Here is a 71,103-nt window from a genome sequence, read left to right on the forward strand (position 1 = left end):
GTGGCAGCGCATGACCCAAGGGCGGACAAACACAAGGAAAAAGGCCTCGACGAATCATAAAATGCAATTTTAATCTACTTGGAGGAGAGATAAAATTAATCCAACAGCTAGGATTAATCCCCAGTAAAATGACGATATCTAGCCGTCCGATTGAGCTGAAATTTTGAGGGCATGTTTGTCTTTCCCCCTTTATGATCCATAACTGTTGGATTTTGAAATAGAGGTCAAGAAGAAGGCAAAATTCACATTTTTTTAAGCTCTCCCCAAGGATTTGGCCAGGAAGGACATAGGAGTTGCTTTGGAAGTCGACAAATCCTGATTCATCATTGAAAGTTGTAAGTTTCTAATTTTTATTTTGAACTTCTTCTTGAAAGATTCTAAAACGCCAAGGCATGGGCAAAATGTACATGCCCTTGAAGTTGCTTTGAAATGAAATTAACATTGCATTTTGATTTTGATTCAAGATCTGATTTTTAATCTTTAGTTTACATTGATTTGGATCCATTCTGCATTTTTAGATTCTTAGATTAGGGTCAAATTTCATTTTTTCCCCAAATTCTTCTACTTTCTCTCTCTAGGTTAGATCTCCTATTTTCTCTCCCTAGATTTCAAAATTGATTGTTTAGCTATTCAATTAAACATATAAAACACCTAAATCTAAAATTTCATAAAAAGAATCGTCTATCTTCAAGTCCTATTTGAAAACCCCTTTTCGTGCATATTAATTCCCAATTTTAAATCTATAAAATTTGTCTTATAAAAATTAATTTGATTGGGAAATTAGTAATCCAAATTAATCTGATCTTATAATTAATATTATCCTATCTTGAGTGTCTTGACCAAAAATATTAAAATCAAAATTAAGTTTCTACTTAATTTTGATTAATTATAAACATAATTAAAGTCTATTAAGTGTAAAATTAATTCATTCTTGAATTAAATTATTTAAAATCGGAAAAAAATTCTTGCTTAGTGCTTCCCTGAGGATCGACCCTTGCTTGCTCTATGCATAGTATTTAGTGATTAAGGGTTATTATAAATTTTATTGCACAAGTCTAAAAGTCCAAACAACAATGTAATTACACATCAATTTTAGGCTTATCAACCATGTTTCATCGAGTGGTGTATCATTTTACATGGTGTGAATAAGAGTGGGAAATAACCAATGTTCTAAATCTATGTGATTATTGATGTCGCATCCCTGTCCATGCTTACTGTAAAATCTGGGCCAAAGGAAGCAAACACAATGACTAGAACATCTAGTATTGAGTGAGATATGTAAAGCAATGGATTGTACCTTTTGTTTACCAACCCTCTTGTGGAGTTTCTTTATCATAGTCATCTACTATCGAGTCATCCTCCTGGATTTCTTGGAAAGTCTCTACTAAGTTGATCATTAAGTAATGTTTTTTGAACCAACACTTCAGTTCCATTAGGATTGACATGTTTTATGTAGAAATCATTGAGCATTGACAAATGACATTGCATTAATTCCACAAAAGGGAACAAAAGTTCCTTTTTGCAACACTAATATCTTGGAATAGACTACACCCTTCTCATTCTCCCCACAAAATGGGATCATTGACCACTTGAGGTATCTTCATTCAAACCCTAAACTCGTCCTTGAATGTAGTAATTTAATATCTGAAGCTTCTCGAATGGCATTCAGAATTTGCATAAAAATGTATCTCGAGTGGCCTGTCATTCGCTTCAATCAGATTTTCTCTTTAGCATGTTGCCCAAATCAAACATTACCATCTTTTAAATCACTTTTCTCATTTTAAATGTAAGCTACAGCATTTTGTATGTGGAGTTACATTGAGTCTTTACAATGGATGCCACCTTTTTCCAATTAAACATCTTTTTTTATTGCAAAAACATGGTGTAGGGTGACGGAAGACGGAGGACAGATTACTTTAATGAACAGACGATAGAGGACGGATGTCGGATGTGGAATATCATCCATTCCCCAAGACTAGCTGAGGCTTTATGCGAAAACGAGGGGGTCTTTCTTGATCAAGAGGGCTCGCGCAAACTGCGAACTCCAACTTGCAAATGACAGTTGGGGATGCATAATGGATGACGGTAAGGGGCGGATGAATAGTGATAATAAGGGATGGCTAATAATGACGCTATGAGCCAAACAACATAGCACGATAAGGCAGGGATGAATTATGGATGATGGTATGAGATGGGTGAATAATAACGATATAGGACTGATTACAAATGGCGGTAAGGAACGAATGACAGATAATGGTAAGGGACGAGATATGTGACAAATGACAGATGACGGTAAGGGATGAATGATGGATGATAATAAGGGATGGGATAAGGGAGGAATGACAGATGACGGTAAGGAACAAATGACGGATGATGGTAAGGGGTGAGATACGTGACGAATGACAGATGACAGTAAGGAATGAATGATGGATGATGGTAAGGGATGGGATAAGGGAGGAATGACAGATGACGGTAAGGAACAAATGACAGATGCTGGTAGGGGACGGGATAAGGGACGAATGAAAGCTGATGATATGGAACAAATGACATATGACGGTTAGGGACATTATTCACAGGCCACCCCCCTCCCCCCCTACCATCATTTGTCATTCCTCCCTTACCATCATGTGAGGCGAAATTACGAAATTATGAATGACTACAAATGAAATATGAAGAAAAGGGACGGATGACTTTAATGAACGGAAGACGGATGACGGATTACTGTAATGAACGGAAGACGGATGACGGATTACTTTAATGAAAGGAAGACGGATGACGGATTACTTTAATGAAAGGAAGACGGATGATGGATTACTTCAATGAACGGAAGACGGATGACGGATTACTTTAATGAACGGATGACGGATTACTTTAATGAAAGGAAGACGGATTACTTTAATGAAAGGAAGACGGATGATGGATTACTTCAATGAACGGAAGACGGATGATGGATTACTTCAATGAACGGAGGACGGATTACTTTAATGAACGGATGACGGACGACGGATGTTGGCGCCATCTGTTCCCGAAGACTAGCTGAGGCTTTAACCGAAAAGGAGGGGTCTTTTTGATCAAAAGGGCTCGCGCGAACTGCGAGAATTAGGGTTTCTGATTTCCTCGATCTGGGTATTTCGTATATCATCGAGGCATTCGTTACCAATTCTTCATTGGGTAGGCATTCGTCAATCTTGTACTTCGCATTTGGGTCTGTTCTTGGCCTTGGATTCGCGTACAGACTGATGGAGCGGAAGTTGTACAAGACGAAATTATGCATTCTCTTCCAAAGGGGGCACTGTTCGCGCCAGAGTTGTTCTTTCGCCCATGGCGAGGCGGAGCTGCGTCGGTTCGGGGGATCCATGAACGGTGAGAAAGTCCTCGTTTTTTGTTCGCCCTTTGTTATTCATCTACTAGCATAGCATTCGACTATTCATATCTTTTCGGGTCTGATTTCCCTCATCTGGAATCCCTCGCTCTCATTTAATTGAGGTGTGATCTTCTTTATTTAATCGGTTAGAGGCGAAATTGTTTCATGGGTTGACGGTTTTGCGCGCTTTTGACTATAACTTTTGTTTTTTGGGGTCCTCCGTTATCTATCAATCCTCCTTGTAGCCAACGATTTCACTGTTTCCTTCTATGGGGGTCTGTTTTCTCTCATTTTGGATAATTCGTTACAATACGATCATAATGCCAATATCTACTAGAGTCAAATTTCTCCCGCTTCGATGGTTTTGTCACTCCTTTTTTTTTACTGAAGTCCGTAACTTTTTTTGGGTCTTTGTTATCTGCGAATGCTCCCTGGACCCAACGGTTTTTTTATTTCCATCATTTGGGATCTGATTTCGGTCATCTGGGAATTTTCATTATTATATACCTGAGGTGATCTTCATACTAAAGTGGAATAGGGTCGAATTCTTTCATTGTGGTGTTCGTTTTGCTTTTTTATGGAAAGATGTCAATTTTTAAGGACATTTGAGATACAGTGATTCGGTCAGTGGCGTGACATGTGGACAACAGTCAAAGCTTCTCAATTTAGTGATGAATACTGAAAAATATGCTGTGAGTGCTCTTAATATTTCTAAGGAGGTCCTAAAAAAAGTTCGGCCCCAAGCTACGAATGTAACGATTATCGCGGCGGAAGTGGAGATGAGTGAAAGTTTGTGCCTTCCTGTTGCCTTGGCTATGATTCCTCCACTTTTCTCAGTTTGTATATTAAAGTCAGCTCAAATATCCCACATGACATGAGAATTGCAGTGCACCACCTCTTTCACACAGGTGATTTATCTCTGAAGATTTGCTTTAAATATGACTTTTGAGTCTAAAGCAGTTCTGCTACATTGCAACTATACCTTACACGGGCAATATTTCATTCTAGGCTGCCATGTGTCTTATCTAAGTTTGGTCTAGAATATGTGTGTATCACTTGCAGACTGACTATCTCGGATATTCTCCAAATTACCCAAGTCGTGGTGAATGATGGAATGTAGATGAACTTTTACTGATCATCTCTATGCTTAGTTTTCTGGTTTTTGCGGTTAGCATTTGGGGCGAAATAATTTTATGAGCATGATCGTGTTAGCCTTCCACTGATGACCGCAGATATGGCCTTCTGTCTTTCGAATGAATACAGTCGTTTTAAGACTGCATTTTTTATTTGAATGCTGCTTGGTCTCCTCTGTAGGAATGTGTTGTACCTTCTCAGTGTTGATTTTATTTTGCTGCTGCAATTTTTTGATTACTTATGATAAGAATACTTGCTTCTTTTATTACAAATATTGACGGTTGCCACGTTTTCATTGCTCTGTAAAAATGAACTGCAGATGAAAATTCTTGTTCTTGTTTTTACGTCAGCATGTATCAGACTCTTATGCAGTCCCTCAAGTTTGTCACCAACGTATATGGGATAATTCTTGGTTCTCGGTTTATTATCAATTGGCCGGGGAGTCCGTACATTTCTTCCTACAGTTTTTCGCCCTGTACAAGGAAAACGCTTATCATAATCTGACGTGGCATTTTAGTGGAATTTGTGTATTACAGTTGAAGGTGATCTATTCTGGAATTTAAAGCAGGCAGTGAATTATACTGTGACTTGTGATCGTCTTCAGTTTGGAAAGCAGCCTTATACAATTCTTTTTGGAGGGAACAAATTATTGTAGTTATCGCTATTAAGATAATAAGTTATGTGCAGCAAACGAGACTATGTCACCTTCATGGTACTTTTAAACGCGTTATTTTATTGGAGAAGCGGAAGCACATAACGGTATTTCTTCTAACAGAGACGATCAAAATTCTATTGATGGTCCCCATCAGAAAATCTTCCGTGGCCATGTATTTATCATCCCTATTTTTGTTGGTCATATCAAAGCCTGACGATAATTCTAGAGCAAAATCATGGGTACAAATCTCGTTGATTATTTTTTAATGGTACTATGATTTGGTTGATTCATTGGTATTTGGAGGGGGTATGGTTTCTTCTGCCCATTCTGAGTAAGTTTCTGATGTTAATGGTAAGCTTGGCCTGTGTTATGATTATGCAGGCTTCCACTCCACCACTTGAATATCTAAGTAGTGAATTTCACTTTTCATTTGTGAATAATCTTAATTTGGTTTAATTTACAGGGAGACGGGAGTTTCGTGGCGGTGACCTCAGAGATAGGTTAGTGAGACGATATTCTCCCCGTCGTCGGTATTCGCCCGGTCGAGATGGGAGAGGACGGCAGATGTTTCATGGCAATAGATCAGGGCAGCATGATAGAGGTGATTAATATTGAATTTCTTGATTCTCTCTTAATTCTATAGAATTAGTAATTGGCTTTGATTAAATGTCTTGATTTTGGTTATAAAAAACTGCGTTGTATTGTATTGGGTCGTGTTTCATAACATTTAATTAGGCCAACGAAATTTAAAATGCAGAATTATTTGGACAAAGATTGATTCAATTTTTCTCAGCCGATCTTTTGATTCAAAACATCATCTCCTTGTGGAGAGAACACAACTAACTTGTTTCGGGTAAAAAGTAGTCTGAATGATTCAGAATGAATTATTTGTAGTATTGGAAGGTTCCATAACTGTGGTTAGGAAGTCCTCTATTTAGAGACTTGGTAATTGTCTTTGACTAAATTTTATGTCATTGGTGTACTAAACTCTTTTTTGAAGAGAAAAAAAAATCATTTGTATTATATCAGACTTTGTTTCATAAATTATAATTTGGCCGCCAAATTTTCCTTAATATAATTGTTTGGCAAAGGCTATTCATTTATTTGCATTCCAATAGTTGATTCAGATTGCCATCTTAATGGTAAGGGTATAGAATAATAATTTATTGATTCAAAACATAGACCATTCGATTTCACTATGTTTGTGATTAATTTCTTTGTTGCAGTTGAGATATTCCTCGTTGCATTGAACTTTTTCATTCTTATGGTAATGTCATTAGTGGGTCGCAGAACATATTCAATTCTAATTTGCTGTCTCAACGTGAACGGACTGGAATATTGTTGCCAAAAAAGTTGCATTCGACCCTCGTGTAGAACTCACGGTTATTATTATTTTTCAGGAAACAGTGCATCGAGATCGCCTGAACCTAGGAGGTACATTAACTGGTGACTAGTTTTCTAATGAATGTTCGCTAGATAAGTCAAATTTCCGATTGGGCTAATATTTACAAGGATTTCAAGAACTAAAAAAAGAATTGAGATTTGCACTGGTTATATGTTCTACATTTTCTGTGCCAGGGGACTGAGGAAGAGGCAGCATCTTGATGGTCATAGTGATGTGTCGCCAAGTATGAGATCACCTGATTATGCTGATGATCCGATGAAAAGTGAAAGGGTTTCTTCTTATGGAGAAGTAGATGCGATTGAAGATCAGGTGCTTCATAAGATGCTTTTTTCAAATATTTGTCGATCTTCCTCATTTGACATTTCATACTTTGTTGAAAACGCTTGCAGTTGAAACAAACCCAACTGGACATCGATATGTTTGATGATCACAAGTGCCAATTAGAGGTAGACGTTGACATCCGCTGTGATATCATATTTTTCCCTTTAGAATTTCCCCATTTCTTTCTAAAGCTCAATGGTTGAGAAGGAAAGGCATTCTCTGTTGGTTGCCAGTTTTATCGTGAAATCATTATTTTCAGTCTCTTATTCCTTGGAATCTGTTCTTAATTATGAATATTTATATTTTTTTGCAAAAAAATATATGAAAAATTCTTCTGTTATTGTATTTCTCGAAATATCAAGCTTTTTAGAATTGCTCGATTTCTTAAAGCTTTGATGGTATGCCAGCGTCTTTCTTATTCGTTGTCCAACTTGTGAAATCGTTAGTTTTCAAGGTATCTCACTCATCGGATTCTATTTCTAATTAATATAAATATATTTAATTTTTATATAAATATGTTTTATTGAATTAAGGCATTTATCGAAGAGAAAGTTCAAGAGGCGGACAAGCTTTCAGCAAGGATCGAAGAGCTTGAGTCACAACTGGACAAGGAACAAGAAGACTGCAGGAGGTCAGTTTTTAACCACGATCTAATGGAATTCCATTTCTAATACTATTTGTTATTAGGTTTACCTCAAAAATCAAGAAGTTCATCAAAGCTCAGATGCGTTGTACGCGGGCACAGGATGAGTTAAAGAGGTATGTGCATGAATATTTATTATTAGTTGAACTGAATAATTACAGAGAAATTACTGCAACAGGTCGCAAGCTCGCCTCCAGAGGGTGTGCAGCCAGGTTGAGTTTGACGCATCTAAACAATTAAATAATGAAGAAGATTCGAGTATCCATGCTGTCAGTGATGGGGAACCAAGCGGCAACGGACGGGTGAGCCCTAGGATGGAGACGCTTAACCATTCTTCTCCGATGAAGAAGAAACTGAGGTTTGAAAATGGCGCGGGAGAAGAAATAAAGATAGGTCTGTTTCAATTTAATCTTTTATTGACCAAATTTGGGTTTAAGAATTTTTTTTCCTCTTTAAGGTTATGATTTTGGGGTTTTAGGTTTATGGTTTTGAGGTTAGGATTTAGGGTTTCGAGTTTAGGATTTAGAGTTGAGGGTTTATGCTTTTTCCGTGACCTAATTATTTTAGATCTTGTTATTTTAATTCTTCAGGAGGGCCGCGGAAGAGGGAGCGGTCTCTTAATTCAACAAAAAGCGACAGAGTTGTAAGGAGTGAATTATCTATCTCTCAAGTTGGAAGTCGAAGCAAGGAAGATGAGGGAGCAAATGCAAAGTTTTATAAAAACGATGTGCATAAGCTGAATCAGGCTGATGATTATCATTACAAAGACTCAGGTGGCTCTCCTGCCAAAGCACCTTCAACAAAGGTATTCTTGATCTCTCATTTCTCACTCATCTCTGTTTAGGATTCGAGCAACTGAAGCGCGTCTCCTGTTTTTTTGAACGTTAATTGATGAAGGCGGCTTCCTTTATTGAGAAGTCATGTGGATCTGATCTCACCTCTCTCTCTCTCTCTCTCTCTCTCTCTCTCTCTCTGTTTCTTTCCCTGTCCCTTACTCCTCCGTTTTACATGTCAACCCTTTCTTCCGTGCTCCTCTTTTCGGGTTTACAGAGTTCGATTGTTCTTTACTGAGCTCAACTAAAATGGAAGTTGACTATTTGATTCTACTGTTGTATCTCTCTCTTTTAGCTATTCTTGTGGCCCACACAAACTTTCTGGTTTTAAGTTCAAGGATGAACATTATTGGCCTTTATTTAGTTACTATTGAACTCTTCCCTTATTATCTTTCTCTCTCTCCCACTCTCTTTCTTTGCTAGCTTTTGAAAACTGGCAAATTCTCTAGCTCTTCCGATATTAACCTCTGACTATGGATTAGCTTTGGATCATCTATCTCCTGCGAGCTGGGCCTTGTCTGACCTCATCCTGCATTTCCCATGTATTCATATCATACTCTTATTTAACTTCATTTTTTTCCATTTATCCCTGTCTTTTTTTCTCCACATCGATTTCCATTCATCTCCACCTCTCTATCTATTTACTCAGATCTGGACCTACCTCCATCCCTCTCTATCTCTATCTCTCTCTATCTCTCTATCTCTACCAATACCCATCAACATTCATATCTCTCTCCTACCCTATCCATGTTTCTAATAGATGTAAGTAACAGGGGAGGGGTTTTGACTCTGGGCGGGGGGTGCCGATAACGAGCATGGCAGCCCAGGCAGTGGACGAGTTCATCGAAGCCATGGACATGGAGGAGAGGTCTGAAGAAGAGCCCAACAAGCCTGCCTTGCCCTTTATGCCCCCTCGCCCTCCCAAGCCCAACCACGCACACTTCTCCAAGGTGCTGACTCTCTCTCTCTCTAGCTCTTTCTCTTCCTTTCTCTCTCATCCTGCATTGTAATTCCTTTTCCCTAGCGGCGTTGCCATGTTTTTTTCGAGGAGCTAATTTATGGACTTTTTTCGACGATTTTCATCTTTGATTTTTGTTTTGTGACTAGATTTTTATTTTTTATGGGTTACATCTTGATTCGTTGACTTTTTAAAGTGGAGATGGTTGACTTCTTTGTGGGTTTGATGATATTTGAACTTTGATTTTGTTTGTGTCTGGATTTTTATTTATGTGTTAAATCTTGGCCGTTAACTCTACGAAGCAGAGATGGTTAATTTCTTTGTGGGTTTGAAGATTTTTGAACTTTGATTTTGTTTGTGACTGGATTTTTATTTATATGGGGTTAAATCTTGACCGTTGACTTTTTGAAGCAGAGATGGTTGATTTCTTTGTGGGTTTGAAGATTTTTGAACTTTGATTTTGTTGGTGACTGGATTTTTATTTATATGGGTTAAATGTTGACCGTTGACTTTTTGAAGCATAAATAAAATCTATGAATTAGTGATGAAGTAGTGATGGTTGATTTCTTTGCTCAATTTCTTTGTGGGTTTGAAGGTTTTTATCTTTGATTTTGTTTTGTGACTTGATTTTTATTACTATGGGTAAATTTTGACCGTTGACTCTATGAAGTAGTGATGGTTGATTTCTTTGCTGAATTTCTTTGTGGGTTTGAAGATTTTTTTTGCCATCCATTTTATTTTGTGCCTGGTTATTCTTAAAAACTTGTCAAATTTTGGCCGTTTACTTAATTAAGGATGGGCGATTTCTTTGCTTAATTCCTTTGTGTGGTTTGAAAACTTTTGGACTTTGATTTTATTTTGTGACTGGATTTTTATTTATATGGGTCAAATCTTGACACTTGATTTCTTTGCTTAATTCTTTTGTGTGGTTTGAAAACTCTTGAACTTTGATTCTTTTGTGTCTGACATTTGCCTTGACTTGCGTTGACTTTATGGCAAACAAGTATTTCACTTTAAAATTCAGTTTTGAAGTCCACTTTCTCCATATTTAGCTCCCAAAACTAATCATTTATGTTTTTATTATTCATTAGTACGAAGGAAACGACGAAGAAGTCAACGTGGAAGACGTGGACGTGGACGTCGGCGGAGATGGCGGTAATAGCGAGGTCGAGATTGAGCAGATCTAGGAACATGCTGTATGTTTACAAAAAAGCTTTTGTGCTCTTACCAGTGAGTCCAGATTCAGCACTTTGATTTTCCTCCTTTTTTAAAAGTCTATAAAAAAATAGAAAAATCTTAGTAGATCTGACCTGAAATGCAGAGCAATACAATAAACAAGAAATATAAAAAAAATGCAACCCTAGAATTATTTTATACACATACATTGTGGCCCTGGCCATAAAATTCACATGCTGAGCCTGCAAGCGAACTTTAAAAATTTCTTGCATCAGTGGGTCAAGATTTTAGTTTCATGAGTTCTTGGATGGTCTCCATGTTCTTTAGCAGTTGCTTCATCTCTGCGAGAAGCTGAGGCGATGATTCTTGGCCGGCCAGCTCGGCCACCAAGGACGAGCATTTGGCCTGTGAATCAGAGAGCAAGGTTTCCAAAGACGTAACCGATGGCCCGGCGATGGTCGACGGGTTTAGGGTTAGGGTTAGGGTTGGGGTTCTGCCGGTGCTGCCGACAGGGCTAGGAAATGGGTCGTAGCTGCCACGGCTGAGGCTGCTGCGCCGGCCCATCCTCTCAGGGGAGAAGATCCTGTCCACGCTCTCTCTCCCTGCAAGAAAGTCTCAAGTATTATTAGTTAAAGGTTGTTTGATAAAATTAAGAATCCTGTGGAAAATTATACATTTTTTTTTCTTTGACAAAATATGAGATACTGAAATGAAACATTGATGGGCAGAGATTGATATTTATGATGTAGTTGGTCAAGTGGAAAACCCCAATTTTTTATTGAATTATGAAATTAAAGATGTCACATGATGTTTTCTTTAATGGTGACGAAACAGTCGATGGATATAAGCGGAGGATTAAAGAGCAAAACATTGTATTTCTTAAAAAAAAAAATAGTTTTGAACAGCTGAAAACTGACTCAAAATCCAATCAAAACTTAAGATTGTTTCACTAGTTATTAACCAGCATTGAATCCTTATTAAGACAAAAAATCGTGATATAAATGCTGGTGTTTAAAATTGAGATGAGGGAAGTAAATGAGAGACATGGTGCAATTATGTATTTTATATAGGAAAAAAACAAAAAATCCTCGCTGTATGGACAAAAAATTGAACGAGGAGATTGAGTACCCCATATTATTAAACTCAAGAAGAGACTTAAAATAAATTAATTTTAATAAAAAATCCTCGCAGGGACTACTATTGCTGAGCTGGTCGATTGTTTCAAATTGTGAGATACCCTATGTGTGGAGTTACAAAGAAACAAAGAAAATTAGAGAATAAAAACTCCCTATCTAATACCAACACTTAAAACCTCCCTGTTCAAAAAATGAATGAGATTTGAAGTTCCCAATTATTCAGCCGAAGAGATTTAAAAATGCACGGATATTTTTCTCATGAAAAACTAAGGGCAAGTGAGCAGTTGAAATTAAAAAAAATAGTAGAAAAAACATCGTCACACGCACCAAGATTGCTGAGCTGGTCTATTGTAGCCTGGCCGATTGATTCATCGAGCTTCAGAAGTTTTAAAACCCCAGCTGTAATCCTTCCAACGGAGTCAACCTCCTCCCCACAAAGTGCAACGAGCTGTTCTACTTCATCCCTGGTGACCACCACATCAACCTGGAAGAAAATAAACAACTCAGTTCCAAAACTATAGTAATTTTTTTGTGGAGTTCAAGAGTAGATAAAGCAGATCATCAACAGTCATAAGATTACCGGTTCTTTGACCGAGAAATTCAAACTTTCGACATTCCACCGGCTCATCTCCTCGTCATCATCTTCAGACATGGCCAAGTTGACCGCCAAGTTCAAGCCTCCACTCGGCGAAGTCCCCCGTTTGATGAGAGGGATGAGGGGATCCGCTGGAGCGTCACTCCATTGGGGCTTCAATGCCTTCAAACCTTCCATTGATACCTGCAGTGATTCTCGTCAAATCAGGTCATTAAAGATGATTTAGTCGCTTTAGTTAGTAAACCTAGGTATGGATCTTTAACTGACACAGAATAGAAACAAAATAGTACTTTCCAATTCATCGTTTTACAACAATGGGCCCTACCCCTTTTATAGGGTTTGGGAATCCCGAAATTACAGGATAGTTCTAGAATTAGAACTTTCTAGATGACTAGAGAAGATTGAGTTAATGGGCTTAACTCGTACAGGCTCAAAGAGAGAGAAATATAGGAGAGAGAGAGAGAGAAAGATGGAGAGAGAGAGAGATTCTTCGGCTGACATTAACAATATTATCACTGTAATTATCACTAGATTTTGACTTCACCGTTTCCTTCATGGACACGGGATAAATGAGATAATTAGACCCTAATTTTGTGATAAAAGAAGCCTTCCGCCCTTCCGCCAATGCAATAAAGAGAAATAATCATGGGTATAGTTTCATCGAAATGATCTTTAAACCTTAGAAAGATACCAACTAACATTCTCAAAGAATCAATTCATAACAATCCCGCAGCGTCCTACATGATGCGGAGAGCTTCGGAGGGAGCGAAGAATGGAAAGGGGACCATTTTGGTCTTTGAAGAATTTCACGTTCATATATATTATTAAATTCAGGTTGGTCACTGTCATCGGGTGATCTTCCCTCTTTTCTTAAGAAGGAAAAAAAAACCCTGCTGCCCAAATTTTACCGATATGTATATGCAAAGAACGCCGCCATCACCCTCACTGAACTGAACGGTTATTCTTAGAATTTTATTCGTGGGCACAGTTAAAAAAGGAAATAAGTGAGGATGAAAAGGAAGAGGAGATCCTAAACCGAATCCCTTCAAACTAGTTAAAACAGGTTATAAGGCCCCATCACCCCCACTGAACTGAACGGTTATTCTTAGAATTTTCATTCGTGGGCACATTAAAAAAGGAAATAAGTAGGGATGAAATGGAAGAGGAGATCCTAAACCACATCCCTTCAAACTAGTTCCTTAATCATGATTCCCGCTTCCACATCTTCATGACTCCTACCTGATCTATGTCCAGTTTAAGGAGCAAAGATCCTATAAGTCTTGCATTTATTGCTATTTTATCAAAGGATCGCCTATCAGATCTTTGTTCCAAGCTATCAGATCTTTGTTTACCAATAAAATTTCCTGGATCCCATGCGGCATCACTTTGCTCCAAGCTAGGTGCACAAGACCATAATGCTCCAACTGCAGCGGAGCTGTTCGGGTGTTTTGCATGGTTAGAATGTTTGTGTGAGTATATAGATTTCCCTCTCTCCACTTTGCGTGTTCTCCTTTCCTTCATTTCATGTTGCATCTGTATTGCATTTTCTAGCTACGAAGATCCTGACAAACTTTTAGCAATATATGTTCCAAGCCCACATACATCTGTTAATTTAATAATGAAAAATATAGGAAACATTAAATCGTTAATAAATGATCATTGCAATAAAATGGTTTTTCTTCAAAGCTATTGGTAATGAGAACAGGAAAAAATACGAAATAATTAGGGCCTTGATAACAGAAAGAAGCTTACAGTGAGGGATTGCACAGGATACTTGTTTATTCTGCGCAAATTTTTAGCATCATTTGATGTGCTTTTGGCGCTGACTTTGAAACTCTGGAATGTTCCATGCCAACATCTCTCTGGCCTTTCTGCTCCCTCATATAAGTATGTTAAGGGGTCCCTTCCCCCCTCCCTGAGACCTTGCAGTGCAAATAACCAGTCGTTCATCTCCAATGCTATATCTATATCATCCGGCTTACCCAATTCCATGAATCTGACAGTGATTTCATCATTCGCATGATCAGCTAGAGAGATAAAAAGCAGAAACGTTAGTCCCAGAGAAGAGAGTGGAATGAAATATTGAGTCGGTTATTATTAAGTTTTAGTTTGAGAGTATAAAATAAAAAGAAATGGATAAACTATCTTTTTTTGAAAAGTGATTTAAGGCGGTCAACCGACAAAGCGTTAACCACCCAAGAAATGGATAAAATATGAACCTGTTCCACATGAAAAAAAGTGAAAGATTATTCTAAAATAAAAAGGCCAGAAAGTAGCATGTACCTATGACTAATGCTAAGATTTTATTTACAAAAAATGATTAATGTTAAGCCCATCCTTCATGCCTCCACTGAGGATTGAGATAAATAGAGAATTCAAGATCTAAGTATTTGGATACCGTTTAAAAGTTTCTTGTGAATACAACGGGGGACACAAATTTTGAGGGAATGTTGATTGTTGTAACTCACTTCATGGGCCCATCAGCCAACAGCTTCTATGCACCTTGCACACTGATATGTTCTTTACAAGATGAATTATCCAACCAGAACACACGTGCCAGTCCTAGCACGTGTGAACCAGTTTAAAATAAAGAGGTAACCTGTGCAGAGGGAGAATCAGGCATTTCTTGAATCTGGAGGCTGACGGTTACTACCGCCAGAAAGGCTGGAGCAGCAGGAGCAGGCCTGCTAATCCGGAGGGAGGAAGCCCCATCGCAGAGGGAGAAGCCACCCGGTGAGCTACCTTCTATATTTTCTTCTCATCTAATCTTTTCTCTATTCAACTTGGAACTTACCGTGGTGAATTCCTGATGATTTCGTGAGTTCTAAGTAGAGAAGTATTTAATGTTACCGCAAGTCGTATCACACACATATCCCTATCGCCTAAAATAAAAGTGTCATTCTTTTGTTTCTCTTCAACTTTCGTGTTCTTTCTAGCCTTAGAACAAAATAAGGAGGCAAGTCCTGAAAAGAAGTAATGCAAATACTAGCACATAATAACCAGGAAAACATAACCCATCTAAAAGAATTGAATCTGATGGACTGACAAGTCACCTTGAATCTCTTACAGCTATGTGTTAGGTCATGGAGGATACTTAGTAGGGTTTAAGCTAACTAATGGGCCCGAGGCCTTGTACTCTGTAATAGCCTAACCCTAGGAGATATTAATAAAAATAACTACTTCAGGCCCAACATGGGCCGCCTAACTTCCCACTAAGGGCCCATTAAGGGCCCATTAGTGTAGGCCCAGTAGGGCCCATATATTAGGCCCAGTAGGGCCTAATATATGTTGGGCCTGACCACAGTCAGGCCCAACTCTCCAACGGCTGAAACCCAGCCGTTGGAGAGTCCAGCTGCTTTAAAAGCAGCTGGACCTCTCTGTTTCAAACAGTCATATATTCAAAATATATGACCGTTGGAAACAGGGAATATTCCTTAGGAATATTCCCTTTCTAACAAGTGAAGTTTTTCTTCTATAAAAGGGGGCCAAGTTCAGCAATAAAAATTATTCCTTCTTGCCCCAAATTCTTCTCTCTTCTTTTTTCTCTTTCCATTAATCACACTATGTGGCAACAACCAGGAGATTTCAAATCATGGCTAAATAAAATATAACTCAAATAGAAGTAGGTTTTCAGATGGATGTTATCATCCACCAAAATTGACTGGTGAGAAAATTTTATCAAAATCCATGACAAGGGAGTTCCTGTGAATTTTCTAATTAAGTCCCAAGTAAAAACATCTATCAAAGGAATATTTCAAAAAAAAAACATCAATTGAAGGTAAATTCTGAAAATGAACACACCAATAGATCTGAAGAGGATATTTATTAAAAAAAATTTTAAAAAGGTCTGCACTAAAAGATGTCTAAGAATCATCAAAAAGAAAAAAAATCCTGAAAGGATTCACATAACCCAAATGCAATCATAAGTACACATATATATATATACATACCTCGTGGTCTGCCAGAGTCAGCGAGTGGTGATGCCCTTAGAAGCTTTGCCAACGGCCCAGACGATAACCGCTCAAACCCTTTTCTCAGCCCTTCTCCAGGCCCACCGTCCATTCCCAGAATACCAAAGCGATGAAGCAAAACCTCTGTGTAGCTCATTCCCCCTCCAAGACGGACAGCACTAACCTTGGCAGACACATTCAAGCTATGACACTCGGCATCCTTCACACAATATGGGATAACATGCACTGCATTTACCGCCAAAAATGGAATTGCCTTCATGTTTACTTTTCGACGGTCCTCATTGATCCAGAACACTGATCTCATTTGTGGGTATTCATTTTGATTCTGCCCAAAAGGAACCTCCTTCGTATCAACGCATTCCACTCTAACATTACCCCAGTTTAGGTTTGTCGAAACTGCAAATGCTCCACCTAAAGTCCGATGAGAGACTTTGATGAATAAGTCCTCCCCGGTGAACTTCACGAGGGGCTCTCCTTGGAAATCAATTGAAGAAGTATCTAGAAACTTGAGCTGAAGATCACTCACCACTAGGCTCACAGCTGTGTCACTAGGGACCTTTTCCAGTAACTTTTCCAGGGAGGATTCACTCTTGCTTCGTTGTTTTCTGCTTTTACTGATTTTCATTATCCGCTCGCTGACGTCGCCGAAGTATGTGTACAGATCAAGAATGAAGAACAGCTGGTCAACAGATGCATTGGAAAGATACTGTTGGCAAGCTACACCAATTCTGACTATTCCACCCGGAGGAGGAACGTGCACAAGAGGAGAGCCATCAGGGGTCACCATGGCCACCTCAAAGCACAACTTTTCCAGTTCAACACAAGTCCAAAGACCTGAAGAATCTCCTGAAGATATCTTTTGGCTTTTTGAACAAGATAAGGTTTCTAAAGAGATAGAGAGATGTGAAACCTGGGTTTTCCACTTCCTATGGCTGGAATCGATTGGCTGACCAGGCCACAGAGCAAAACACGATGGATCGCTTTCTATATTTAGAAGCTCACAATTTAGTAATGGAGACTGCGAGAAAACAAAGCTTTCAACATGGAGTCTTGCTCCGGAAAAGCTCTGAATGGGAAAGCTCCTACTATCGACTATGTTAAATGACTCTCTTCCATTCAGAGGAACAATAAGATCAAATTGTCTGAGCATGAAAATAATGGAATTGATGGAGGAATCTGGAAGAACAGCACCCGGGCTAATAACAATTCCATCTGCTAGGAATGATGCAATCCGTAAACATGATTCTTCCTGTAGTGTGATCTGAAAAGGGAATCAAAACCAACATCAAAGACATCAAGAAGACATGACTGATGATCTTCAAATCCCCTTTTTATGGACTAAGAGAGTGGAAGTTGTTAAGACGTACCATCAGAGGAAGACACTCTATAATTGTTTCAGATGCGAATGATGGAGGATTAAGGGGAGGACTGGTCTGAAGAGAGTGGATGCATATCAGAGGGACAGACGAACTGTCGGGGAAGTCAACTCCCACCCCAAGAGGATAAATTGGTGGACAAAAATTATCGACTGCAGAAGTGGTACACGAAAAAAAGCTTCAAAGATAAGAAGGCAGAAGGAAAGCCTTTTCGGTTGGTTAAGAGCCTTACCAAATTTGGGAACCTGAGGTCGATATTTGAGATCAGACTCCATTGACGGCTGGATCAAGGTGCAAGGAGGATGTGAAAAGGAGTCCCTGTCCATGTAACATAAAAAAAGGAAATTTTCTCATGAGCTCTCTGCGAAAATTGATTTTTTTTCTGAAAATAGGTTCCCAGTTCAGAGACAGTATATAAGATATAAGCATCTCAATGTGAATTAATGCTTTCCTACCTTGAGTCTAATCCGCACTCAATTTTTATTTTTTATTCTTTATTTTTTCACAAAAGCCACTTCACAACCTCTCATCTTGTACGAATTTTCATGGTTTTACAAAGAATTTTTTCCTCCTACAATCCAGAATACTGAAGTATTTGTTCCAAAAGTTCCCACTAAATGTATTTGATTATTTTTTTCCAAAGCATTCCTTTTTTTTATTTTAGTTATATTTGTGCCGATGTCCATTGGTCATCATTAGTGATGCACTGAAATTTTCAGTTATGGCTTCTTTTAGAAAACTTCCGCATCATTTGGATCCCGATCTCCTCTCAAATAAACACTAAAATTGCAACAAAGAATGTCGATGATGAAAGCAAAATTTGCAATGAAAGCAGTTTCAAAGGTTTTTCCAATAAAACACAATATTAAATTTGGAGTATTACAGTTCCCTTGTTAAGCCACCATGCACAAAAGTATTGCATAAATAAAAAATTAAATTAAATAGACCTTATGCTCAGAGCATTCGGTTACCTCAAAAAAAGGCCCCCAATCATTATACGAGACAGATGTTTGGTATTTTCTCCATTGGAAATACTTGCCTACGGATGAAAAAAAATCCTAGCTCAAAAATGTAGAAACTGGAGTATTATTCATTAAGAAAAGGGCACAGCAAATTCTTGGAAAATAGAGCGAAGAGTAAAATTCTATTTCCACAGTTGTCCCATCCAAGACGACCCTATCCTTCAAGGTATCTGGATAGCCCAATAGAGCCAACGAAAGGGACCACAAGCCTATAAAACCAGTAGTACCTAAGGGTAAGGCATGTTTTGGTTAAGTCAATTGAGTATTCATGTAAATACTCTCTCTGCCCTTTTACAAGTGCTTCCCTCTATCTCTCCTTTCCTAGGCTCTTCCCTCTGATCTGTCCTCTCATTCTCTCTCACTTGAAGACTCTGAAGGGAACTCTCTCTCCCTCACCTCTTGTGTATTTCCCTCATGACATCAAAAGTGTGAAGTGCAAAGTGCAAAAGGAAACATGAAGAAAAAATTTTAAGAGATCTTACCCGCGAAAAATATAGTGACTGCACTAAAAGTTCAAGCTGAAACTCTGAAAATGATAACATTATGCCAAATTAATACATTAATTCAAAATAAAAGAACGATAGAGTAGCTCGCTCATCAATTTCAAACATAATCAACAAGCAAATCACCAGAATCTTTGATGCAGACAAATATATGGTCGACAAGAAGTGCGACAATGGAACGTCCAGCTGCCTCTGCATTATTCTGGTCAAGTTCACCTTTATGTGTCAAACCCAATGAAAACCAGTTTTTTTCCTCAAGGAACTTTTTGATTAAAAATCATACCTTTGGTTTCTTGTGGTCTATATCTCCCCGGTTTAGACAAACATAAAATCCAGTCATGAACCGAAGAAGAGCACGTAACCCTAGAAGATAAACATCTCCCGATCAAATGCAAACATAATATAGCCGAGGCTGAATCAAAATATATAATTCCAACAAAATGAGGGGCTGATAAGGATATAGCACCTGGTTCACTTAGAGAAGGACAAACGGCTTCTGTGATATGCAGTCTCACGTCAAGGCCTAGGGGATTATTGTACTCGGTCCTTTGTACTGTAATCTAAATTAGAAAAAAAATTCTTTCTACCATAAATCCAAGTATAAACTAAGGATAGTTCTCTCTGAATAAATGTATCTCAAGAATGTTTTTACATACATGAGCATAACCAGATATCCCCTCTAAAAACCGCTCTCCCCCAAAAAATAATCGTTTAGCACCATCAGTGTCCCTCTCGGCCCTCCCATTTTCGGGTGACATCATATATGCGTCAGAAAACATGTCAGGGTGAGGCAAAATATCGACGAATAAAGATTCCCACTCCAGTTTCTGCAAAAAAATAAAATTCATCAGTCAGAAGTGCTTCTCCAACAGTCAAAAAAGGATTGATGGAGCAAAAAGGGAGGTCATGAGTGTGATTGAATGCTTTAAATAATGTTGCGAAAAAGACACCAACGGGGCCAATAGCTGGGAGGATTATAAAAATAAGATTAAACTTAGAAAAAGTTAATTAATATGGGATAGAGAGATCCTCCTGACACTGTAAGAGGAAGCACACAGCTTTCCTCAAAACCTATAGCCGGAATGCCATCTCTTTTCTTTTTCTGCTACCCTCTTCATTTTATCCAACTATCTGGGGATTTCACAAGACCATGACTTTTTATCGTCTTAGTGTAAGACCAGCAGTTTCCATAGGCAAACCAGGAGGCTGAGTTCATACTGTACTGATCATGTTGGGTACCCAGGGTGGGGGTAAGGGAGAGAATAAGAGAGAGAGAGAGAGTGGAGGGAGGGAGGGGAGAGAGAGAGAGAGAGAGACAGAGACAGAGACAGAGAGAGTGGAGGGAGGGAGGGGCGAGAGACAGAGAGAGTGGAGGGAGAGAGGGGAGAGAGAGAGAGTGGGAGGGAGGGGAGAGAGAGATAAAGAGTGAAGGAGAGAGAGAGAGAGAGAGAGAGAGAATAGGGCAAACTAATCTATGTAACTTAGGAGCAATCCAGTACATGACTCCACAGCTGTACTTCTTCTCGTGAATACTTTTGTCTCAACATAACCCCCAAAAGTACCACTGTACGCCTTACTAACATTGAATCCATCGGTGTCCTGCAAGATAAAAATTGCACTTCCTCGGGTAGGTTGAATTCTTTTGATTCATAGAAGCGCAGTGGAACATTATAAAAGGCTGAGGTCGAAATCTACAAAAGCGATGACATAAATTACCTTAAAAACGTATATAAATTTTTTATTTCCCGAAAAATCTCTCGCTTCCTTCAAGTTTACTGCCTGTACAAAAGAAAAAAAAAATTCAGAAGTCAGTTTTGGATCAATCTTCCTAAACTCAAAAATAGGCACCATACCTGCCAATTTTCATTAGTTGTGTATAGAAGGAAATTGCGCATAGTGATGGAAGCTATGGGAGATAACCTGGGGTTCATAGAAGGAAGAATTTGAGATAATAAGAACAAAGATTACCAATCTTAACCGCTGCATCATCAAATATAAAATTTAAACAATGTTTTCTGGAGGAAGATAATACAAATCCAATATAAAAATGTCCTTTCATAATTTATTGCATAATTATATGGGGGTATTGTTCCATAGCTTTCTGGACATTGTTCTCCTACACGCCGATAATTGGTTTTGTATCCTGAACCAGATTTTACTCTAGAAACACTAGAATACATAAACATGGATATCTCTTTGGTATAGCAATATTCATTGGAAAAGATGACGGGGAAATTATAAAGGCGATTATAAGAATCTATCTCCTTTTCAACATTAGCTCAGCTGTCCACAACAAACGTACGCACACATAATCAGTATTCAAAGAAAGAAGAAAAGCAAAGGTCGAGAGAGAGATATTAAAGCTACAGCCAGAATGGATGTACCACGTGGCATTGCCTTGCGTCCGATCTCCACCGCGTGTCTCAATCAAAAGATTCACCGTGCCCACTTCCAATGTAATTCCATCTGCAATCTAATTGAATCAAAATTTCAAGAGAAAAAAGAAACATGAGAGAAACAAAGTTGGTAATGAGAAGAAAGAAACAATCTAATGAATAAGCAAGTTTGGCAAACCCATCTAAGGCATATTTCTAGGAAGAATAATGCAAATATAGAAGATAACTGAAAAAAAATTGACGGTGGCCACTTTCAGTGAAATTCCATCATCAATCAAAGCTAATGAAAGAAATAAATCTTGAGAGAAACGGATTTGTTGGAGCATTCTACCTCGGAGTTGAAAGTGAGGGGAAAAGGGGTGTTGGTTGGATTAAAAAAATTTGGCAACCCCTTCTGAAGAATATTTCTTGGAAGAAAAATGCAAATATAGAAGATAAATAGATCCAATTGATCCAATTGTTCTCAAAAATAAAAAAAGATCCATTTGATACCTTATCAGCGAATCCATAGCCACCACCTTTGACGTTACCGCTCGACGAATGGCCACTGTGCAAGTTTCGAGTAAGACATCGTCATGCATACAGATTCAAGGGCTTATTCATAAAGATAAAAAGAGAATTTACCTACAGGAGCCCGAAGCATCGCTGCCTTCGGAATTCTCTTCAAGAACTAAATTGAGACGATCAATCCGAACAACAATCGGCTCGACTTGCACGTTTGACACAGACGGCAGCTAGAAAAGCATCGTCATTCATTCCTGATCCAAATTTCAGAACAAATAGGAAGCGAAAACAAAAAAAAAACACAAAAAAAATTCCTTACCGTGATCTCTAACTTCCCAACTTTCGCTTTTGTGACGTGCAGAGCGGGCGGCAACCCCGCGCTTGCATGCAATGCGTCGCCGTTGATATCTGAATCAAAATCAGGCAACAAAAACCATAGAAAATCATCATGATTACTCCGATCTTCACCAAATCGCGGTTCCAACCGAGCTTACCAAGATTGGAGAGCTGAGCGGTGCGACCGTGGAGCTTGAACTGTTCTCTGGTGAAGGATTTGAGCCAGTATTTGAGCGTGTACTCCAGCGCTCTGGCCAGAATCGACTCCATCTTGCTCTCCAGCAGATCGCTGACGAATCCTTCTGAAGAACTCACCTCTCGTTCCTTTATACCTGGTCAAAAGAGAGTCCACCTTGTCGCACGTGCCAAGGAACAACCACTGCACGTGCCTACCTTGTCACCTTCAAAGAGTTTTTTAGAAATTATTTTTTCCCATGATATTTCTAATGGAAAAATACCATGCTTCTTTAAACCAAATAAATATATTCTAGTAACATTTGAACTGCTCTCAGGTGATATCGCCATTATAGTGTACGGTCACTAGGGACGGGGATGCTCGATGGTTCTCGTCCCATCACACGTCCCATTTTTTTGGGGTTGTCCCAAACAGTCTTGTCCAAAAAACATCCCATCCAGGACCATCCAGTTGGGAAATGGATAGGGATGGAAAGTTTGTGTTTCGTCGTCGAATGAACACTGTTTGACGACGAACTGACGGAGGAAAATTTCAGTTCGGGTTGGTCTTCGGTTCGTTCGTGTTCATTGGCGAATGAACACGAATGACATATGACTTTAGAAACTTTACTTTTTATGAATGAAACCAACAAGGGATTTAACCTTGTATTTAAAATTTATGTAACTGAATATCACTAGTAACTTGGTGGTCTATCTGAATATTAGATTTTAAGTTAGATGACCAAAGTTAAGGAGACACCAAATTTGAAATAAAATTGTCACTCTAACTGAATACTATATTTCATTACAGGAATATTAATAATCCCAGTAATCTATTTCACAAAAATAAACAATAGGTTTGAATTTTTTTAAGCCTGGGTATGGTTTTATCATTTTCAACGGTAGGTACTTTTCATTGGCATTTATTCACTGAATGATTATTTCTAGGAAATAATTAGTAGATGTGAAATCACTAGATGCGTTGTAGTTATATTTCTTAGAAGTAATAGATAGGTGGAAATAAAATTTGAAAAGTACTAATATAATATGAAACATGAAACATGCGTTAATCTAAAGTCCACTAGCCTTAATCTAAAGTCCACAAGCCTTAATCTATACTTAATGATTCAATCAGTACAAAGATTGTTAGAGTTCAAACTATGAAACATGCGTTCATTGGCTAAATCTCAAAGCTTAGTTCAAATTGAAAAGTAAATAAACTGTTCATAATGGAGTTTCAAAAATATCAAAATAGTGGATTACTCTATGAGCCATCCGTTGCCGCCCCTATGAGTTAATATGAACAGTTCTGGAGAGGCGACGCGACTGACATTACGTTGGACAAATAAATCATTGATGGAGTGAAGTTGTGACACATCCAAAATATGTTGTCATTCCATTGAGTCTTGACTACTTTGCTACCATGTATTGCGGATTTGTGGGGCTCAACCATGAGGTCAGCTGGCGTGAGAAAAAGGATCTCTGTAAGAATGCGCTTCATACTTACCCCAATTAGCATGTCTTGGACTGCGGAGAATGGCTCTACATCTCCTCTATTAGCATCGTAAATGTCTTTGACGTTGTCATCATCGTCTGATTCAGAGTCTGAGCTGATGACGACAACATTAGAGACTCGGGTTTGCTTTGCTAGTCTCCGTTGTAGAAGTCGTACACCCCATCGTGGTATGTGCCTTTCTTGGATGCATGCTTCCTCTATCGTCTTGGTGAGGCTGTTAACATTTAGCGAGCATTGGAAACTAGGTGCATCACAATCAAAAAATGATATTTTTCCAGAACTCACACGCAATTTCTGAAAGAAATGATGGTCCAAGGCAGTCAAAAAACGTTCAGAATAAATTGTTTTTAATCGATGACATCCAACTATCGAGGGTACCAATTGTTTTAAAGCGCCTTTTGATGAAATTTTTTCCACAACTAACCCCTTGCCGTACCTTGGAATAAATTGGAAAGCAAATGATCAATGTGTTCATTCTTGTATTACGAAGAAATAAAAAAAGTGAATGATAAAAATGACATATACCTAGAAATCCTCTTCCACTAGTTTGACCTCTTCAATCTCAGGTAATGACTCTACTATGTTGCTTTATGGATGTTGTTGCCTCAACCAACATTTTAGAGTCATTAGTACTGACATGTTCTCCGCCGAAAGCCATGAACGTTAATAAGTGCAAATTTCATGTCCATAGGAGAAGAAGCGTTTGACTGGTGCATTGGACGCGTAAACAGGAAAAAATCTCGCGCTAAAACAAAGAGCTTAGGGAATCTCTTGCAACCATTGCTTTGCTACCATAAGAGAGCATAAGTCGACACATGAGACATTTGTAGGTAACTCTGTAACTCGTCGTCCACTAATGGAGTGTCACATTCTTGTCATGGGAACACTTGTGCAAGCCTCGTCTTGATGGATGGTATGTAGCTCTCATCCATCTCGGCTTCCTCATCATAATTCATGCATTGATGTCGTCTTTCTCCATCTCCTTCAATGTTGTCGTCATCCCTCAAATTTGTGACTTCCTCCTCACTGATCTCATTCAAAAGTCTTTGCATATATGTAAAGACCTCTAATTTAATATGTGGGTCTACAATTGATACAACTAAGAAGGCAGTATTTCCGCGAACACAAGCCTCGTACTTGGACAATTTTGCTATAATGGTTGTACACGTGATTTGGATGGAGGCTCGTTGTTCCATCGTGAGGACAACACCATTTGGAAAAATGCATCCTTGGTCTATGGCATCAACCTGTTCACGAAGGTGTTCATCAAGGACTTAGAGCAATGACAAAATAGTTGTCGTTGTCACAAGTTTAGAGCTGCAAATAGTATCTGATGCTTCACGAAAAGGATTTTAAATTCGAGCAAAGTGTGCCACCATTTGCTACTCATGGTCATCAATCACAAAGTTTTTTTTCCGCCGTGCTCTCCAGCCCAAAAATTAGCCATCTTGTACAACACTTTTCTCTTCTGATATGCGACTTGCAACATTTCATGCATGGAGTTCCATCTAGTCTTCACATCCAACACAAATTTTCTGCTAATAGGCATCTTTAATTGCGTACACAGTTGGACATAGCTCCTTTGTCTATCATCTGAAGAATGAATGGCTTCAACAATTTGACGCACTGGTGTAACCAAGTCTCCCAACGAGGCAGATTGCCCAACCCATCGCCTTCGTGCTTCTTCGTACTCCCCGTCCACTAGCACCGCTACCTCATCGGGTGTAAGTGGTGGCAGAATTATCAATGCCTTCAACCCATCCTGCACTGCAAGGTTTATGGCGTGCACAATACAAGGCATGTGCCAATTTCGATCAAAGTTGGGGTTTACTTTTCGTACTGCATTTAACAACGATGTGATCATCGATCTATTGTTACTTGCATTGTCCGTCGTAATAGCAGTTACTTTCTTCCCCAGTCCAAAGTCAACCAACACCTCCATGAGAAGTTGTGCAAGGTAACTCCAGCTATGTGGACCATCAATTTTATTTATTGCCAATACACGTTCTTCAAGTTTCCATTCGTCTGTGACCCAATGCAATGTGATTCTCAATACTGTTAGGCAAACACTTCTACCAGTTGATAGTGAGTGTACCATGTAATTCTTCTCTCGTTCGAAGAAGGCCTTCGCGCATTCACGAATAGTCTTCGAGAATGATATTCTAATCTTATGTTGTGCACAGTAAAGCAATACCTCTTTGAAACTTTTGTTGTCAATGATGGTCCACATTTGGTCAGTGAGACATAAATCTGGTGAGCATCTCCTTTGTTCTCTCAAATGTGATACTCAGTAAGAAGGTATTCTGCCCTATTGACAAACCCTACATTTCAACAATGGATTTTTGACCTCAAGAACTTGGTTCCTCCTCTAACCCTGGAACTTGTTTGCCTTTCAGCCAATCGTGCAACTTCTTATGGCTCTTCTGCAAGTACTTCCAAAACATAGTTGTCATCCTGTCTTTGTTTCTCTCAATAGTTGTTATTCTTGGAGGGTTGTTCTCCTTGCACATAGTACATTTATACTAGTTTGGGTCGAACTCTTCAAAATATTACATGGCCTCCGATTCTCGCCCACAAAGCTTTCTCCGCGAGTCATGCATGAGTCTTGTCCAGGGTTACAGTCTTGTGTCATTTCAACATTTGCATCCATCTGATTTGAATTGCTGCCCTTTTGAGCTTCGTCAACGTTCATAGAGGATAAGCCTTTCCAAGAAGTCTTCATTAAGAATTAAGAAGAACATTACTTTTCATGTATTTTATCACTTCTCATTATCATCATGCAATTGGTCACAGACACTTAGGTATGACACACAAAAGTAAAAGTAATTTTAGGTATGACACACAAAATTGACAGATCAAATATGTAGATGTTGCTGCATATGACCATTCGCTATAGTCCATTAATCAATAAATGAGTGTGTCATTCGGAACATGCCTTATAATCAGAACAACAAACACAAATAACAACACAAATAAATATGTATAACTCAAACAGTAAATTAGAATCAAACTATGTCCTCAATCAAGTACCTTCTTGTAGTTAGACGAAGAGGGATGCCTCGCCATAGGGTGTGAATGTAGACCAAGAGCTGCCGATAGGGGCTTGCCGGAGGCACGAATGCGAGAATGAGAGACAAAGAGAATGCATTTTTGGAGTTGGGGATGATGCTGGGGCTCGGGGCCCAGCAGGGGGAATTGCTGGAATTGCAAGCAGGGGTCTGACGCGGGAGGGAGAAGGGGAGAAGGGAGACGGAGGAGTTGAGGACGTTGGAGGGGACTGACGGGAGAGGGAGAAGGGGAGAAGGAGAGGGAGTTGGGTGAACGATGGAGGGGGAGAAGGGAGCTAGAAGGAACTGACGAGAGAGGTAGATCACCTGTAGAGAGCGAGAAGGGAGCCGCTAACAAAGAAACCTGCTGGAGAGAGAGAAGGGAGCTGTTGGAGCCGTCTGCTGTCTATCAGAGAGGGAGCCGCCAGAAAGGGGGGGGGAGGGCTGAGGGAGGGATCAGCTATTCACCTGGCAGGAAGTCGGGCTTTGTGAACATTGGAAACGCACACTTCTCCAATTTTTGCCTTGGGAAGATAACATGTTTGCGAACGGTTTGTCTGTTCCTGAACCGTTCGCGAACATGTTCATGTTTATTTTTTGATGTTCGTCTTCGTTCGTTTGCATATTCACGAATGACCAAATTTATTTCCCAACCCTAGAAATGGATGCCAAATTGACGTCCCAAATCCATGAAACATAACAAATGAAAAACAATCAATGTTTCAATTCATATAATTTTTTAATTTTCATAAAAAAATCAACGAGAGTTGGGAGGGTTTTGGATTAAAATAGACGAAAGGTTAAATGACCTAAGTCAAAATTCACTTCCTTCCCATTTTAACATCAAATTCTATGGAAATTCAATTAAAAGAAAAACTCCAACTCCATATCTAGGGGACAAATTCTAGGAAATTTAGTACATTCGTCTTGCATCCTATCCAGCGCTTGAGGACAGGACGGTTTTTCATCCTGAAACGAAAAATCCATCCCATCCTTTGACCGATAGATGAATTTCTGTCTCATCCAACATCTGAGGCATTGGACAGGATGGGTATTTGTTCCTACGATAAAAAAACCAACCCATTCGTGTATGTCCACTATAGTCACCCCATGACCATGCCGTAATGCGAAGAATTTTACAATTAAAATAAAATAAGGATGGTCCTTCATTTATAGGGTTGTTGGACAAATGACTAATGAAGTCTTCTCAAAGAATGGGATGGGACTGAATTGGTGTCAGTTGAGTTGCCATTCATGTGGTTCACTTTTCATCCCGACCATCAGCCATGCAAATTTTCCATTGTCACCATTCTATCATCAGTCATTCTCGGTTATCCATGAGGGAGGATGGACAGAAATGGTAACCCTACTCTCCCACTTACTACCAAGCTATTCTCGCTAACACTCCTTCCATTTTTTTTGTCACCAGTCATCCATCATCTCCAACGAATGACAGAATCTCTTTCTCTATCTCTATCTCTATGTCTATCTCTATCTCTATCAAGTACTCTGTCCTCCAGTCTAGACAATCCCGGGAGACAAATCCATTATCACTCCAACCACCCTACACACAAGTATATCTAGATCTAGAATGTCCACATCAGAAGCAAGATATTTGAATAGTGATTAAATGATTCAACCATTATTTAATAGTCAAACCTGAATTATCTGTGACTTTGCTCTAAGATATTTACTAATTACTCACGAAATTCAGCTCAACAACGAATCAAAGTGCAGCTAGAGAGCACATGGAATAATCACGTCAGGGGGATTCACGTCACAGATGAAAATATTCCATATCGCTTTAGACCAAGTAGACTATTGACGTCACAAGGTCCACACCCGAAAGGAAGACATTCTATGAGGCTTGAGACCATGTAGAATAATGACATCATGGGGATCCACATTAGAAAGGAGGATATTCCACTTGCTAGAGACCCATAATCTCTATTGAAAGAGTAAAATGACTACAAAAGTAATTTATTTCATAGTCGTTTTGTCATTATGTATGCAATATTAACTATAGTGTGAGGTCGTTTGATATCTGATATTCAGAAAAAAATTGATGCAGTTCAGATAATGGACATTTGACGAAATAATGGGATATTGGAACAGGTGTTGTAGGCCTTTGGACAGAGTGGATATACAATCCAATATCCGATATGGAAATCTGATATCTGAACACCGGTTTAAAAAACGAGCACCCATTGCCTCATATGGAAAAAATAGAATAAATACTTCTGAACAAATCATAATTGAAAAAAATTGTGCACTCCACCCTCCTTGACTTAAAAAATGTTTGGCAGACACATTAGGTGTCACTGTCTGTGCTATTGGTCCATTTTGGACTAGGCCAGACAAAGTATGAATAATTAATTAAAAGTCTTCAAGAAATACAATAAATGCTCAAACATAGTACATGCATAGATCACTATATATTAGCTACATATTTGTAAATTAAGTTAATTAAGAAATGTCAGATATCAAAAAAACTGATATACGACGCCAGTGTCCGATAACGTCATCTAACCTTTGAGACGAATACTGGTACCCTATCAGAACAAATAATGGTGCCGGCTTGTGTTACTGTAGTCAAGGATATCCAAGATTGTCATTTGGTATTCAGATGAGGGTAAAGACAGATAGTGGGTAGCCCACTTCCAAGTTCCAATGTCTGGTTCAGTATCCATCTCGATATCATCGTTCTTTTATCATGCTTGATATGGGGTAGAACAGACTTTACAAGTGAGCCGCCTCGTAGAATAATGACGTCAAGGGGCTCCACGTCTTAAAGGAAGAGATTCCACGCGGCTTGAGACCACGTGGAATAATGTCCTCATGGGGGTTCACATCCGAACGGAGGATATTCCACATGCAGAAGACCTTATGGTAGTGTTCGCCAGTCCCGATATCCGTCCGATATCCGGTATCAGACAACCGATATCCGATATCCGGGATAAAGTAGGACGGTTTAGGATATCGGATATCGGATATCGGGCAATATCCATCCCTCAGAGGTTGGACGGATATCCGTATCGGATATCGGAGGGGGAGGGACGAGGCGGATCTCGTATGCTGGATATCGGTTTTCGATATCCGGATATCGAAATCGATATCCAGCGATTTTTGTTCAGTTATCTGCAATCCCATACCGAAAAATTCAAACTTCCGTGAGACAATATAGACCTTCGACCGTTTTTTCAGTTAAATCACATCTCAGCCACTACGTGGCCCATTATTCTCTATGTTAAAAAATTTAAAACCCCATGATGAAGAGAATATAGCTAATAAAAATATCAATAACTGTAATGTTATTTGAGGAAAATGTATGGCGTTTAATAGTTAGTTAGTGGAATTAAGAAATAAATGGAATTTTCATTTTAAGAGAACAAAATTACGTTTTGTAGTTAGAGTATTAAGTACTAATGTTAATATGACCTAACAACTAATGCTAGTAGGTAATTAATATGTAGTCAATTAGGATTAAATACAGTTACTACTATAGTGGATTGAATTAACAGTATATTTAATCTGACATTGTAGTTAGTGGAATTAAGAAATTATTGGAATTTTCATTTTAAGAGAACAAAATTACGTTTTGTAGTTAGTGTATTAAGTACTAATGTTAGTATGACCTAACAACTAATGCTACTAGGTAATTAATATGTAGTCAAGTTGGACTAAATACAGTTACTAGTATAGTGAATTAAATTAACAGTATGTTTAATCTGACATTGTAGTTAGTGGAATTAAGAAATAAATGGAATTTTCATTTTAAGAGAACAAAATTACGTTTTGTAGTTAGAGTATTAAGTACTAATGTTACTATGACCTAACAACTAATGCTAGTAGGATGAATCCTCATGCAACTAATGTTACTATGACCTAACAACTAATGTTACTATGACCTAAAAACTTTCATTAAATCCTCATGCAACTTCAACGGAAATCGATGAGAAAGAAGGCTAAAAACCAGGGAATTGAACTGGGTAGAAGAGGAAGAAGGCTAAAACACAAATAGGGGAAGAAAGAGAGAGAGGAAAAAGAAGATTAAGAGGAAGATACGGGTTTTTACCGGCATCGGGACGGGCGAACACTACCTTATGGGATAATCACATCACGAGGATCCACATCATAAAGGAGTACATTCCATGTGGCATGAGACAACGTGGAATAATGACGTCACGGGAATCCATGTCAGCAACGAGGAGACGTATTCCACGTGGCATGAGACAACATGGAACAATGACGTCACATAAATCCACGTCGGCAATAAGGATACTTATTCCACGTGGCATGAGACAACATGGAATAATGACGTCATGTAAATCCATGTCAGCAACGAGGACACATATTCCATGTGGCATGAGACAACGTGGAATAATGACGTCATGGGAATCCACGTCAACAATAAGGATACTTATTCCACGTGGCATGAGACTACGTGGAATAATGATAAATCCACCTCAGCAACAAGGATACTTATTCCACATGGCATGAGACTACGTGGAATAATGACGTCACGGAAATCCACGTCAGATATGAGGATACTTATTCGACATGGCTTCATACCACGTGGAATAATGACGTCACGGTTGTCCACGTCGGATAGAAGGATATTTTGAATTTGAATTATAAAAGAGCTGGGAAGAATGGCGGTGGATGATTGGAAACGGCGACCGCTTCTTCGTCGGGGTGAAGCCTCTCTCGATTGATCGAGGGGGATCGTCTTCTTCCTCGATTTCTGCAGATCGATTCGATTCTGTTGAATCGGCGGAGGTTAATCCATGTCGGACGAGGCTGGAGCGGGCACGGGTCCCGTCGGGCATTCGGTGATCCCGATCGTGAACAAGTTGCAGGACATCTTCTCACAGCTCGGGAGTTCTTCGACGATCGATCTGCCGCAGGTTGCTGTTGTCGGAAGCCAGAGCAGTGGGAAATCCAGCGTTCTAGAAGCGCTTGTTGGCCGTGATTTTCTCCCCAGGGGCTCTGATATTTGTACGAGGAGGCCGCTGGTGCTGCAGCTCGTGCACAGCCCTAAGAAGGCGGAGGGGGCTGGGGAAGGGGACGAGTGGGGAGAGTTCTTGCATCTTCCGGGAAAGCGGATCTATGATTTCTCAGCTATCCGTCGAGAGATCCAGGTATGGAGTTCTTTTCCTTGTTTTTGATGCGTCTCCCTTTTTGGGATATGGGTGCTACGTGAAAAAGAAAAATTCATTGGTGAAGCTCAAAAGAAATTCATCGATGAAGGTCGTAAGGTTCACGAATTTTTTTGTTATGAGTGGACCACACTAAATAGGTCCCGATTCCACTCGCATTCAGCAACTAAGTGAAAACTTTGTGGTTATTTTTTGGAACTTTACTTTTTTTGGTTAATTTACCTTTTTTTGGTTAACTTGTATGAAAGATTTAAGATCTAATATAATTTCCCCTTTTCCCCGCTGTTTTTGCTGCATTTCATTTTTTGGCGTTATGGGTTCTATTTTGGTTTTTAAATAAAATATTTCATTGATGGAGTTCATTTGTTTCACGATTGTTTTGGTATCAGGCTACTGGACCAATATGATCCCGATAGCAACCTCAAATTCAGTCATTCTTTTAAAATTTTGATTATGATTTTTTTGTTAAATTTATTGGAAATTAACTTCTTTATATAATTTTTATTTGGTTACTTTTGTAGCTTCCCTTTTTTCCCTGATGTTTTTGCTGCATCTCATCGTTGGGGTTATGGATACAATTATTTTTTTTTGGTTATGGTGAAGCTAATTTGTTACGCGAGTTTTTGGTGTTAGTGCTACTTTGGTACGCGACATGTTGGATACTTCTCTGGGTTAAATATTTGTAATTTTCCCCTTCTTTGTGCGACATGGTTTGAATTAGAATTAATTTTCATTTTCTATAGAACACCTTAACTCAAGTCGAATAAGTATTCTATTGTTCTTAGTCTTAGTGACTAACATAGGTTTTAACAGAAAAACCCAAGTAATTTCTTGGTACAGGATGTAGTTACCGAGTCGATACAACTCTCTACGAAAATAGGAAATATTGACAGTCCTATTAGTAAAATAAGATATCTCTTTCTTCAAAAAAAAAAAAGAGACATCTCTAAATTTCCTTTTGTAGGTGTCTTTAAGTGCCCGGAACAAAGGGATTATTGATCTCACTGATGTTTTTTCCGTAGCATGATGTTTATAAACATATTTTTTCGTTTAAATTTCAGGCTGAAACAGATAGAGAAGCTGGTGGAAACAAAGGAGTTTCTGATAAACAAATACGTCTGAAGGTGTTTTCTCCTAATGTTCTCAATATTACGTTGGTGGATTTGCCCGGAATAACAAAGGTCCCAGTTGGCGATCAACCTACTGATATTGAGGCACGCATCAGAACAATGATTTTGTCGTATATCAAGCACGAAACATGTATCATTTTAGCAGTTAGTCCGGCAAATGCAGATTTAGCGAATTCAGATGCTTTGCAGATGGCAAGAATAGCCGATCCAGATGGTAATCTTGAACATGTTTTTTTTTGCTTTTCTTTTCTTACGGGAGAAAATCTTTAATCCAATCCTTGGTTGATCTTCTGATGTTTTTATAGGTTCTAGAACGATTGGTGTTATCACAAAGGTTAGATATGCTCATTATTCAGCTTTCATTTTTTGCAGTTTATCTTTTCTGCAAAGCTCTGTTCATAACTTTTTATATGGATCTTTTTCAGTTGGATATTATGGATAGGGGGACTGATGCCCGTAATTTTCTTCTGGGAAACGTTATCCCTCTTAGACTCGGTTATGTTGGTGTAGTGAACCGAAGTCAAGAGGTACATTTTCCGTCATCGTCATTCTCTATGCCGAATTAAATTACGTAATGATGCTATTATAGCTTTATAGTGTCTGAGATTGGTCTTTGTTTCCTTTGTCATTAACATTCATTTTTCTGCTATTGCTGGTTAAGTTTCACATATTTGACCATCAGTTTTCAATGAACTGATGGCTTTCATGACGATTGAAATAGATATCTGCTGATAGTATGTTCTGATCTATGTATTACTGATTGACCGATCCCTGTCTCATTGTTTTCCCCATTTTTCTTCTTTGGTAGGATATAACATTCAACAGGAGCATCAAGGATGCACTGGCCTATGAAGAAAACTTCTTTCGTAATCGTCCGGTACAGAAAGATCTTTAGATTCTTTGCCCACATTAATCATTCCTATCGTGCTTCTAATCTAGTATTTATTCAAAATTAAAGGTTTATCATGGACTTGCTGATCGCTGTGGAGTTCCCCAGCTGGCAAAGAAATTAAATCAGGTTTTCATTTAACTTTTACGGTCAGCTGATCATTACTTATGCAGCTGATTTTTACTTAGATCGCTGAGTCTGGGCTGCATTTAATAACCTGAGCTTTCTTGCAGATTCTTGTGCAACACATCAGGACCGTTCTGCCTGGTTTAAAAGCAAGAATAAGTGCTCAGTTAGTGGCTGTGGCAAAAGAGCATGCCACCTATGGTGAAATATCTGAGTCCAAGGTATGAAAAATAATATTGTAGTTAATTTTTTTTATTATCCAGTTTTATAATGATAAGATCAGAAACATTGATTGGACCAACATAGAAAAGGTTCCATAATGTATAGATGCTCGAGTGTCTCCAAATTTAAAGCCAGTTGTCTGGAGAGAGAGAGAGGTAGATAGTTTGAGAGACTGGCAGATGGGTGCAGACAGAATGAGGGGAAACGGCCAAATTTCTTTCTGATTTCATCACTGGATATCGTGTCTTCTTTTCAGGCTGGGCAAGGTGCGCTGCTCCTCAATATTCTTGCCAAATATTGCGATGGTACATATCTTCCAGCTCCCCCTTCTCTTACTTTATTGCAATTTTACAGAAGGCAATAAATTTGTTGTGTTTTAGTCAGTCGTTCTTGTGGCAGCTTAAATTCTCATACTTAAATCGTTTGCGTGTTTTTCATCTAATCCTGTCTCCGTTATGATACGAACTATTTTTCACTGTTTACTCCTGATTGATAGACACTGTTTAATTTCAATGAAACCCATTCGTTCAATGAAACACTGGCTTAAAACTGCATTTATGCAGCTTTTTCTTCTCTCGTGGAGGGAAAGAATGAGGAGATGTCCACCACTGAGCTATCTGGCGGAGCAAGGATTCATTACATTTTCCAATCTATTTTCGTGAAGAGCTTGGAGGTAAAAATGTTTAACCATATCCCCGGTACTTTATTTTGTAACTATTTGCGCATAATGTTGGGGGATTGTTATCAAATTTTTTTGAAGGAGGTGGATCCTTGCGATGACTTGACTGATGATGACATTCGTACTGCAATTCAAAATGCTACTGGCCCAAAGAGTGCCTTATTTGTGCCTGAGGTGGGTTCAAATCATGTCTTACGTGCCTTTAATCTTATGGAGCACGATTATTTACTGTGAATTGTTGGACGCTCCATTAGGTTCCGTTTGAAATTCTTGTTCGTAGGCAAATATCTCGACTGCTAGACCCAAGCCTTCAGTGTGCGAGATTCATATATGATGAACTAATCAAGGTGAACCCGCAATAACTGCTCTCAATAACTATCTCAATATGTTCTCTTAACTGCGTTTGGTTGAGTTTGGCCTTCCAATTAATTTCAGATGAGCCATCGGTGTCTGGCCAATGAGCTGCAGAGATTTCCCATCCTTAGAAAGTGCATGGACGAAGTCATTGGTAACTTCCTGCGCGATGGTCTGGAGCCAGCGGAGACTATGATTGGTCATATCATTGAAATGGAGGTTGTTACAATCCCCAATCCCTATCAGGGGTATTTCCGTCATTATTTCTTTCGTGTGATTCCCTTTAATTACAAGCCCTTCCCTTAAAATAGTAGCAAAATTTTACTGGCGCAGGTTCAAGTCTAACGTGGTTGGTTCCTTGTATCTTTCCTCTCTATATCCTCAATGTTGTTTAATCATGATAGTAATGTTTATATAATGCGTATTAATTTTCAATTGAGTTTTCAGCATTTTTTCGTAAAATTTATCCTGCAGATGGATTATATAAACACTTCCCATCCAAGTTTCATTGGGGGCAGCAAGGCCGTAGAACTGGCATCTCAACAGGTGAGAACATCGAGACAACCGGCGTCACTATCCAGAGTAAAGGTAATAATATATTTTCTCCTCTACGTTCTGTAAAAAACAAAACTGTAAATTTGTGTGTTGAAACATGGGAGTGGTCGTTTTAAATTTTCTCCAGGAGGGGGTGGACCCCGACAAGGGCCAAGCATCGGATAAGACTGTGAAGGCTCGTGCCATCCTGGCCAGATCATCTGCTAATGGAATCGTTAATGATCAGGTATCCTATCAGATCTAAGTTTTCATCTCTTTGAGTTAGCCAGTCATCTTGATTCATCCTAACCGTTGGATAGGGGGTTCGACCTGCCGCAGATGCTGAAAGGCCTGCCTCAGGAGGTAAGTAACCGTTACAATACTTCCATTCCTAAAAAGAGTAGTGCTTAAAATCCACACGCACATTAATAAATCTTAAAATGGTATTATCCCGTGATTAATTTTTTGTCTTCGTATGATTATCATAATCAGGAACCACTTCCGGGACTAGCTGGGGCATCTCCTCTATTTTTGGTGGTGAAAGTCGCTCACACGTGAGGGAAACCTTTGTCAGTAAGCCCCACAGTGAGTCAATACAGAATGTGGAGCACTCTTTGTCTGTAATTCAGTTAAAAGAGGTAAGAGAATGACGAATTTCTTCAATATGATGGTGGACGCCTTTGATTTTAAAATCCTGGTGGCAGCCTCCGATTTTGTTGAAGCCGTCAGAGAGTCAAAGCGAGCAGGAAGCTACGGAAATCATGGTTACAAAGCTGCTGTTGAGGTCATATTATGACATCGTCAGGAAGAATATCGAGGATTCCGTGCCTAAAGCAATCATGCACTTTCTGGTGGGTCCTTACTTTCTGTTTCTTAAGGGCTTAGAAGAGGAATGCGTAGCCTTAGTTTTATCTATGATTCTTTTCAAACATGTTTTGGTATTTTCTTACAGCTGGTGTTTACTGTTAGTTCTAGTTCCTCATCTTCATCGTCATTCCCAAATTTTGTTGTCTCTTTATTGTATGAGATGAATGGTGAGACGATGATGATATAATGAGTAGAGATGGTTTGTATGGATGACGATGACCATCCTCATCATGTCAAACGAAACCAAACCCATGTTATATTGATTTCCGTTGGGCTGTTATCATGATGAGATTGTGGCGTGGCAAAGATAAGAAGATGATGACACAATGGCAACGTGATGATTAATTTTTGTGTACTCTGATGATGAGATTACTTGTCCTTGTCTATTGTCATCGTTCTGAACAAATTCGAACCCTAGTCTTACAGCGGTTTGAATAAATCTCTCTCTCTCTCTCTCTCTCTCTCCCTCTCTCTACTCAAACTATTACTCTGAAGTGATTGCGTGATTATGATGGTATGATTACTTTGAATGATGATTCAGCATCATCCTGAACCAAATTTAATTCTACATAAGCTTAAATATATCTATGTCTGATGACGATGACAATTGCGTGGGGATGATGGGACAATAACAGGAGAACGATGAGATGACTTTTATGTATGACGATGGCAACAATTTGTGACTCCGAATTTGGAAAACTTGAACTCACCCTGTTCACATACTATCTCCTCACTCTTGGATTTGCAGACATTCTAATGTTGTGGATGGTACTTCAGACATTGCTCTCTCATACACTCGCTCATCGTCTTCTTTCCAGGTCAACCATACAAAGCGCGAGTTGCACAATGTTTTCATCAGGAAGCTCTACAGGTACTCTACGAACAGATCTCTCGCACTTGATTACTCCTCTAATTCAAATGACCCTTTTAATGAATTATGAAATTTCCCAAATATCCAATGAAAAAACCATCCTCGTTCAAATCATTGTCGGTAAATTATTAGCTTAATGCCTGTCTTCTTACTCTCAACAAACTCGTGATACTCATTTTTTTGCTTTGGAATGCAACCCTTATCCGGTTTTTAACTTAAAATCATCACATTACAAACCTACTTCAGTCAAAATAAAGTCTGGAGGGAATTTCATCTGTTTTGTGGCCGACTTAAGTTTTTGATTTTCTTTATGAACAGGGAGAACCTGTTTGAGGAGATGCTGAGGGAGCCCGACGACATTTCTGCCAAGAGGAAGCGGACGCGTGAAACCCTTCGTGTCTTGCAACAGGCATTCCGGGTGAGAATATATTTTATTGGGATTCTTGCTTTGTCCTTGTTTCCTTCTTTTCATTATAAAATATGTTGGGTAGTCGAAAGATCTGAATTTTGATTTATCTGGTTTGCTTTGTCCTTGATCTCTCTTCTGAGAAACTGTCTGTCTTTCCCTTTATCTCTTAGTTTCTTGGATTTATCTGGTGAACTCAGCCTATTAACTCTATCCCAGTTTTTCTCCCCATTAAAAACTCAACAAAACCCCGATTCTGCCAAACTTTCCTCTCTCTCTCTCTCACACACTCTCCCATTATATTGATTCCACTTATTTAATAAAAGACGGTTGACTCTGCCATTTGCGTGTGTAAATCTTGATCGCTCATGTGAAATCTATCTCTCTCTAGCTCCTATTATTCTCCCCACTTCTCTCCCCATTCAGATTGGTAGTTCCCAAAAAACACCAAATAAAACTCCAATGTGCACTCAACCTTGCTTTATCTCTCGCCGTTAATTTTAATCACTCTGTGGAATTTAAAGAGATTTGGTTGTAATTTAAATATGATGTTTTTAAAACATTCCCTCCCAAGCTGAATTTCGCGGCCTGTATTTTCTGATGTTCTCCAGACGCTTGACGAGCTGCCTTTAGAAGCGGAGACGATCGCAAAGGGCTATACCCTGAGCTCGGACCCGACCGGACTCCCAAAGATCAACCGAATCCCGTCCTCTTACTACCCGTCTACCGACTTCAGGGCTCCCTCCTACATGGGTTCCCCCAAGAACCCTAGGTCATCCAGCAGAAAATCTTCCCACTCCGACGAGCACCCGTCGTCCGATCCTGCTGTCAACGGGTTCATCCATCAAACGTCCAGCCTCGGCACGTATCCTGCTGTTGATCTCTAAGCAACCTAAGGTGCTTTTTTCTGCCCTTGAATTATTTTTTTTAAAAAATAATTTTTCTGTGTTCCTTGTCAATATTCAACTGTCCCGGATTTTTTTCCACACTTTCGTCAAAGAGGGTCTTTCCAATGAAATTCCCGGGAGTAGCATCTCACATTGTTCCAGTTGCGGCACGCTGAACTTTGGAGTTCTCTACTTTCGATGCCCGGCGATTTTGTTCTAAAAGTTTTAACTTATTGATGGCTAGCGCGAATTGTGTTTTATTTATTTTTCTCAATTATTATCTGTTATGCTGGATTTTCCAGATATTCAGGTCAATGAGGGAGTAATTGTTTTGTGAGACAGTAGTGGAAGGGAGAAATTTGGCTTCAAGTATAAGTTTCAAAATTTTTGGGGTATTCTGGTAATATATAGTTAACCCTCTTTTTTTTAAACTAAGATCTTGCTTTTATACTTGGAAAGCAGTCCCTGAGTTTGGTTTGAGGCCAAATTGTAGAGCTTCTCCTACTCTCTCTCTCTCTATAAAAGTATATTTATCTCAACTTTAGTTTCAATACTGTGTTAGAACCTTCTCTCTCTGTCGTTCTATCCTGTATCTATTCATGTCTCTTTTTTCCAATTATCCCTCTCTACTTCTTTCTATCTCTCTCTCTTTCCTCTCTGTGTCGTCCACTCCTCTGTGTCTCTTCATGTGTCTCTTCCCCATTATCTCTCTATCCTCTCTCCCTATCTTCTCTCTCCTCTGTCTCTCTTCATGTCTCTCTCTTGCTATTATATCTTTCTCTCTATCTTGCTATCTTCTCTCTTCTATCTCTCTTCCTAACTTTCTCCCCGTTCTCTCTCGATCCTGTTTCTCTCTTCTCTATCTCTCTTCATTTCTCTCTTGCCATTGTATCTTTCTCCCTATCTCTCTCTCTCCTCTATCTCTCTTCATTTCTCTCTTGCTGTTGTATCTTTCTCTCTATCTCTCTCTCCTCTATCTCTCTTCATTTCTATCTTGGCATTATATATTTTCTCTTTCTCTATCCATCCTCTATCTCTATCTCTCCTCTCTTCATGGCTCTCTCCTCATTATCTCTCTCTCTTCATTTCTCTCTTTTCATTATCTCTTACACTCTGTCACTATATATATATATATATATCTCTCTTCTCTCTCATTTTTCTTCATGTCTCTTTTGCAGTTATATTTTCTATCTCTCTGTCCTCTCTCTATCTCTCTTCATGTTTCTCTTCCCATTATTGATCTCTCCTTTCTCTTCTATCTCTCTCTTACCATTATTTCTTTCCCTCTCCTCTATCTCTCTTCATGTCTCTCTTGCCATTATCTCTTTCTTTCTCTGTCCTTTCTCACTCTCTCTCTGTCTCCTCTCTCTCTCTCTCTCGCTCGCTCTTCCTCTATCTATCTTCATCTTTGTCTCTTCTCTATCATCTCTCGCGCAATTTCTTTTTGAAAGAGAGTAATGGGATCCTATACATTTGAGCTCTCTTTGGGGCACTTTGAATCTCAGTTAATTTGCTTCTGTGGAGACTATTCTATTGAATTTCATCAAGAAAAGTACTGTAAGATATTAAATTATATTTTGTACATGTTCCAAATCTACCTCAATTAATTTTTAACTATCTTAGGTAGATAAATCTCTCTCTAGAAAATAACTTTTACTGAAGGATTATTTGATTCACTATCATTGTGGGCAAGTAAGTTCATGTAAGATATTTATAAAGTTTGATAATGTAAGTCCCCAAAGTAGGTGGCATTCTCTGCACACATGCCTGCAATGACCCAATTCATGTACAAGGCCGTGTTCAAACCCTCTCTCCTTAACCTCCAACCATTCTAAAGCTATTGTGCAAGTGTTCCTCTGCACAATTGAAGGCTGCTCAGTGTTCTCATCCAAGCACTGAGGCCGGCACACGTTCAATCCAGGCATTGACCTAGCTCGAGATTTGACAGTGTGACAGCTAAGTATAGAGCGAGGGTTGTTCATCAGGGATCCAAGATAGTGGACTTTGTTAATGTAGATCTGGTCTGACCTTACATAAGGAAACCTACATGAGTCAAGGGTTAGTTTGTTTGTGTCCTAATGGAATTTCATTTATCAAACTATTTTGAAAATTTGAACTCTGATTATGAATTGTTCGTGTCAAGTGACCTCTTAAAAACAAAGACTATGCTCTAGTGGAAGTTATATTTGATGTTAAGATAATATTATTCAATAAGTATTTTATACATGAAGAAAATTTTGTAAAAGTAATAAGTTAAAAATTGTAATAAATGTTTTTACATAGTGCATATATATATATATATGCAGGAAGATGTATACGAGTTAGAAATGAGGATAATTCTGATATAAAATAAAAGATGAGATGATATGACTATAGATGGATTGAAATAGGCATGGAATACACATGATTTTATGGTAAATGATAATGACGATATAATGAATGTAGATAGGATAATAGATACACAATTTTATGAATGATATATTATATGATAAGGCGTTGTGAATGAGAGATTTTATAATCTTTATATGAAGGTTAGGAGCAATTAAAGGTGGATGGATTGATAGGGAGGGATGGGGCTTATGAGATGGTCAGATGAATGTAGATTGCTAACTTCACCAATGGAGGAGGAGAAAATGGGAAATGGGAAGAGAGGGAAAAGACTCAAAAGTTGCGTCCTTTTTCTAAACGTACTAGTCTATGACCTAATCTCTTCAGTTACGAATACTCTGATCTAGTGAATGCATTATTCTTAAGTGTTAAATTTCAGTATGAACTACTATGGGAAACACAGATATGTTTCTTCACTTTATCTCTTTATCTATATATTCCCCCTAAATTGGAATACTTCGCTTTCTGTACCTAAAATCCACTATAAATATCTTCTTTTGTCTTTAAATAATCATGAAAAATCTCATTAGTGTTTTAGTATCAAAACCCTCACTCAACTATCAACTGCTATTTGGTAGTAGTTGGCATACCTATTTGCACAAAGATCCACACATGGTTTAGTACTACGCAGAGTACTCGGAGGGAAGCCCTTCAATGGACTTATGCACAATTCACCCAAGTTCACCTATAGGCTAGTTCATCGCTGTTGGATTGTAGGACTTTGATTGAGCACTAAAATCCTCAAATTTGTTCTCCTGTGGTCTCGTGTTCTATCTTCAGGTGGTTAAGAAAAAACAATGTTAGAATGAAACAAATATGAATCGGTACCAAAAGATGCTTTTTCTCCAGTAGAATCTGGAATCTATGAGATACATGTAGAATCTAAGTGGCTAAATCTTCTTTCTCTAGTGTCGAATTAGTTCTTTATCAATGAATGCAAAATTTACAAACACGAGAGACAGTGGTGAACTCACATGTGGGTCTGAGGAGTGAGAAAATTATATACTTATACGGTGGTGAACTTCAAAATGGAATATCAAAAAATGTTGAAGAGGCTTCAAGCTAAAATTTTGAGGGCAGCTTTGGCTTTCTCTCTACATATACATCTCTTTGACTCATAAATATTGATGCAACACAGCCATATCACAGTTAAGAGAGGTCAATGTGATTGAGGGCCATATTCCATCCTGCTAAAATAATTTATCCATGCAGTTGGCTAAAGCCACTTAATCCATTTGTGACATTGTTGCATAGATGACAATTCAATATGAATGGCTTTGACATGTTTTAGAGCACCTTCAGAAAGTTCTCACTTAACCGTACTGTTACATTAACCAAAATCCACTTCAAATCACATTACGGAGAAAATAGATACAAAAATGGACAATGGTCATATTAACCGGTATCAACGTAGCTCCAATGTAGTGCTGTCTGAAATAGATGCACTGTTATCTACAGTGGACGATGCCTTTGGAAGGCTTCTCATGGTAAGGGTTTTCCTATTTGAATATTGGCTCCTATTCGAGCTTGTATCAGAGTATTCGGAAACAGGTGACACTGGTGGGAGAGATATTGAACTGCTACTAAGAAACAACACCACATTAGACATGTTGGGGCGCTCCAGTGGGTCCAATTGGGTGCAGAGTAGCCCAACATGAAAGCACCTAAGGGCTTCGTCTGGCGGACAACAGTCAGCTATGTCCTTGTCAAGAAATTTCAAAGGGTTTCCTTCCATCCAAAGCCTCGAAATCTGCATAATGTGAGAAATTATCAAGTTAAAATGTTAAGAAGTAAGAATAGAACGTAACTTTCAGTCCTGCATACATAGCTGATGAAATCTGTTGGAGGGCTTGATCCATGAAATCCAACGCATCTTTTTCCTGTCATGATTTCCAGAAGTAGGACCCCAAAGCTATAAACATCTGACTTTGTTGAAATATGTCCATGCATGACATACTCCGGCGCCATATACCCACTTTTATCAACCAATAAGTGTGTTAGATTTTATAATAATGATAGTTATTGATGGATACGAAAACAAAATTTATGGAGACCGAAACAAAATATCTTCTTTTGTCACGTATGTAGAGACGAGGAATAAAATTTCAAGTAAGCACAGCTGAACAATTTAGAACCAGTTACAAAGCCTAGAGATAATACTTAAGTGCTGATAAAACTGTCGACGTATTGTTAATATTATTGAAAAATGATCAAATGCATTCCATCAATCAATGACACTTGGTAAGCTCAAAATCACATCCATTTCTACAAAAAAAGTTAAAAGTATAGAAACATAAGAGCGGGCAGAGCCTAGTGCTAGTTGATTCGTTATTTTGGTGAAGCTAAACAAGTTTTTTATTTGGAAACTTACTATGTTCCAGCAATCCTTTGTGTATTTCCATAGGTTTGTTCATTTCCGAACAGCCTTGCAAGGCCAAAATCAGCAATCTTTGCAGTCATGTTTTCATCTAGAAGTATGTTGTTCGCTTTGAGGTCTCGGTGAATGATCTTGAATCTTGAATCCTCGTGAAGATATAGGAGTCCACGACCGATTCCTTCAATAATCCGCATCCTCTTTTCCCATGTCAGGAATTTAGATTTGCTCGGATCTAAATTTCAAAAGTTCATAATCAAAATAACATTATTTAGGAAAACTGTGTTAAACAATGATATAACTTCATTATGGAATTTGTGCAAGGCTTAAGTAAAATCATACTAACTTCATTATGGAACGGATACAATTTGTGCAAAAAAGTTTGTTAACATAAATTTTTTTTGTTTATAGCACTTCATCTGCATGGATTAAGTAAAATCATACACAGCTTGAAAGCTTACCAAATATGAATTTGTCAAGGCTTTTATTGGGCAGGTATTCATATACGAGTATCTTCTCTTGGGCTTGCAAGCAATAGCCCAACAATCGAACTAGATTACGATGTTGAAGTTTGGCAACCAATACAATCTCATTCTTAAACTCGTCTAATCCCTCGCCATTGTTTTTCACGAGTCTCTTGACCGCTATGATTTGTCCATCTTTCAAAGTCCCCTGCATTCATGCTCACACGGTGAAGGCAAAAACATCGGATCCTGATAAAAAAGATATCCACGTTTTTCTCTCGGGTCATAATTTCAAGAAAAGATAAACATGGTTAAAATATTATACCTGAACGTGTGACAAATGCACTTCAGAGTCAATATTTACAAACGAAAACAATAAATTTAGATAAATATTCTTAATTCATAGTCGATTCCAGAGGAGGATGATACTCTATGATTTGAAATTCACGGTTATTAGATTGTTGTGACCATAAATGATATCAGTCATCATCCTGGATTTGACATGAAAGCAATGAAAAAATGAGAAATATAGGCGACTAAAAGAACTTTCTGAACAAGAATATTAAAGGTTCCAATGAATTTGATCTTGATACCTTATATACTTTTCCAAACCCTCCTTCTCCAAGCTTGTTCTGGTCTGAGAAGTCAAGGGTAGCAAGCTTCAAATCATCTAAACTGAATATCAATGAATCCCTTTCTTCAGAAGCGTCCTCCATTTTCTTGCTTAACGTATATCCTTTTTTTGACATCGACACGTCAGGAACGAACAATTAACTAGTGATTTTTATATGTTGCTAACCAAATTTCTACGGTTAAGTTTAGATGGGGACTCCGAGAACTTACGAAATGGGTCCTTTCGTTTTTTCTTGCGCTTATAAATCATTATGATCCCGGAAAATGTAAGGACTGCGAATACGGCCACCACAATAGCTACAATAATAGTTGCAGACTGGTTCTTCTTCGCTGTAAAACAAGACAAATAAGACTCATTCGCCAATCTCTCTGACTTTTACCTTTCGGACCATAGTAAAACCGCCATTCATGTCACTGAAAACGATATCCATAAACAAGTAATCATCTTCTCAAACCTCAAAATAAACAACTAACCTTGACCAGGAGGCGATATTGCAGCTCGGGGCTGCGGAGAAGCGCTACCAACGCTAGAATCATTGACGAAAGGATAAATCTCGTAACGAATAAAACAGCTTCCTCCATACACCCTCGCGCCCCTCCTCCCATTACAGCAAGTGGGAATAGTCCCAATCTCATCCTTGAGACAGTCAGAGCAAGCCCTGGGAGACAAGTCCCCGGTGCACTGAACAAGCGCGTACACCCTCTGAAAGTCGTTCAAGACTACGCTATCTGCTGCGAACCTCCTACTCGACGTGGCCGCCTGAGCAGTCAAATTATTTAAAAGCCCACCGAGCAGACGATTGAACAATGGAACGGGCGTGGTGGTAACGTTATTCCCGTTCGCTATCCACCACTGGGTGTACGTGGACCTGCCGAGGAAGTTAACGTCGGAATAGCGGAGTAGACAGTCCGCGTAGAAGACGGTCCCTCCTTTATTCCCCGGGCAGGATGATTTAGCGTCGTTGGTGGCGTTTGAGAGGCAATTTCGGCAGTGGTCGAAGCCGAGATCGCCTCGGCAGACGGCGAGACCGTAGATGACGTCCGGGGCGTCGCCGATTGTGTTGTTGGCGAAGCCTGTGGACGGTGTGGATGCGATGAGAGAGCCGATCAGACGGTCGAGATTGGCCTGGAAGGGGCTGCTGGCGGTGAAGTTTCTGCTTCTATCGCATAGAGAGTAGATGGGCTGGCTGATGGTGAAGGGAAGGGGAGAGATGGAGAAGAAGAAGAAGAAGAAGAGGAGGAAGAGGAAGAGGAAACGCGCCATGTAGGGGAGGATAGAGGAAGGAGAAGAAGGGGAGGATAGAGGAAAAGTCGCGAGGATTCTTTCACTTTGTAGGCTTTGATTCGTGTTGGGTTGACCTCTGCCCGCGTTGGGAATCGTAAGAGGCGTGCGCCTTTATTTGACGATAAGTTTTTGGTCATCTATTCGTCCATTATCCATAAATTGATGTCTAAACGGCAGGGAACGAATGATGGGGATGATGATGATTGGGAATCATCGGAAGACGAGAAAAATAGATCCAGCAGTAGTTGGCGCGTGGGTCCAGTCAAATTTATGGCCTTGGCCCCTGGCCATTGTGTGGCCAGTTAGGTAGCATGGACGGCTGTGATTAAATCACAGCTCTGTCTTATTTCCTTACAAACTAGTGTTATTTTTTTTCCTTCAGACTGTCTGATCTCCTTAATTATCTTCTGTCTCTTTCCATCAGATCTCGCTCTGTTATTGGATGCAGGTCATTAACCTACGTTCTATTTGACGCCATGGTCTGTCCATTTGTTCTCTGGACGAGAGAGGAACAAAAATGTCGAGTCTGAGAGCAAAATTAAGCTATGTACTGTTCGTCCCTCCCCATTATGTTGCTCGTCATCACAAGCCTGAAATGAGGGCCAAAACTTGAAAGTTTGTCGACCCGTTTTCTTTCTGGGCTGATTCTATAGCTCGTTGATTGAAGTGACATTATGTTTGACTGACATTTCCTGAAGCCCATTGTATGGCCAATGAGCGCATGGTTAGAGAATTTAGTAGTCCTAAGTAGGGTTGGGCATTTGGGACTAAAGAACAGCCATAGAGAACCAAACTGGGCTCCCAGTCTGCCTTTTGATGGTGCCGAGGCCAGTCGGGTGTGTATGAGGGTCAAACCAGATGGGGACCAGATCTTATTAATAAATTATTTGCTAAATCGTTTTAAAGTTAAAGTCAAAATGGCCCCCACTTCCTCTACCTGCACCTGCTGCTTGCTTCCCATCCCATTCTGTATCTCAATTCATCATTGTTGACTTTATTTATTTAATTCCAATTTCTCTTTCGCGTAACTAAACACATACTTCTTTCTGAGTAATAATAAAATCATGAATCCTTAGTCACCTTAAAATCATAAAATCTTTACCCCAGTGATTTTTTACAAAAATGATACTATATTTCATCTATTTTTATAAATAATATTACCCCAGTGTATTAAATCCTGATTATTTTCTTAATATAAATGAATCATGATTTTTAGTCAGTTGGTTTTGGCCAGAATCCATTTGCATCTAATTTTGTCGATTTGTTTGTTAGTGGCAATACTTTGTGACTAGATTAAGACCATTTTCTTAGTTAAGAAAAAATCGTCAATTCAGTTAGTTAGCTTGGACAGAAACATCACTCAATTTCTTCCATAATTATTTATACTGTATTTAAGGTTTATTAGATATAATTTAAAATTAAACCACAACGTTCATTTTCTTTCTAAAATGAATTTTCGGTTACTAAAAGCAAACATTTTGTATGCCATAATTAAATCACAATTTCTTTTCTGCAATTTCCACATCAGACTTAAGATACCAACTACTTTTTTCTGAGTTGTTTTATGTCCACATCAGTGACAAATTATAACTACATCTCAATTTTTCCAAGTTTAAAAAACTATAATTTTTAATCAGTATGCATAGTGATCTTATTAATTTTCGTGCCGAATTATGTTTCTACCGTAAGGAGATTACGATTAATATCATTTTTGCTAGTTTATCTTTTTTTTTACTTATTATAACTGCACCATTTTTCCTCCCTTAAATAATATTTTATATTTCTATTCAGTTTTTCCCCTTTGTTGCTAGATTTTTTTACTTGGAGGACGTTATATCAATCAACTTTTGTTTGTTTTTCGTTTTAACAATGACTCCAACCACTAAATCTTAAGTTTCTTCTAAAAATTATATCATTTCTTCTGTTTGTTTTTAGTTTATGAATACTTTTAAATTTATCTGTAATAAAAAATAAGAAATTATATACTGTAATAAACAATACTTTTAATTTTTTTAGTTTATGAATCTATTTACTCATTTCAATACTATCCGGTTATAGGATTGATTTGTATGTGAGCAAGTACTTGCTTTTTATTTTTGAACTTATATGTTTTCCTGACTGCCCTAAAAGAATGACCATGTAGTGGAACATTCATAAATGGATTAATATGATTAGACACTTGACAATTACATTGCTATGAGTAAATATATGTCATATTTGTTTCAAGAAACTCTATTTAATTATGTTAAACTATTAAAGTAATTATGCCAAAATATCATGAGGAAGGTACCACTTGTGCAATAATTTGGTATGGAAAAAATTGTTTATGTTGATACTTCTGTAACATAATTTTATTGTCTCAATACAATTAGTGCTTCTACAATTTTCTGATGTTTCAGCTTTTGAGCTCAAGCCTTGGCATCGTCAAAAGTTTTTGTTGCAATAAAGAAATGCTTTAAACCTCTGGCTCTTACTAATGATCATTCCTAACGGTTAGATTCAACATCATATTTATGAACATAGTTGGTTGTATCTTTACGAAAGATATGGAATGAGCCGCTATTTGATCAAAATGGCATTGAAAATATTAAACCCATTATTTTTACAATCAAGCAAAGTTAAGAAAATGTGCTTTCCTACTTTATTTTGACTATTTCTATTTAATTTTTCACTTTCATTATTCACCATTTATAATAAAAATGAAACAGACAATTTTCATTTTCCTATGTTCTGGTCTTATTTATTTTATTTTATTTCAAAGAGTTACCACCCCATTTGATTCTAAGGAGTCAACTGGGTTGTCTCACATCTTCTTGGAGTTTTAATTTAAATTCAGGACCTAGATAAATTCAATGATTATTTCTATATGGAAATGGGAAAAAAGAGAAGCGTAAGATAGGTCATCTGCCAGAACACGAAATCCAAAGCATCGTCCATAACATATAGGTGCCCAATATAGAAGATGCCCATTTTTTGGGCCCATTTTTCCCGTCTAATAGCTGGGTCAAATAAAGCCATTAAATATAAAACAAAATCTAGCCCTTGGATCTAGGAAACTAAAATTTGAAACATCGGATTCCCAATCTAGGAAATGAGGGATTTAGATCTAGGTTCACGATCAAGTCATTCTAGCCCTCCAAAATCTTATAATTAAATTCTTGGCCTATTGAGTTATCACTCCTATATTTAAACTCTTTCGATATTTGTTTTTATGTCATATTTGATTTCTTCTTCAAACTTCTGGTTGGTGGCATATAACATTAGAATATTTGATCCACTCTTGATCTTCAAAAGTGTGGAAGTGAGAGGTCAAGTTAGATCAAGATTTTTCGAGACCAACTCATGACATGCAAATTATTGGGTCATTTATGTGCAATTTACAAATTTTTATGCAGTACAATGAATATAAATACATTTTATCAAGCTTTAAATGATTACAATTAATTGAAGAGTGATTAAAACTAATTGAAGAGTGATATTAGGACTTTTCTTAATTTAAGGGTGTTTGTACGAGTATGTCCTACATCATGCTCTTAAAGAAGTTCATTGTGTGATTTAGAATATATTTGTTTATCAATTTTTTGACATTATCCTCATGGCTATATTGGTTTAATAAGCTAATATATATTTATTATATTGTCTAACTAAGTATTGATTTATAATTTTATTTCATATTTGTAGTGATTAGTGATGCCAGTCATTGCCAAAAGTTTTCATTATGGCATAACAGATCACAATGCCATAATGTGCCAATTGTTGAATGAAATTTCTCATTTTTTGACTTGCAAGGCCAATGTAAAATAATTGAAAAAATAGGGATTCCAATCAAAATAAATGTGACTTGTAGATCAAGATGAAAAATAATAAAAGGCAGAGAAAAAATTCAAGAGTCGCAACAGTATGCGTAGCATGCATGTGTGTCACTGCAACTGGTTGAATATTACAATGTTGCTAATGTGGAGCGCAAAACTACGTTGCCAAGCCACACAATCGTTGAAAGATTAATGGTTTATATAGTGAAAAGGACACATGTCAGCGTGTCATTTAATAGAAAAGTATTCAGAAAATGACTGAAGATAGAAATGGTAATGTGGCATGTGATGCAGCATCGCCACATCACAATCTTAAATCATGATTCAAAGGCTTTCTTTTTGAACACTTCTTCCACAATTTCACATGGCACCTTAGATGGAGGACCATCTAGCGGACACCAAGCCCCGACGTCTCTAGCCACGACGAGCTGCCCGTGCGGATACTCGCGACCTAGAGTTTAAGTACTCCGCGTAAGCATCTTATCTTCCCTTTTATTTGTTTTATCTTTTTTTTATATTTTTATTTCTGGATTTTATGGACTGGTCTGGTGTTGCGCCTCATCCTTGTCATGCTTTTACTTTCATTTGTAACCGTGTAAGAGAGGCTGAACCACATCTTGCGACGGTTCGTCCTCCCCCGCGTTCTCAATTGGCACCTATCCTCATTATATAAGGGGATAACATACCTAAGTGAAAGTTTGAGTCATTTGTTGAAGGAAATTTCCAACTCTTGTCTCCACCATATCGTAGCTAGAGAGTAGAGTGGATTGGCTATCCGCGCCTTCACATCGAGATCACTCCATGAAGACGTGTCTCAACGTCCTCGTTGAGATTACTTTGAGGACGCCTAATGATTAAAGAAGCATCCACGTTGGGAAGGCATCGTCAAACGTCCTCCTTGCGATCACTCGGGGTACGAGTCTCTGACGTCTCCCTCTCCAAGACTGTCAAGAACCTTCCAAGACAAACCCCACCCACCCCCCCCTCTTCTTAGAAACTTGCACTGCCAGCCACCACCACGACTCTGCCTCCCCTGCCCGCCTGCACGCCACCCACGCCATGCCTTCTCGCTCTGCCTCGACTGCCCACATACGCCGCTGTACACTCTACCATAACCTTCCTCTGCACATCTGCGAAGCCGACCGGAGTCCACACAGACCGACCGCACGCAGGCGCACTTCCACGCGCGCCGGCCCCGCCTCGTGCGGGCGCTCCCTCCTTCCACGGGCCCATCTTCCTCCCGACCATTGTCGCGCACAAGTCACCGCACACCGGCCGCCGCCACTCGCGCCATCCCGTCTGCTGTCCGCCCCACCTTCCGCCCGCAGGCCACCGCGTTGCTGCCCCGCCGTGCGCGTTGCTGCCCCGCCGTGCGCGTTGCTGCCCCGCCGTGCGCGTTGCCCGCCTCCTTCACACACCCGTGCGTGGCGACCCCGTGGCCCGCGCCGCCCGGCCGCACACAGGCACCGCCCGTGCACCCCGGATCCCTTGCGCACACAACCAGTATGTAGTCCCGCCCGGCACCGCACGCTCTTTGTCCGCACGCGCCCTGCCAGTGCCCACGCGCACCATCGACGCCCGCCAGCGTCCAGCCGCCAGGCGTTCGTGTGCGCACGCCCGACGCACCCCACCATGCGACCGCCTCTGGCCGTCCATCTGTGACTCGCTCCTCACCTGCACGACGTCACCTCGACGTCGATTCAGTACGACAGCATGGACTATTGCCAACAAGTGGACTAACGTCAAAAATAGGTACCTATTCGTCTCCCCTCCCTTATTTCCAGCATTATTATGTCTTGCAGTGCCATCTCCCGCTATCTCGTCCTCTGCTGGATCTTCGTGATTCGTCTAGGATAACCACCTTTGTCGAGAGTTAGGCGTTTCTTGGGGTAAAGGGGGAAATTGCCGATTCTTAGACGTGAGCATCTTTGGGCCGTCAAACGCCTCTTACTCCTTAGACATCCTAGTCGGTCTTCATAGGGTCATTGGGAGTTTAATCAGATCAATATCTTCCCCTGCGGCCGACGTTGATCATCCTCCCTCTTCTATGGCCCTCCTTTATTGCTCATTTAAGGAGTATTTTAAAGGGCATTCATCTAAATCATTTAATTACAAATCCTTTCATCGTCATCTTGTGACGTAATAAGAGCCGATCGATCCCAGCACTCCATCGTATTACATCAACCTTGGGAGATGAAGATCATGCAAGACAGTTTTCTGTGAACGAAAAATGAGAAATCACTAGAGACTCTTAATCACCAACAGAAAATGAGGAAGTGTTGGTGTCGATGATAGAGAGAGGAAAAAATGGATCACTAAGATTGAGCTAACTTCAAAGCTGGATATCTAACAATCCAAAACATTGATGTATGTTTTATCATAACCCTTACCATCTATGCCTCTTATATATGATTAGATGTGTGGATGCTTGTCAAATTCACCCTTACACATGCTTCCTACTAATGTGGCTGATTGAAATCTAGTGAGTTGCAGAGGTCCATCAAGCTTTTCCTTGTTGTACTGATTGTGTGGGAAGAGGGGGAGGTTACCGATCCTCACCAAGTGCCATGATCATAACGAAACATAAGGATATATGGTAAGTATCATCACTGTATGTTGATTCTTCTTGACATCATCATTAGCTTATATAGATTTCACTGCCACATTCCACCTTCACATCAGGCTCATATGTTCTCTAAATCTTGTCATACTATTATCTTCTCAACATTTCATCATTGTCTTCCTTGTCATTCACTTTATACAACTCACGCTTTACGGCCCTGATGCCGGAGGTCGTCGGGATGTCGGCTGATCGACACCGCATATGATGATTAGGTGCCGATGAGTGATAGTGGCATCGGACTATGACAATGGCATCGTCCGATAGGAAATCCTAACGGTAATGAGTTACGATGAGATACAAGATGTGACAGGTTATGGTACATGCAAGTGCCAACTAAAGATGAATACGCAGGGGCCGACGCAGTTGCCCGGTGGTGGAAGGGTTAGACCTCTTGAACCTCGTCCAAAGGGACGAGGACGAAAATGGCGCCGACCGGCGCAACTCCATCGGGTTTTGCTCTCACTTGACAGGCAAGCCCGACTCCTACCAAAGGGGAAAGATGCTCTTGTGTTCTCATAATGATTCGCTCAACCTGTCCCTCTCACCTACGTCTAATCCGAGCGTAGTGCAGTCAATAGGAAAGTTCACTGTAAGAAACAAGAGACGAACGAGCAGGAAAATGATGTACCTTTCTGGTGCCTACAATCCGATACCCTTCTGCTTTGTGCATCTGGCCTGGCGCGGGATTCGTGAGGGAGTGAGGGCGCTCGAGGAGATACCGGTGGGCGTGCCGGCTGTAGGGCTGGAGCAGTAGGAGGTGGAGGCGACAGTTGGGTCGCAAATAGCCCACCACAGGGGAACTACGGGCGGGGTTGTACCAGCCTGTCTGATTGCCCTTGGGTGGATTTGGGTTGGGCAACGGCTGGTCAGGCGCAAGCACCCACGGGTCTGACCTTATCACGGGGCTCGCGTGGGAGATGCGAGCAGGTCGCGAGCGGAGGTAGCAATGCTCTGACGACCTTCGTCGGCATTGACTGACGCAACCGGCCTGATCTGGGCCACTGTTCAGCACAGTCAAGGGTGAAACTGGTCAGCATGACTGAACTCGACCTGATCGCTGGAAGGGGAAGCATCCTTAGCACTTATGGCCTAGCCAGCGGGGGGCCATGGTTACGGTCCTGCAGCCGCAGGACGGCCGGAGGCCACGCGAGGTGTCGGTTCATGCCGGAGTTTGAGAGATCGCCGTCCGGCGACTCGAGGGCCTAGAGGGGCAGCGAGAAATACCGGAAGGTCGGCAGGGTGGAGGAGGGATGGCGTGGAGGCTAACGGGGCACGAGACGGGAGAGAGGGAGGGGGCAATCGGCGTTGGCAATTTCTCTCTCTCTTCCCACAAGGTCTTTCCCCCTCAAGCTCTTTTTCCCCACAATTCCCTTTATCCTTTCTTGGGTGGGACTGTTCAACTTCCTTGAATTCAAATGAAAAAACAAACAAGTCCGAGTCTTTAGAGTGCCCATCCTTTCCTCTTATAGGGAGGGACGTGAATGGCCCCCCTAACAACCTAAAAATGAGGGTAAATAAGGGGGGAAGTCAAGGCCCATTAAGGGGAAAATGAGGAAAAAGTCCTAATAGGTTGGACTTCCCCTCACTACAATGTGAATTTGAAAGGGGAGAGAGATAAAAGAAAAGGTGAGACAAGAAATAATACCGACGGTAGAAAATGCAAGAAAACACGGATAGCAATTGGAGTGAAAACTATGAAAAGAAAAAATGTGATGGGAGACCATCCAGGTGATGCCGGGACAGGACGAGTCCAACCAAGCCGAGCTGTACATGCCGACGCTCACCACCCGGGGTTCAAGTACTCCGCGTAAGTATCTTCTCATTTTGCGCTTTACTTTCGTCTTTTTTGGTATTATTTTCGTTCATGGATCTTATGGACTAGGCCCATGCTTGGGCCTGGTCCATGTTGTGTTTTTTCCTTCTCTCTTGTAACCGTTGAATAGAGGTTGAACCACGTCTCACGATGGTTCGGCCTCTACACGACATCACTTGGCACCTATCTTCACTATATAAGGGGATAGCATGCCCAAGTGGAGGAAGGCTTTTGTTGAATTGAAAGTGTGTTTCTTTCATACCATAGTGTTAGAAAGGTAGAAGTAGATAAACCTTAGAGATTAGAGAGAACATGGCCATTCCCATCCCCACGTCAAGACCACTCTGTGGGTTACCACCACAGGTCTTCACGTCGAGACCACTCCGTGAAGTCGTCATCATTTTCCCTGCCGAGATTATTCCAGGAAATTTCTTGACAAACCAAGACTCTCAGTTCTTGGAGGTTGCTGTCGCATCTTTTCCTTGTCGAGATCACTCTAGGAATTTGCTGCCGTCGCTGCCACCATCAACGACACCCCCCAAGGCGTCAGTCCACGTCACGCTACAAGAACTCCCAAGACTCCAGCACCAGCCATTTCCTTCTTGGAGTTCTTGAAGTGGTTACTTTCAAGAAACCAAATATTCTTGCGACGTCGCTGCCACTGACTACACTATCACCATCGTCGCCAGTGTCTCCGTCCACCTCTCACGACTCTGGTGTAGTCTTCCGGCGTCTCGCTGCCGCACCTGCCCACGCACCGGCCTTCAGCCACCACCCGCGTGCCAGCCCTCGGCTGCCCACCCGCTCACCGGCCCTCCGCCATTCGCCCGGGCACAGGCCCTCGGCCGCCCCACATTCGTGCACCCCTGCGTGCTAGCGCTCCGTGCGCCCGTGCCCCAGCGCGCACAAGCACGGCGTGCTGGCGCACGGGCCAGTGCCCCCGCATCGATGCACATTCTGCCTCATGCACGCCCAGGCCTCGTGCCACCGTGCAAACCCACTGTACCCCCGCTTGCGCCCGCGTCCCGAGCGCCCTGGTTCATCCGCACGCCGCGATCCAACCCATCGGTGTCGCGCTGATTCCAGGTGTCTCTTCATCATTCTGATTGCGTCAATCCAGATATTCTTGTCGTGGACCCTGTCAAAATCAGGTATCTGCTATCAATTCCTCTACCTAAGATCACGACAATAACTGCTATAGGTTAGCCACTTGTCGAGAGTTAGGATTTCTTGTGGTAAACGATTGCTCACTACACCTTAGGCCTGGAACTCATCAAGGCCGTTAGACGCGCCTTACACCATCAACGTCTTTATTGGTCTTCAGGGTCACTGGGAGTTTAATCTGATCAATATCTCTCTTAGTGGACGTTATCGATCGTCACTCCTCATTCGTAGTCATCTCATATTGCTCAATTGGAGTTTTCCTATCGACATTCATTTCATCTAAATGGATTTATGGAACTCAACTCATCATCTTGTTTTGTCCTAATACAAACCGTCGATCCCGGTGGAGTTGTATTACATCAAAATGATGATGACATGCCGTTTGCCTGGGATATTTGAATCCGGGCGTTTGTGCCGTCACCTTGGCTTTCCGGGCAGGCTGAATGCGAGCCAGTGGTGTTGTGGATGATGATGGCGACGTCTCCAAAGTCGTTCCTGGGGGCTCGAGCAAAGTCATCCCATCAGGCCCTCCCGTGCATTCCTATTGTTATCGTCCTTTCAATCTCCCTCTCACTGTATCTTCAAAAATCCTAACTATCACTATCTATTATGATCATCTGAATTATACTACTACCTATCATTGTGCACCTTGCATTGTCTCGTTGCATGACTTCATAATTATACATTTATTATCTCATAACATTAATCACAATTTTGAGAATATTAAATCCTTAATTACTGTTCCCAATGGAGATGATCTATACCTATTACTAGCTAAGTCAAGTTAAATGAGTATAGGTTTATATTTTTATTGATTAATCTAAAAAAATGGCAACGACAAATTAAAACCAAACTTTTTTGAGCTTATGAGCGTCACAAAGGTTTTGGCGAACTCTAATTGTGTTTAGATATTTCATAACCCTCAAAACCATTCATCAAGTTCATTAGATACTCTATATGAGAAGCTTTCCAATATTGGCAAAAAACATTCCAAAATTCATATCAACTTGAAGAGACTAGATGTTGCTAGAACCTCCACTTGGCCTACAACACATGCACCTTGAATTTGATTGCATCACAGGCCTCACCTATCCGCTGTGATGAGCTGTATGAGTAGTCAGATCAGGTCTAACAAAACAGAACAAAAACTGAAAAAATGAAGTAGACCCAGTCCCAACATACCCAAATGTTTTTATAGTTTTTAAATTCTTATTATTCAAAACTACGAAAACTAATATTCGCTTTCCATAATAAAATAATTGTACACTTTTTAGAATATATATGTTTATTTATTTTTTAAATATATATAATAAATGACTTTTTAGAATATATATATTGTTTAAAGTGAAAGAAATATTTTGAACAAAAGTTTTGGTTTTACTATTTTTCCCTATGGATTTGACCCTTAGTTACCTTGAAATAAGAGTAATTGTTGAAAGATTGTAGCATAAATCAAATATTGTTTTTGAGGGCACAGGGATATCAACTGAGGAAACTTTATGGGTTTACGTTATGACTCATATTTTTATATTACTTTTCTTATTTTTGTTATCTAGATGAAACCAGGGACTCAGATTTTGATCATTAGCAAGATTATCAGTCTTACCAATGAACTCAGCCAAAGGAATCTGTTAAATTTTCCTAGAGATTTTAAAGAATAAAAAAATATTATTACCATAATTGAGTTATTATTCTGTTCAAATAAGTAAATAATCAGTTTAATGATTCTTCATAGAGTAAGAGATAATTAAGCAATTAATATACCAGTCACAAAGAAGATATTAAGTATAGTGGTATTTTATGAATGCAGTCCCTTAATTTTTTTAGAAAAATATATCATAAATAGAATGATATACCTACTAGTGGATAATGATTTTCAAAAAAACAGATGATTATGGTGGATGTATATTCTTTACTAGCAAATGCTTTTAGAAATGAAACCACTCTGAAAAACATTATTCTGAACAAGATATGGAAATGTTGAAAAATGAATTTTCAGAACTTATTGTTTGTTATAGGACGAAGAGGAATTGGGAAAAATAAAATATGAAGAAGGACTGTTATTTAACTGCATGCATGAAAAATAGTTCTTTTCGTGTTTGTTTCAGTGATGAATATTTTTGATAGGAAATTTATGGAAGATAAAGAAGAAGGGAATGTCATAGTTCCTAAAAATATCTTGAACATTGAAGTTGATGGAAATATATGTGGCCAGCAGGTGATAAGCCAAAAATAGGGGTAAGTTTTATGCAAATTTAAACCCTTGTCGTTGTCAATTCTTAGCTCATATAATAAAATTGATAAAACTTCACTTAAGATGTACAATGATGAGCAGAGGTATCGTCCAAGAGAGGCTAGTAAGGAGTTAAATTCGATGATTTTCTCGATAACTCAACCCTAATTAGAATTAATTTGATCTCCAATGAAGACCAAATCAACCTTATTAGACAAGGAATTTAGAGAGGGAGGTAGAAGAGATGAAAAGAGTAGAAGAAGTAAGGGAGCTCTAAGTTGAATTAATTGATCCAAATGAAAGGATCAAGGAAGTCAATTACAGAGATTAAGAAGAAAATTTTGATTTGGTTGGTTGGTTTTTGTAGGTTTGATAATTCAGAACTAACTACACTATTCGATAATAATGAAATTTTTTTTTAATACCCTAGAATTTGAAGTTTTTTTATAGTTTTCTTTTGAAATGCACTTCAATACCCAGTTAAATCTCTCAATTACTCCTCTCAATCCTTATCAGAGCTTGTACATGCCGCTAAAGCCAAGCGATTTAGAGGTTCAGACCAGAATCAAGAAGAACAGTCAAGAAATTAAACTAACTTCATCCAAAATGCACCAAAAATTCAAATACAATGAAGGGAAAGGTACCAAACAGGTTGATCCAGGATGGTAGTCCTCTCTGTCTTGCAGCTGTGATAGAGAACCATCAAGAATGACCCCATCCTCTCAAAATTTGGCTTTCATACTTACCATTTTCATACTTGAATGGTAAAAATTACCATTTTAAACCTAATTAATAATACCATTTTACCTATCAATGTAAGCTTGATCTCAATGATCCATTTACAGATAGAAAGAGGGAATTAAGATGAGCAAATCCATAAAAAATACATCTCAATGGGACTTCTGGATCAAAAGTTATGAATAAATGAATTTAAAACAATATTAACCATTGGATTTAAATCATTTATTTATAGTTTTGTTTCTTTTAAAACGCTCGCTGAAGTGTTGTCCTCGTATTGGCCGTGACCTTTCAAATTCTTCAGGCGGGTGCGTTCTCGTTGCGCCACGTACCCCTTGGCAAAAGTTAAAAAAGAAAGAGAAAGGGTGAGAAAAATAAGCATTGTAAATTTTGTCAAGCACCTAAGCTGCGTTTTTTCACTGCAATATCCACTCTCAGCTAGCCACCTCACCGCCCGTGCATGCACTTTGCATGCACCACACTGGTGGTATACTTACTGCCTAGTGGCCGCTATCACTACCCGCCTTCGGATTCTCATCAGACAGCTGTGATGAGGCCACATTGTTGCCAATGAAGGTCGCCCTGTAATTTTACACAAATTCTTTTTAAAACGTAAAATTGCAGCTTGACGCCGCCCAAAAATAATTCTGTATACACCCTTTCCACATTCTCTCTCCTCTGGTTTCTCCTAAAAACATTAACGCAAATATTAAATAATTGCAATATAACCCTATAATAATTTCAATGATATCTTTACGCTTGCAACCACGACCGACAGCTATTTTTGATGGCATCATTGCAACAAAAATTTACGAAAAGCCCTTCAAATATCAAAAATAATCTTAATACTCATTTTTTTATTTAGAAAAATACATCTATTTTTCTTAGGAAAAATGCATTTCCTCCTCAAATAAATATCAGAAAAATCTAATAACATCCTACAAAATCCTAGGAAAGTCTAGAAAATTGAATGATTCATCCCCGTACTAATAAATCTCAAAATGAAATATTTAACTTGACATTTTCATTAAAAAATAATTCTTTCCAGCTCAAATGAATCCCTTAAAATTCATATAATTAACAGAAAATTAAGGAAAAATCATAAATCTCTTGAAAACAGTATTTTTATGTAAATACATGATGAGTACCCCATTTCAAACTCTTTAAATGCGTAAAATTGTGCTAGTAGCATGAAATAAAGACCAAATTTAGGGTGTTATCAGCAAGCCAATCACACATTCCACATGTCATTCCGTGTTCACTAATAGAGCATATTCAATATAGTGCACGTGTGATGCTTAGAACGAAGTTCATGAATGCATGATTGGACTTAGTGAATTATGATGTGATCGTAATACAAAGATCACTAGTCTTTAAGCATGTGTTCTATACATTCCTGTTCGAAGGATATGCGAGAAGGACATCAAAGTATCTGGATAGAATAGCATTATCTAGCCTCACTCATATGATCAATATGGCCATTCCCATACCCAATATTGTGGAGACACTAAGGATAGATAGTGGGTGCTCTTTAGTGGAAAGACTTCATTGAATTGATCCATACAAATCCCTGAATGGTATTATACCAAACTTTCAATCAGGTTGATTCAGGTCACAACTGTGTTAGTGGTCCTTCGACCTGAGACACCAAAGACATATTGTGGATGGGCGGTTGTACTTTGGTTATGGCCAACGAGTCTCTAATCATGGAATTCTAAACGGTCTTAGTTTGGGTACATCAAGAAGTTCACGAAGATGATTGGGTGGTCAAGATGGGTTCGTCCACCCTCAGTATAAGAGGTGACAGCTCAGGGAAGATGATGCGATGAGGTCCTTAGCCAAGGCAGTGAAATATCAGAGAAGAGTTCTCCGATGATTTTCGAATGCATTAGTACTAAATCGGATGATCGATTAGGGTTTGACAGTTGACCATACCCTAAATCATCCAAGGAGCATCAAGTGGATGAGGGATTATACATGGGCGGTAATTGATCACGAACGGGTTCCACATGTGAGTTGATACACCTTTGTATCTTCTAGGACGCGATGTGTAGCTTGGCACCCCTCGTGTCGGAGACTTGACCTATGAATTGGGTTAAATCGACCCAACATTAATTAATCTATATGGTGATGTAATTAATTAATTTGGAAGGCCAATGAAGGTTATTGGGCCGTTGGAGGCATTAACAAGAGTGATACATGGCCCTAGAAGGTCACACGCAAATGGTCTTTTGGATGTCAGAAGATATTCTTAAGTTTTGGGGGTTTTTATGAAAAATACCCACTTATTATAAATAGGGGAAGGCCCTGAATGAAATTCACTGATAAATTCAAATAAGGGTAGTCATTTGCATGCATTCTTCATCATAACTACCCTGAAATTCAGTTCAACACTACCAAAAACTATTATTTTACATAAAAATGAGATCATGACTCCCACTATTTCCAACAATTAAAAAGCTACATTTTTTACTCAATTGAAGTTTTCATCAATTCTCTGACATGTATTTTACCCCAATAGACTCAATGAGTCAAGTGGGACATGAATCTAACAATTTACCTTGTATGTTGACTTTTCAGGTCAAAGGTTGACTTTTGGTGGTTATAAAATTACAAAATTTTATGATGAAGTCAAGACATGACTCTTGAGTGTTGGGACGAAATTTCAGATCAAAAGGAGCTATGAATAAGAAGACGCATGCTAATCAGTGGTGCAGACTCAACCGATAGTCTTGTTGTGAAGGAGCATGAAGAAAACCTTCTAGAAGGTCGTTGGAGGCTTTCAAGAGGATACACCTAAGGGGGACTCCAGCTGGCAGTTATTGGTTGGTGGAGAGCCCAGAGCGTTGGATCTTCATGAGAATAAAACCTTTATCAGGTAAGTTTATTTTTTAATGATTTATCAATATTTTGAATCTAATGAATAATTAATCCCTCTTGACGCTGGTATCAATGTATTTGATTTCAAATACATTGATAATAGTATTTGATTTTATAAATAATAGTATTTTATCAATGTAAAATTGGCTTTAAAATATTAAATATATATGTAGGTTTGTTTGGGTTTTGAACCCAAGACCTCCCAAGAGCTTGTTTTAAAAAGGAGGGTCTTTAACCATTCCTCCTCCTTTATCCGTTTGATAGAAAAGAAACAATTATATATATAATACCTTTTTCGGCCCATTAGGGTAAAAGGACTATAAAAGCACCTTTTTTGGAAAACCTGCTCACTTTTGGGCGCCCACTCTCTCTCCAAAAGTTTGTGGTCACCTTGAGATCTGAGATCTGTTCTTTGTTTAAGGGCTTCAAGCTTCAAGAAATTGGGGCTTTGTTGGACTGATTCAACATTCAATCTTGGGGATCTGCATTCATAAAGACTGGTGATATTGTTTTGTACTAAGTGTTCTTGATATTTTTTTAAATACAAGTCCTGAGATATTGGTTGATGACTCTAAAATATGTCATCAAATAATCAAGTTCTCAAGTTTAAATTCATTACAATTATCTTGTGAATTCATGCTAAGTTCATGCATATGTATTGTTTTATGAAATCACTAACCCCACTTGATTCTTTGAATCAAGTGGAATATATTTAACGTTTTATGGCTAGTGAACATTCAGAAACAGGTTAAGAAGATCAAGGAAGAGAGGAGGATCAACAGAAGTGGGCAAAAATTCGAAGTGGCAAAAATTACGAAAATGCCCCTGGGCATGACTTAAGAGAAAACCTATAAATACTCTCTTGAGAGAGGAGTTTAGGTGTTCAGAATTTTCTCTAAGGAAACTAGGGCTTGGAGAAGAGGATTTCTGCACCCTCCAGGAGCTGATGAGCTTTTGGAGTTGGAGAGGAAGAACAGACTGAAGATAGCTTGGATTGAAGAACCACGCCTCGCCGCAAGGACGTGACACTCGACGTGGGGAAATCGCAAGCTTCAGCCCTGTAATCCCTCTCTTCTCAGACAATTTTGGTTGGATTGGAAGAGTCACAAGATCTTCCAATGTTTCCCAACTGAGGATTGTTTCGTTTAGATTTGATTTCAGTTTAAACTTTGTTCCTTTGTTGTTCAAATCGTCTTCCCCAATCTTCCAAAAGAGCAGAACTCCTCCGCATCTCCACCACGCCGTGCAGCAACCGCCGCGCAGGCCGCTGCAACCACGCAGCACGCAGCAGCGCACTGCCGCGCATCTGACGCAGCGCGCGCGCGCAGCAGTCGCTGGCAGCCGCGCAGGCAAATCACAAGACGCGCCGCGCGCGCAGCCGCTGCGGCAGCGCTGCAGCAGTCACAAGACAGCCGCAGCCGCGCAGCGCGCAGCAGCCGCGCCAGGCGTGCGCAGCAGCGCAGCGCAGCGCTACGGCGCGCAGCACGCAGCGCCGCGCAAGCGCGACGCAGCACGCAACGCGACGCAGCCGCGCGCAGCACGCTGTTGCGCAGGCATTCGCGTGCATAGGCAGCCGCCGCTGCATAGTCAGCGCCAGAGGCCGCCAAGCATCGCAACACCTTGGCGCGCAGGTTGTCCATGCACGCAAGGTGTTCGATCCTTTGCCCCAAAGGGCAAAGGATCTGTCTACAGAGAAATTCTCTGTAGACGGCTTGATTAAGTTGCACTTTAACATACTGAAAAGGAATTTCCTGCTGTTTTCTTTTGCTCCCTGTGGATCGACCCTCACTCGCCCTAACTTGTGAGGTTTATAAATTCGTTGAATAAGCTTAATCCTCACACATGTTACTGATAAATAACCAGTAAAAAACACAGTAAAATTGAGCTTATCAACTGGCGCCGTTGCCGGGGAGCACGGTATTACAGTAGAAAATTCTATTTTCTCTGAATCTACAGTTATCTCTCTAAACCTACAGTCATTTTGGTAAATCTACAGTCATTTTTGTGAATCTAATGTCATTTCTCTAAATCTACAGTCATTTTTGTTGATTTTTCTAGAGCTGCAGGACTTGACAATCCTCAGCTCATTGTTATTCTAACCGTTTGCTGTAGATTTATGGTAGTAACACGCTCAAGAGCTGGTGAAAAGTCTACAGAAAAAGACATTAGAGACGCCACTCCAGATTCTATAGTGACAGAACCAGAAATTCAGCAGAGAAATATGGCTGAAGAGATGCACCAGCAGAATGAGAGGAGGAGGACTATGCTGGATAGGTCCACACCGTCGGGAAGCTTGCGTCAAACCGATGTAAATCTGAACATCGGTGACGGTATTTCCTTTCGATATGACAATGCATTAATTCATTCCTTACCTGAATTTAATGGACTGCCTGCTCAAAACCCATTAGAATTCCTTGATGATTTTCACATTAGGTGTTCATCTCAAAACGTTCCAGGGATATCTACAGAAATTTTAAAAATGAAATATTTTCCTCTAACCTTAAAAGATAAAGCATTTTCCTGGTACCGCAATTTAGGAATCACTTTTAATTCATGGGAAGAGATGCAGGGAAAATTTCTGCAGAAATTTTACCCTCTCTCCAAAACTAACTTTTATAGAAGGGAAATTCACAACTTCCATCCTCATGATGGTGAGGCGTTTAGTGAATCATGGGAGAGGTTCAATGATCTGTTGAGGAAGTGCCCTCACCATGGAATTGAACAATGTCAACTAGCTCAGATATTTTATGAGTCTCTCTCTGATTTTATGAAAAACAAGGTAAACCTCGCCACGGGTGGAACGTTTTATACTGCATATGAGGATGAAGTCTTTGATATTTTGGAGAGAGTTGCAGAAACTGATTTGCAGGAGATTGGAGCCAATCAGAATGGGAGGAATGTGCAGCCCAAGAGAGCAGGAGTTCTGCAGGTCAACGCCAAGGAGGGAGAGCTACAAGCGGGCCTAAGGGAGACCAACCAGAAATTAGAGGAGCTCACCTCTACCTTGAAGAATGTCTTCCTAGGTAACTCTCCCATCATTAAAGCTAAGATCTGCTCTCTCTGTTTTAGCAGGGAACATGAAGATGGAGCTTGCCAAGCCATGGAAGAAGAGGTGAAGGCTTTCAACCAGCCGCAACAACCGTGGGCGGGTCAAAAGCGGTCAAATTTCCAAAACGGAGAGGCCTTCCACCAAGGAAACAAGCCGGCAGCTCAACCCCCGTTCCAGCAGAGACAACAATTCCAGCACAGGCCTCCACAACAGTATCAGGTTTCATCGCAAACTCAACCTGATTTCTCCACATTAACTCCCGTCATTTCAGATATGATCGAAAAGCAAAATCAAAAGTTGCGGGCGGAAATGGAGATGCGGATGCAAGTGATGATGGAGTTTCAAACGAAGCAAATGCTGGATGCTCAAGAGCAGATGAGGAAGATGCTAGAAAGCCTCAGACCTGTCCAATCTGAACACCAAGGTATACCGTTAGATTCTCCTTGCACATCTTATAAACTTCCCACGAAACCGTCCATCAATCCATGCAACTTGCATCATGTGCAGCATTCCATTCATGATGAGACGAATAGAGATGATCCTGAGGTTCTAGCCATCTCAAAATTGAGAAATGGGAAAGAACTTCAGGATCCCTATCGACTTCTATAGAGAATTCTAAGAAGGGAACCGAACCACAAGAGGGAGAAGGAGAGGACCCCCCCTACGTGGAGGAGCCTCTACCTTCTACGAGTGGGCAGCATGTTCCCTACCCTTCCGCTTTAAATAGAAAAAAACCGATATTTGATTATGAAAACTGACTGCTAGAGAATTTTAGAAAAGCCACCATGACTGTTACTGTCGAAGATATGCTTAGGTGTGCACCTTCCCTAAAGAAGTACCTTAAGGACTCTTGCACCATTAAGAAGCCTAGGGAAGTGGTTAAATTATCTGAAAATGCCTCTAGCATTCTTAATGCCATCCCTATCAAAATGAGAGACCCGGAGCCCCTTTCATTACATGCGAAATAGGAGGAAACACCTTCTCTAAAGTTTTATTAGATACGGAGCAAGCATAAGTATCATTCCGACCGCATTATATGAGGAGAGTGGGTTTGGAGAGTTGGAGGAAATTCATATGGACCTACTCTTAGCTGACGGCACTGTTAGGCAACCCGAGGGAAGGTTAACCGATGTCATGATCACTGTAGAGAATTGTGAAATCCCTGTAGACTTTATAGTGACAGATGTAAAGATATCGGGAGACATTAGTTTAGCTCCTATCATCTTAGGTAGACCATTCTTGGTTACAGCAAAAATGATTATGGATTGGGAGAAGGGGACGGTTGAGTTTAAAATTGGAAAGGAGAGAGTTCAACTGGATATATCGAAAATGATGAAATGTCCTGTAGGAAGCAATGAGGAGTTAAAATTGTGTGCAGAAGATGAAGGAGAGGATGTGGTTAAAGAATACTTGTCACAAGTAGAGGGTAGACAGCTAGAGGAGAGATCATAGACCCCTTCGGTAGAGGTAGGGCCAGAATTGAAACCTTTGCCTCATCCTCAAATATGCATATCTAGATGAGCAGAAAATCCTACCGGTAATCATATCTTCATCACTATCCTCTGAACAGGAAAAGGACTTGCTAGAGGTACTTAGGGAGCATAGAAATGCCATAGGTTGGACCTTTGATGATATTAGAGGAATTCCATCTTTGATCTGTGAACATAGGATATTTTTAGAAGAGGAAGCAAAACCTTGTAGAGAGCATCAAAGGAGACTCAACCCTTACATGAGAGAAGTTCTTGAGAAAGAAGTGATTAAGTGGTTGAATGCAGGAATAATTTATGCTATATCCGACAGTAGATGGGTGAGTCCTGTACACATGGTACCAAATAAATCTGGAATTACCTTAGAAGTGAACGAAAAAGGGGAAGAGGTGCAGAAAAGATTGACCACAGGGTGGAGGGTGTGCATTGATTACAGGAAATTAAATAAGGCGACAAAGAAGGATCACTACCCACTACCCTTCATAGATCAAATACTAGAAAAACTGTCAGGGCAGCAATATCTTTGCTTTCTTGATGGTTATTCAGGATACAACCAAGTAAACATCCATCCTGATGATCAAGAGAAGACAACATTTACGAGTCCCGTAGGGACATATGCCTTCAGGCGTATGCCCTTCGGGTTATGCAATGCCCCCGCCACATTTCAGCGATGTATGAATGCCCTATTTTCTGATTTAGTAGGCGAATGTTTAGAAATATTTATGGATGATTTTTCAGTATTTGGATCTACCTTTGAGAACTGCCTCCTAAGCCTCACCAAAGTATTGAAGAGGTGCATTGAGTCCAAACTTGTCCTAAGTTGGGAAAAATCTCATTTCATGATGCAGGAGGGAGTAGTGCTGGGAAACACGGTCAGCAACCGTGGATTGGAAGTGGACAAGGCCAAAATCGAAATCATCCAGGGCCTTCCACCTCCAACCAACCTAAAAACCCTTAGGGGTTTCTCGCCACGTGGTTTCTATAGACGTTTTATCCTTGATTTTGCTAAAATTTCTAAACCTCTTACAAACCTTTTATCGCCTAAAAATAATGATTTTGAACTAACACTAGAGGCTAAAGATGCATTTTATAAATTGAAAAAGCTTTGGTTAATGCGCTATCCTGCAAGGGCCCGATTGGACCCTTCCTTTTGAACGAATGTGCGACGCTTCTGATTTTGCAGTAGGTGCAGTGTTAGGCCAAACAATTGATAAGAAACCCGTGGTGATCTACTACGCCAGCAGGACCTTAGTGAACGCACAACTGAATTACACCACCACCGAAAAGGAGCTGCTGGCCATTATTTTCGCTTTAGAAAAGTTTAGGTCTTATTTACTAGGTAGTAAAATAACTGTTTATTCTGATCATGCAGCTATTAGATACTTGTTAACGAAGAAAGAGGCTAAACCGAGATTGATTAGATGGGTGCTTTTATTACAGGAATTTGATTTGGAAATTAAAGACAAGAAAGGGTGTGAAAATGTAGTAGCCGACCATCTCTCACGAATCATAGGCGCCCCACCTGAACAAATTAATGATGCATTTCCTGATGAATTTGTCCTAACTGCACAAGGAACATTCGTTCCTTGGTATGCACATATTGTCAACTTTTAGTTTCAGGACAAATTCCTACAGGTTGGACTTCCCACGAGAGAAAAAGCTACTCAAGGATGCGCGATTTTATTTTTGGGAAGATCCGGAGCTGTTTCACCAAGGACAAGATCAAATTCTCCGACGATCGTCCCGAGAGCGAGCAACGAAGCATCCTAGAATTCTGCCACGCAAAACCAGGAGGGGGTCACTACTCGGCCAAGGTAACAGCTCATAAGATTGTTGAATCGGGTTTCTTTTGGCCTACATTATTTCATGACGCGCAGAAATTTTATAACAGTTGTTTAGCATGCCAAGCATCCATCAATATCAATAGGAAAGATAGAATGCCCCTACAACCCATCTTAGAAGTGGAAATATTTGATTTATGGGAATTGATTTTATGGGTCCATTTCCTAGTTCTAACGGTTATGAATACATCTTGATGGCTGTTGACTACGTCTCCAAATGGGTAGAAGCCATTCCTCCAAAACCAATGACAGTAAGGTAGTGACCAATTTTATTGAAAAACACATTTTTTATAGATATGGATGCCCACGAGCGATCATTAGTGATGGAGGTTCACACTTCACAAATTACAACTTTAGGAATCTCCTCAAAAAGTTTGGTGTTCATCATCGAGTCACTACCCCATATCATCCTCAAGCCAATGGACAAGTTGAATTGTGCAATAGAGAGGTGAAGAAAATTTTGAGGAAAATAGTGCGCCCAGATGGGAAAGATTGGTCCAGGAAGCTAGACGAGGCGTTATGGGCTTATAGGACAGCTTACAAAACCCCTCTCGGCATGTCTCCTTCCGCCTTATCTTTGGCAAAGCTTGTCACCTACCACTTGAGTTAGAACACAAGGCCCTTTGGGCTATTAGAAAACTCAACCTAGATTTGGATAGAGCCGCAAGCATAGACTTCTTCAATTGAATGAGTTGTAAGAGTTAAGAAATGAGGCTTATGAGAATTCAAAGATTTATAAAGCTAAGATGAAGATGTTTCATGACAAGAGCTTGAGGAGAAGAATTTTTGTGGAGAATCAAAAAGTATGGCTTTACAACTCTAGACTAAAACTCTTTCCAGGTAAATTGAAAACGCGATGGGATGGTCCCTTCCTTGTTCAACAGGTTTTTGAGAATGGAGCCGTTACAATTTTAGATCCTACGTCTCAAAGACGATTCACTGTGAACGGGCAACGGCTCAAACCCTACTTAGAAGAAGAAGATCTTCACAGCCCCATGAATATTACGTTAGAAAAGCCATCGCATGATAGCTCATGATCCGATTAGTTTTGTTTTTACTACATTTCATATTCTCTATGCTTGATTACTTTCCTTGTTTTGTTTTTGTTTCTGCGTTTTTGTTTCTGTTCTCGTGTGCAGCCACTCCGATCCACGCCCACCTAACACGTCACTGGACAACACGCATGCTGATCGCTGCCCTTCCTTCCATGGTTTGGTATTCCTTTCTCCTTTCTCTCATTTATGATTTGTCATGTAGGAACATGCCTTTTATTGAGGGGGGGAGGGGAGTACATTTACATGTATTATCCATGAAATTTTTTTTCGTTTTTGCATTCACAAACCATGGATATTTGATGATCTTAGGAGATGATTGTCCAATGATATGCATGATAATTCGATTCTTTTCAAAAGGGTAGAAATGCAAGAGTGGCCAGCTAGGGAATCCTAGGTGAAGTAAGCCTAGCTAGGTGCACTACGATCCATACCACGACAGTCGTATCTATTACCATTATACTTCTCTCACCTCACCATCCACCTCGGGTTGAGTTAGCACTTACATGCACGAAAATTTTTTAGCTTTAGTGGAGAGTAGGGTTAGTGTTAGCTCATTGGCAGTATTATTATGACGTGAGTGAAGCTCCCTGACCCATGAAGGATACATAACCGCTGGGGAATAAGCTGCCGGTCTACTAAGGACGGCACATGGGTAGTGGATAAGCGCCACCAAACTATCAAGTGAAAGCTGCACTGCGCATAAACAAGCAAAAGCTTGCATCATAGTACTAAAGTTGATTGTCATAAAAATGACCAACAAGCAGCAAATGCCAAATAAAATAAAGGTGGAAAAGCTGTCTCCCGTGTGTTTGAGCCGATGCTACTATAGCCATCGTATTGAGCTAGCATTAATGCCACTCTCACGCCTCGTCAGTAGTGCGCTTGGGGTGTTAACTCGATCTTATTCCATGTACTATGTACTTACTATATGTACTCCATAGATCATGTGCACTTAGTTGAGGTTTAAGGCTGAGATAGATCCTAAATTTCTTCTACGCTGGTCAATTTTAATTGCTGAAAATACTCCTTGAGAAGAGCATGAATCAAAGTTATCGGAAGTCAAAATTCACCTTGAGATCATCTTTTATTCTCACCTGCATGTCATTACTAAGGACTAGTAATGATCTAAGTTAGTGTTTGATGACTCTAAAATATGTCATCAAATAATCAAGTTCTCAAGTTTAAATTCATTACAATTATCTTGTGAATTCATGCTAAGTTCATGCATATGTATTGTTTTATGAAATCATTAACCCCACTTGATTCTTTGAATCAAGTGGAATATATTTAACGTTTTATGGCTAGTGAACATTCAGAAACAGGTTAAGAAGATCAAGGAAGAGAGGAGGATCAACAGAAGTGGGCAAAAATTCAAGTGGCAAAAATTACGAAAATGCCCTGGGCATGACTTAAGAGAAAACCTATAAATACTCTCTTGAGAGAGGAGTTTAGGTGTTCAGAATTTTCTCTAAGGAAACTAGGGCTTGGAGAAGAGGATTTCTGCACCCTCCAGGAGCTGATGAGCTTTTGGAGTTGGAGAGGAAGAACAGACTGAAGATAGCTTGGATTGAAGAACCACGCCGCCGCAAGGACGTGACACCCGACGTGGGAAATCGCAAGCTTCAGCCCTGTAATCCTCTCTTCTCAGACAATTTTGGTTGGATTGGAAGAGTCACAAGATCTTCCAATGTTTCCCAACTGAGGATTGTTTCGTTTAGATTTGATTTCAGTTTAAACTTTGTTCCTTTGTTGTTCAAATCGTCTTCCCAAATCTTCCAAAAGAGCAGAACTCCTCCGCATCTCCACCACGCCGTGTGCAGCAAAGCCGCCGCAGCCGTGCACAACCAAGACGCAGCACGCAGGCGCGCGTGCAACTGTACGCAGCACACAGCCGCGCACAGCCGCGTGCAATCACAAGACAGCCGCGCAGCGCGTGCAGCGTGCAGCCGCGCAGCCGCGGCAGCAGCCGTGCAGCGCAGCCGCCAGCCGTGCGCAGTCGCGTGCAGCCGCGCGCAGCACGCAGCAGCGCACTGCTGCGCACAGCCGCACGCAGCACGCAACCGCACGCAGCCGCG

General features: G+C 39.8%; 4 protein-coding genes across 10 annotated transcripts; 2 read left to right on the forward strand and 2 right to left on the reverse strand.

The window, feature by feature from the left end:
- Positions 1–3,064: 3,064 nt before the first annotated feature.
- Positions 3,065–10,572, forward strand: LOC144704424 (Zinc finger C-x8-C-x5-C-x3-H type family protein). 4 transcript variants are annotated; one of them, XM_078576844.1, is made up of 12 exons: positions 3,065–3,363; positions 4,818–5,504; positions 5,617–5,754; positions 6,554–6,587; positions 6,732–6,867; positions 6,948–7,004; positions 7,413–7,510; positions 7,567–7,638; positions 7,701–7,915; positions 8,113–8,327; positions 9,129–9,305; positions 10,405–10,572. In XM_078576844.1, the coding sequence occupies exons 3-12, from the start codon at positions 5,718–5,720 to the stop codon at positions 10,498–10,500; spliced, it is 1,137 nt and encodes a 378-aa protein (XP_078432970.1). In that variant the 5' UTR covers positions 3,065–3,363; positions 4,818–5,504; positions 5,617–5,717; the 3' UTR covers positions 10,501–10,572. The 4 variants fall into 4 exon arrangements, with proteins under 4 accessions (XP_078432970.1, XP_078432968.1, XP_078432967.1 ...); XM_078576842.1 differs by having other exon boundaries at positions 4,818–5,484; XM_078576843.1 differs by lacking the exon at positions 3,065–3,363 and adding an exon at positions 3,381–4,272 and having other exon boundaries at positions 4,818–5,484.
- A 67-nt stretch (positions 10,573–10,639) lies between these two features.
- LOC144704423 (amino-terminal region of chorein) lies at positions 10,640–22,630 on the reverse strand. Of its 2 annotated transcripts, XM_078576839.1 has the most exons (20): positions 22,487–22,630; positions 22,312–22,400; positions 22,113–22,222; positions 21,981–22,035; positions 21,477–21,565; positions 20,946–21,012; positions 20,809–20,871; positions 19,749–19,919; positions 19,559–19,652; positions 19,376–19,455; positions 19,219–19,294; positions 19,072–19,115; positions 18,539–18,606; positions 17,800–17,885; positions 17,559–17,719; positions 16,171–17,452; positions 13,973–14,247; positions 12,206–12,403; positions 11,953–12,109; positions 10,640–11,091 (listed from the first exon to the last, which is right to left on the reverse strand). In XM_078576839.1, exons 1-20 carry the CDS (start codon positions 22,596–22,598, stop codon positions 10,769–10,771), a joined length of 3,600 nt encoding a protein of 1,199 aa, XP_078432965.1. In that variant the 5' UTR covers positions 22,599–22,630; the 3' UTR covers positions 10,640–10,768. The 2 variants fall into 2 exon arrangements, with proteins under 2 accessions (XP_078432965.1, XP_078432966.1); XM_078576840.1 differs by lacking the exons at positions 22,113–22,222; positions 22,312–22,400; positions 22,487–22,630 and having other exon boundaries at positions 21,477–21,558; positions 21,981–22,034.
- Positions 22,631–31,724: 9,094 nt separating this feature from the next.
- On the forward strand, positions 31,725–39,504 carry LOC144704255 (dynamin-related protein 3A-like). Of its 3 annotated transcripts, none has more exons than XM_078576608.1 (20): positions 31,725–32,206; positions 33,286–33,568; positions 33,660–33,688; positions 33,780–33,881; positions 34,163–34,231; positions 34,313–34,372; positions 34,477–34,590; positions 34,848–34,896; positions 35,155–35,444; positions 35,525–35,617; positions 35,706–35,843; positions 36,099–36,212; positions 36,307–36,405; positions 36,479–36,521; positions 36,651–36,796; positions 36,863–37,009; positions 37,844–37,896; positions 38,215–38,314; positions 38,914–39,199; positions 39,303–39,504. In XM_078576608.1, exons 1-19 carry the CDS (start codon positions 31,853–31,855, stop codon positions 39,187–39,189), a joined length of 2,559 nt encoding a protein of 852 aa, XP_078432734.1. In that variant the 5' UTR covers positions 31,725–31,852; the 3' UTR covers positions 39,190–39,199; positions 39,303–39,504. The 3 variants fall into 3 exon arrangements, with proteins under 3 accessions (XP_078432734.1, XP_078432735.1, XP_078432733.1); XM_078576609.1 differs by having other exon boundaries at positions 35,155–35,264; positions 35,352–35,444; positions 38,914–39,504; XM_078576607.1 differs by having other exon boundaries at positions 38,914–39,504.
- A 3,379-nt stretch (positions 39,505–42,883) lies between these two features.
- LOC144704271 (cysteine-rich receptor-like protein kinase 10) lies at positions 42,884–46,404 on the reverse strand. Its single transcript, XM_078576627.1, has 7 exons — positions 45,523–46,404; positions 45,259–45,378; positions 45,009–45,151; positions 44,413–44,623; positions 43,949–44,186; positions 43,402–43,552; positions 42,884–43,327 (listed from the first exon to the last, which is right to left on the reverse strand). Exons 1-7 carry the CDS (start codon positions 46,310–46,312, stop codon positions 42,983–42,985), a joined length of 1,998 nt encoding a protein of 665 aa, XP_078432753.1. The 5' UTR covers positions 46,313–46,404; the 3' UTR covers positions 42,884–42,982.
- Between the last annotated feature and the right edge of the window lie 24,699 nt (positions 46,405–71,103).

Source organism: Wolffia australiana, chromosome 6 (genome assembly GCF_029677425.1).
Source record: "Wolffia australiana isolate 7733 chromosome 6, ASM2967742v1".
Classification (NCBI taxonomy): Eukaryota; Viridiplantae; Streptophyta; class Magnoliopsida; order Alismatales; family Araceae; genus Wolffia; species Wolffia australiana.

Coding starts and splice junctions, on each gene's coding strand:
- LOC144704271 (XM_078576627.1), bottom strand. CDS start 46,312: ATGGCGCGTTTCCTCTTCCTCTTCCTCCTCTTCTTCTTCTTCTTCTTC. Junction 45,152..45,258: donor AAAACGAAAGGACCCATTTC/GTAAGTTCTCGG, acceptor TGTCAAAAAAAG/GATATACGTTAAGCAAGAAA. Junction 44,187..44,412: donor CCTTGACAAATTCATATTTG/GTAAGCTTTCAA, acceptor TTTGAAATTTAG/ATCCGAGCAAATCTAAATTC.
- LOC144704423 (XM_078576839.1), bottom strand. CDS start 22,598: ATGGAGTCGATTCTGGCCAGAGCGCTGGAGTACACGCTCAAATACTGG. Junction 21,566..21,980: donor GCTATGGATTCGCTGATAAG/GTATCAAATGGA, acceptor TGATTCAATTAG/ATTGCAGATGGAATTACATT. Junction 17,886..18,538: donor ATTGGGGGCCTTTTTTTGAG/GTAACCGAATGC, acceptor TTACATGGACAG/GGACTCCTTTTCACATCCTC.
- LOC144704424 (XM_078576841.1), top strand. CDS start 3,240: ATGGAGCGGAAGTTGTACAAGACGAAATTATGCATTCTCTTCCAAAGG. Junction 3,364..5,616: donor GTTCGGGGGATCCATGAACG/GTGAGAAAGTCC, acceptor TTTAATTTACAG/GGAGACGGGAGTTTCGTGGC. Junction 7,639..7,700: donor GCACAGGATGAGTTAAAGAG/GTATGTGCATGA, acceptor TTACTGCAACAG/GTCGCAAGCTCGCCTCCAGA.
- LOC144704255 (XM_078576607.1), top strand. CDS start 31,853: ATGTCGGACGAGGCTGGAGCGGGCACGGGTCCCGTCGGGCATTCGGTG. Junction 33,689..33,779: donor CGATTGGTGTTATCACAAAG/GTTAGATATGCT, acceptor GATCTTTTTCAG/TTGGATATTATGGATAGGGG. Junction 34,591..34,847: donor GTGAAATATCTGAGTCCAAG/GTATGAAAAATA, acceptor TCTTCTTTTCAG/GCTGGGCAAGGTGCGCTGCT.